Here is a 72,089-nt window from a genome sequence, read left to right on the forward strand (position 1 = left end):
TGGTGGTGATGGTTGTTGGGGTTGAAGGGTGGTTGTGTTGTTGGGGTCAGGATAAAAGAGAAGGAGGTTGAGTTATTTTTTATTTTTATTTTTTTTTTACAAGTGGTTGAGTTAAATTTCAACCATAGTTATTAAACTAACTCATATTTAACAGATTTTACATATATTTAACGGTAAATGACTCATTAAAATCACATTTGGAAATGATATAAAAACATATAGTCATTTTTGGTATACATTTGGAAATGATATAAAAACATATAGTCATTTTTGGTATTAAAAAAAACACGAGGTTACCGATGGGAAAACCCAAAAGTACGAGGTCACCAATGGGAATTTCCCTTTTATTATTGAACTACTTATGTAATTTCGTTGAGTTTGTAACGTTTTTCAAGTTGCAACTATTATTATTATATTCAAAAATTATAAAAATGTCTTTAAAAAAAATATTCATGTCATATTTTTTAATTATAATTCATGAACTTTATCAAACATACATCCCCACAATTTGATTTATTTAGCTTATATGATATCATTTGGTTAATATGTAGAAAAGTTGAAAAATAATAAATGTTGATTGGCAAATGGGACCCTTCAAGCAACATTGGGTTGTTGCTTGCCATTGGAGATGCTCTAAGTGTCTCACACTTGTATATAAGAGTCGTAAGACACCATGAAGTGTCAAAATTCAAAGTAACATCGTATCCAACAAAGATCGGGTCACACAAAGAAATAATGCAGTCATATAGTTGAACATGAATTAACAAGATACAATTCAACTAGGAATATATACAATGATATGCAATGAGCTCAAATAGGAGAGCAATATGGGGAAACCAATAATCTCGGAATCCTAATACAATATATACTGTCCAGTATCTCTTTATCCTTGATGATCATGTTCAAATTATACCATCCATATAATTAAGAAAATAAAGGAAAAAAAGGGTTAAGTTGCTACAATCTTTATTTCAGAGATGGACGAAGACGAACTTTTAGATAGCCAAATTTTCCTGCACCTGGTGATGAACCTTCAAATAAAAATGGCATATACCCAGTTGCTTTTTTGTATCTCTGCTGAATCTGCAAAAACAAGTTAACTTTCAATCATAACGGCTGTGTAGATAGTCGAATCTTAAAGAAGAATTTGTTTCCCAAGCTTTGGAGTAAAACACTTAGATCAATCTCACCCTAATCCGCACTTCAAATATTTAATTCTTACTATTGGTTGTCACTAATTCTTTTGCCTACTAGATAATCAGAGCTGTATGTTGATTAACTTCAAACTAAACAGATAGTAAGAAATGGATCAACAAGAGGACATTGGCTTATATATGTAGGGTTGCCATGTTGTGTGAGGGGAGATAGGAGCAATTATATTCTAGTCATGCTTCTAAGTTGAGTCTACCTCGAGTATTTGTTGGCTACTCTTCATGGAGTTCCTTCCAATTACACAAACGGTTCCTCCAGAGCCACCACCTGTTATCTTTGCGCCATATAATGCTGCATCCTCAGATCCAGATAATTTGCTATGCTGCATTTCTTGCACCAACTCTACAATCCTATCTGTACCATCCGACCCCAGACCACATGCATTGTAGCTGTAATGACACTGCAAAGATGTTTGTGGTCAAATTAAGGCATAAAAAACCAAAATCAAGAATTTGAAACTATTGAATTATTTATTCCTACTATATCCTATTTTTAAGGGTGCCGACCCCCAACACAGGTCTCATCAGTCGGCCCAAAAAAGTAACATCAACTGTAAGGTCAATACTTACACTTGATGCCGATCTATCAAGTACACCGACAAGAAAAAATTCAGCCAATCCAATCAAAGGATTCCACGTATCTCAAGGGAACCCGAGGAGCCATTATATCCCAACCATTTGCTACTTTGAGTACTATTTGACATCCTAAGCTAGGGTACAATTCCACTATATATCAGAGATATATATCAACATTATATATCAAATTTTAGCATCGGAGACAGGAGAGGGTTTACTTGAGTAATCCCCGAAAGTGGTTAGACTGATGTGCCTTTAGAGTCATATTCCTGGTCCTCACTTACCTTACTCCTATTTCCATACCTGAACACTCTTCAACTATACAGGAAACTCAAGAGTGAATAGTGCATTAAATATGTGGCAGGGAAGGGAATACGCAAATGAGGAACTGACTTTGTTTTAAGACCAACATTATTAGCTTGAAGATTTATGGTGAAACAGACTCAAATATGTGGTAAACTCAAGAGAACCAAGAACCAAGAGCCAGTTGGAGCCATTAGTCTCAAACCAACCAATACATAATTCATCTCAATTGGTTGAGGGCTCGTGTGCAATAGTGATATGTGCTATGGGATGGTTCCACTGCATCTCACCCTTGTATATGCACATAGCCCTTTGCTCTACTAAACATAACAATTCTTACCTTTGAAGTAGAATTTCAATGAAATACATAAACATGATCAAAAACATTACATGCAAAAAAAGTAGGTTCTGGCGACTGCTTGTGACTTTTACCTGGTAGATCAATTCGCCCAATGCAGTCAACTGGTCTTCAGAGGGTGCAGATGTAAGGAGAGCCTTGAAAGCCTAATGTCCACCAGTAGAGCTAAATGTCAACATGAAACAAGAAGATAGTACAATGATACAATGGAAGAATGCAATAATTATGGAATGTATGCAAGGAACTTCAGAGTTCCATTAAAGATGACAAGGACATCATCACAGCTCTTTGGCGCTGGAGCTGCAGGAACCAATTAACTCCAGGGTAATCCGACTTATTTCTTTACAGAAGTTATCAACAATTCGGGAAAGCAAAATTAAGTTATTTTATATGGCCCCTGTTTGGTAATTAGTTGTTAGCGAGCAGACTGTATTAACCAATTTCACTAGCTTATTGTATCAGGTTAACAGCTGATTCGATCACCTAACTGCATTAGTGGCTTGCATGAAAAGTGTTACATAATGTAACTTGAGAGAAACTAACGATTAGGTAATGAATCATGACAAAAATAAAAAAAGGCATAAGTATTGAGTTTATGAAAATTTGGAGCAAGGAAGCTCTCCAAAATATGTATTGTCCCTAGCCTGATAATGATTTCCACTTGTTATCAAACAGGGAAATAATATGAATTAGTTGGTCAAACCTCTAAAATGCTTGAAAAACACATAAAGCCCTTTTCCGAACAGGACCATAATCTAACCTCATAATGATTCTCTAAGAATCTTACTATCTAGTATCATTTATTCTTACTTCTACAGCAAGCATTGAATATAGTAGTACTATTTATTCATTTCTTCAACTAGACATCCAAGTTTTTCCCATAGTGAACGGAAAAGAAAATCATATCTTACCTCACATACAAATTTGCAAACTTAAGAAAAGCCTCAATTAGCAAGGAGAAAAGGCAACAACAGTATTATATTCTTATCAAGAAAGAAACAATAGTATTAAATGGTAACCTTCACTCGGAAATTCTCATATATAGGGTGCCTTGCTGCTGCTCTGACAGCATAAGAGCTCTTAGGATCGATTACAGTAACAGGATCACAATGATTTCCAAATCTTTCCAGAAAGCTTTCTCCCGGTATACTCTCAGGGAGCACATTGGCATAAGAAGCTTCATATCTGTTATAAAATATATGATCAATTATGCTGGGTTATAAAGAAACAGTCATATATTGCTCTTATATTTGGGCAGGTAATTAGAAACATGACAAACACAACAAGAGCTTTCACTCTTTTATAAGAAGTGTAAACAGTGAAAGTAAAATAACCTCTATAGTTATGGAGCATAATTCTGAGAAAAGACAAGTGCCACATAAAATGCAGCAACTGAATCTAACCATTGAACAGCTCGAAAATCGAAACTAAAACTAACATGATGTTATCGTGTACAATGACTAGGAAAAGAAGACTGTCTTAAGAAAAGAGACCAATACTTGCTTTCCTACCTTGATAATATATTGTATCCCGCTCTTTACACCTTCTAGCATATAAACAAAGAGTCAAGAAAGTGAAGCACTAAAAAAGCATACATAAGTATCTCAGGGAGCTAAGAGAAGCACATAGACACAAGAAGCATGCACAAACGCACACTCGGATACGAGCTCACACAAGTAAGTGCACACGTGCGCGCGCGCACGTGTGTGTCCATATTTCATACTTGCAGAGGGAGTCAAAACAAGCATAAAATTGAAGAAAGGGTTAGCAATCAATGAAGAGATGATTGCAACAAAAATATTCTATTGATTACAGAAGTGGGACAGGGATGCAGGAATAGCCTACCTATGAGGCGATAGGTTGCATAGATACTCCATATTAGCTTCAGCTCCAATTAATTCAGAGCTACTGGAATCTAGGTCACCGGAATTTGTCATGTCATTGCTTGATTGTGAATGGGATAAAGTTTCAGAGGCTGAAGACTTTATCATCTCCCGGCCCATGAATGCGCCAATTCTCACTGATCCGTAATCCGCTCCTCCAACACTGTAAGATAGTCCAGGTGTTAGGAGAAGTGCCTTGTTTGCATCAGAGCAATAACAGATAATATCCTCGAGTATTTATCATCATCATATGGGTGTATGACATTTCTCACGGTGTACAATATGGCGATTTTCACAAGCACTAGTGTTTTAAATTCTTTTGATTTTAATCATCAAAGATCTACAACGTTCATTTCTTCTCATTACCAGAGAAGAAATGAAGGTTGTAGATCTTCCATAAACTAAAATCAAACGGCAAACTAGTTGTAAGCTTTTCACAAACTTCAACAATAAAATATGGAGAACAGGTAAACACCAGTATACACTTATGGACATGCTTCACTATCATAACAGAGCATAGAATATATTAATTTCTTCACTTATTATTGATTCAGAAGTCATTCCTGAAATCATGCACCTTTCGCCCTATTTATAAACAAAAAAGAGGTGCAGTTGGTTGACTGTTTCTCTAATTATTTTTCTTTGTTGAAGGCAAGGTGAGATATGGATCATGCAACATCATGAGGTGCAGAAGGTTTAAAGGAGCTACTGCCAGTCACTCATTAACAGCAAAAATATATTGCAATTTAGCACCCAAGTTCACAGTGATGCTTGCCATAGTTAAAGCAAAGCTGATATCTCAGTCATTTAAGTATACTGTACCTTCAGAACTTTTATCTAGATCTTAGTTAAATCAAACACCTTAAGCATTCAAGTTGTCGTTTGATTGTGAATCTTTTTATATCCTCATAGTGTTCTACAAAGTCAATTAATTGAGTGCTTAGATATCAAGGACCAGAGAAACACGGCTAACCCAAAAGGTGCTAAGTTCAGTTAGCGAGGATCATCCTAGGGATTTTCGAATTGAGATCCGAATACTGGGAAAATATAGTCGGTTATATACAAAATATGCATTCCCTTTCCTCTTTCAAGACTAAAATCTAGTAAACATTGTAAATAAAAGTGACACCCTTTTAAGCTCTACAATACCTATTAGAAAAAGCAAAAGAAAGTACATTACTTCACAAAGGTAGATATTAATATAAGGGGTCCTGGTACCTGTGTCGAATTCCTGAATCGATACCCCAAAAACGTATATGACCTGGGATATCCACAAGTCCCAAGACCTCGGCAGGCTGAACAGGTAAAAAGCAACACAGGTTCATGCCTTTGCGTCAGAAGAACGTATATTGAACCATTTAAGCAGCAATTTGAGAAAGTTACCTGGCAAACCATTGCTAGAAGTTTATTTGCTTCACCACATGCTGAAGCCATCTGATCCATCACACCACATGGAGCTCCAACAACATGATTCTCAACCTAAACTAGAGCAGATGGGATCATCAGAAAAGGAAAAAAAGGTGACATGGGACATTGAAGATATATTAATAAAGACAAGCAGGGTCATTTGAAAGCTCGCATGCAGCAGAACCTTTTGGCAAAGCAATGCAAGATCTCTTGGTGATATATCTAATCCTGCAATATTAACAAGTAAAAAAATGTCAAACTTCAATAGTATATCTACAACACAGAGTTCTAGTTTTGAAAAAGGAAAAAACAGAATAAACAAAAAAGGAGAAGAAAGAAAATAATTAAACATAAAAATTTGGAACTATCACAATTTAAAGCAAAAATCATGAGGACTGGGGAGTGGGGCAAATTTGAGGATGGAACTTGAAGTGTGAAATCAAAAAATTCAAGTTGTTTCGATCTCCTAGGCCCTAGCTACATTTTTTTGTCTGCCAAAGACTGATGAGGATTCTTTATGTTTTTTTTTTTTGGTTGATAAGTATAAGGATTCTTTAAGATGATGAGCAAGAGCAACTGACATTAAGCACTAGCATATGAAAAGTGAAAACTGAAAACTACCAGAGTCTGATGGAAGTCTTTAAGGAATATGTATAGCTATAAGCAACAACGTAAGAACTAGAGCACACCAATGAGGCATACAGCATATGACACTCATCAAGATGATTTCCCTCTATCCTGTACTGTTTGCAATCTTTCAAATTCACCAAGTGTAAAAACTGTCAAATTAGCATCAGATATACTGTAAATTAAATTTACACAAAGATGAAGCCGGTGCAAAGCTAGAGTTATTAATGCTTTGAAAATCAAAACTTACAAACACTCTGGGTATCCCAAAATGCAATATCTTGCAAACATTATGGGGACAGGGAGTACAAGAAGAGCATGAACATGCCATAAGAGCACCATCTAGTTGCTTTTCATAGCGCACAATTCAGAACAATATAAGTTGGGTGTAATCTAGATATTACCATGTGCAGCTGCAACAGCGGACATACTAGCAACCTCCACAGAAGCAGATGAGGAAACACCTTTACCTTCTGGAACAGCAGAGGATACCTGTAAGTTCATCCCAAATATAAGTCCAAATATTTTTTGCAAATAGAATACAAATTGTGTAGCAGAGAAGTGCAGTGACAGCAATGATGCCCTCAGTTAATTAAAGTGCTCCCTAGGTGAGGTCTCATAGGGTCAGATGTGATTATGCTGACAGCCTAATCCCTGCTACAGACAGAGACTAGGTATCCTAGTTTCTTCCCATTCAAACCTACATTAACAACACATTTAACATTTGCTTCTTGATGGCAGATTACAAGTATGAGTTAGCCAAATAAGTAATTTCATTTATACTCCTTAACTTATGATGACCACCTAGGCACCCCACCCACCATATGATCCCTACTTTTTACACTTTCAACCTATCCCATATGAGACTAACTTTTTGTTAGTATTCTACCGTCCTGATTACATGTTTGCATGGAACCTTTCTGACTAGCTGACAAATCCTCCCCCCCCCCCCCCCCTCCAAGATTTAAAAGAAACATAAAAACAATTTTTAGGTAAAGAATAAAGACTAATATGCAATGAAAGACTGAATACTAATAATCCATTGAGTGTCAGGAGGCAGAGACATATTCAGAGGAACAAGAGCCATTCAATAAGACAGCAGACGGAAAAGCGTGTGCGAATCACGCCGAACATCAATTAAGGGAAATTTTAGATCCTAACAACATCAATGTTAAGAAAAACCAGACTATCCAGTGATCAATGGCAGAGGACCCAAAGAGATGGTGTTACTACTTACTAGTTCTATTAGAAATTTTCCTTTCAGTTATACACAAGAGAAGAAAAATAACATTAAAATCCCATTCCTCCCTCTTCCCTCCTTTTCCTAAGACTTTACCTTTGCACTTTGACCACCCATCAAAAGCGACAGTAGAGTCATAGATGCAACTTGTCAGCCACTAAATCATCCCCCCCCCCCGGGTTCCTCTATTACCTTTCCTCTTTTAAATGACTGCTAATTCTCATATTGATGTATCTTCCCTTGGATTCACATTTAAAAGTTTTTTCAACGAAAAACAGTTCCACTTAATTCTGCATTCCGTAGTTCTAACCATAGACATTAGACACCACATAATTACCATAAAAGCATTCCACCACAGCATCTTCTTCTCCTTGGGTCAACAAAAAAAACCTGTAGAAGCTCCAAAAACTACAAGAAAAACCTGGTCCAAGGCCTCTTACATGCCATCTCCTCCCAACACTTTTATGGCCCGTTTGGTAGTTGGTTACAAATGATGGAAATGGGAATAAATATGTACATAAATTTGTGAAAAAAACTCAATGTCTATTCCCATGGTGATGCTAATTCATCTCAAAGTGTCCATAATCTTCTTAAATTTTCACTCCCACTGAATGCCATTTCTCCCAAGTGGTAATGGCTGGTAATGGCTGGTAATGAAAATTCACGAAGAAACACAAGCTTCAGGTTAAATTGCTTCTCGTGGAGAAAATAAAAAACACAAGCTTCAGGGTGAAATTGATTCTCGTGGAGAAAAAAGCACAAGCTTGGGGGTGAGAGAATGCTTCTCCATAGAGATTTTAAGGGTGCTTTCTTGTTAAATTACACTTGAAATTCATTCCTATTACCAAATACCAAACGGGCCGTTAGGGTTTCTAGGTATTCCTATTTTATATGTTTTGACTCTTGCATAAGCAGGTAAAGTGACTTCACCAAAAGCTCTTCCCTTGTTTTGGGTAGTGAATAATAACATGTGGATTCAAGGGCTCTAAAAAGCTTGTTCAGGAAAGTTTTTCAGGACCAACTGTCATTATAACAACCAAGTTCTCCTTCCTATATAGGAATTGAATATCAAGGTCTATATACTCACTTCCTAGTTTCCAACCTACTTGCAAAGGAAATCAAGATTATAAACTACATGAATGAAACTTTTATATTGTAGCAGGCTTGTATACTCAGAGTGTAACCCACATACTCATGGTGGACTTTTTGTGTCAGAGAATTGTTTAGCCTCCAAGAATTATTCTCATCCAATAAGTATTATACTGATTAATAAAAAGCTCAAATCACATGTGTCTTCATGTTAAGAGATAATATGCAGATAGCCAAAACCAGAAAAATCTAGAATGCAGCAATCAAGTTAAATAAATGAAGAAAGTTGTACCAGCATACTGATACTATTTTCGAATCGTACGCCCAGCTCTGTCATCAGAACTAGAATGGTTCCTGCCACATATGCTGCCCACCTACATTGAATCATAAATTTAGATATTGATAGAAATGTGGTGATACAGAAACCTGGTAAGATTGCTATAGTAATTAGTAAGTAGCTGACTTCTGTGAAGGGTCTCGTGAGAAGTAATTTTGTGCCTTCTCATACGAGATTGGGGTGTCTCCATCCATAAAGTCTGACAAATCCATGTCAAAAGTTGGACCACGATTGCCAAGCTCTGCCCCAAATGATACCTGTGTGATATAAATGAGTAAACCATTTGAAACGACCACCATCTTCAAATTAACTGTAAAACTCGGTCAATCAGGTTTAATTAAAGTGATTGACCAGAAAGAGCTATATTATATAGCTAGTTAGTATTTAGTATTTACTTTGACCATCAAGCAATAAAGAGCTTTTGTAAGCACGAATATCTAAGAAGCTTTATATCAAAGATAGATGTTTGGTACTTACAATTTGAAGGACAGGTGTTGGTCCCTGTCCCTTGTCTTGCTGCCGAGCCTGCGCATGTTTCCACAGTCTGTGATTACTTGGGTGATTCTTTTGCAATGCAACATGGCATGCTTCTTTTATCGGCATCTGCAAGTAAATTTTAAAAAGTGTACAAAACATATTAGTTTGAGAATCAATTATTCTTCACCAAGTAAGATGGCGTTTACCAGTATTTAATCACCACGAACAACTAGAATCTAGATTAAGTCCAAGAAGTAGATAAAGAACGACAAGATTTCAAAAGTTTCTGTAACCTTAGAATAGATATAACAAGACAAGAGTAACTTTGTCTATATAAACTCCCCTCCAAACCAGTATACAAGTCATTTTACCTAATTCTTTTGATCCATATAGGTCCTTCTACAATACCAATGCAAAAATATTGCATATATTTAAATAATAGGGCCACACAGACACTGTCTGCAGACACCTAATTCAAAAGATTTTACCATTTCACAATCAGGACTACCAAAGTACAACAATTACTTGGCGTCTTAGGGTGCATGCCCATGGGTCACTTCCTAGATTTTCTTTCACCTGTACAAAGAGACTTGAGTAGTGCTTAACTATGGGTCCTTCATTGAATATGAGTTCTCCCTTTTTTAGTGATAAATTCTCTTTTATTTGAAAATACACCAACTTTCTCAGTTTATACGACCTTCGATCTAGATAATAAGTCGTTCTACCCAATTTATCTTGATCAAAAGAGCGTAAAATTCTACAAAAACAATGCAATACTGTCTTATAAATAAAGATAGGATTATAGGTCATCTTATATTTCCAATGTAAGATTAAAGACCATTACCTACAAAGAAAATTTTAACTACAGTTAACGAAACTTTTGCATGTGTGAATATACCAGATGACTTTGGATCAAAGGGAGTTGTTATATTGTAATAGGTATGATGTTATTTATGGTAGACTGCTTTTGATGCGAATTAAAAGGATGTTCTCTTCAGCTTGGTAGTCACGATAATATATGACAGTTTTTAGAATATATGGTTTGTCTAATATGACCTGTCACGCTTACAACGAAATAGAAATTACTACCAAAGACTGAAATGAATTACCTGCAAAACAAGGCTCCCAGAATAGTCAGCAATCCCACCCATTACGTCCAGCCTTCCAGGAGCTCTCGCCACAAAGATCTCTTCCTATAAGACAGAAAGATAAGATCTCAGAAATCGAAAAACTAACTGTTCATTGGGAAGGGAGGAGCACATGGTATTAGCAAGCCAGCTAAATGAATCTATCAATAGCACATGTAAGGAAAAGTTCAGTACTTCAGATTATCAACCAGATCGCGAAGTCCTAAATAACTGTAGAGAAGTAAATATTTTATTTATTATCAAAGGCATTCCTTTTCATGCCCCCGGAAATAATTAGGAAATGCACAAAATCCTAAGTCTTTCACAGCTGAAAAGAACAACAATCTGATTGCACTCTGAAACATGATGGGATCCTGAAGCTACAAGAAAACAACCTCCCAATTAAAGAATGCCGTTGCAGCCTTATACTCCCGTGCATGATGCGTCACATTTTTCTCAAACTCTCCAGCAAGCTCTGCCAAACTACTCAAGAAACTTTTTGTATCATGAAGATCGTGAAGATCACCATGAAGAATTTCAAACTCTTCTGTGTATCTGAGGAAAAAGATATGGATGTGAAAGACATTAACAGAGTTAATTGTCATATACGTTTTGTCATAAACAAAATCAAAGGAAAAAAAAAAAAAAGCTCACAAGCTAACAGAATTCTCAAATCCTCCATCAGCACCCAGCGTCGGAGAACCAGAGCGACGACCCAATTCAGATTGAGCATTGGCATACCATTCAGGAACACAGAGATCAGGATCTCTACCTGGCATTCTTTGAAGCTGATACCCAAGAACAATTGCATCCCGTAATCTTCTAGCACCACTTAGCTGCATTCAAGAGTCCATGAGTAATGTAAATGTCATAGTCTTTTCTGGAAAGGGTAAGCCATACTGGACCCAGCTTCCTTATTCTATTTTGTCTGGTGACAGACTCAGACTGCTCAGTGGCGTAAAGGTATTTCCACTCACCTTATCTGAGACAGAATTCTTCCCAACAGCAGCATCCTGCAAAATGCGAGCAGCTACCTGCAATTTCAGAATTTATCATAAGTCATGCCTTAAAAGCAACGTATCAATGCCATGAACGACACGAGTTCTCTGGAGTTTAAAGCACCACAAAAGGGTCACTTCACAAATTACAGAAACAATTTCTCATCACCATTGCTTCGTATTTCCCCACTTATCCAATCAATCTGGTGAATCGACACTGAGATTAAGAGGGGTCTAATGTAGATTCTTCTATTTTCTTGGTGATACCTGTCCTCAAGTATCAGTAAAACCCTTCTCATGGTAAAGATACTGTGTTCATGGTACAATCTCAACATTGACAAGATAATCACATTTAAGTTAAGAAGCATCTCTAAGGAAAATAAGTACAAACAAAGCATGGTAGGAAGATTCTTCATAAGGATGCACTAAACAAGCAAGTAGAGACAGAAGGTTTCTTAAGTTTGATCCTTGGTAATAATGATTATGGTAACATAAAGGAAGCAATAAGTGCAAACTGCAGACTCCATTTGGGAACTGTTTTCAGTGGACTTGTGCTACCGCCTACAAAAGGCAGCTTGGGAAGAGAGATAGATACACATGCGAAAAGCTTTCAGTAGGCCCATGTTTCCAATGATTTCCCACAGGTTTGTTCTTATTTTCATTCATGCAATCAGATAAGAAGTATCTGGAGACTAGCAAATACGACTCTCTTTGGGTTTTATGGTTGAAGAAGAATGTAATAATTTTTTAGAACTTTTTGGAAAATGGACACTACCCAATAAGTTTTGTGGCATAAAGTTGTTGACCTTGAGTCATTTTGGTGCCAATGATTGGTTTTTTTTTAAGGGAACACTTCTAATCATGTGAAGACTGAAGCCTAGTAGCCAGCTCTTCATTATTCTTGCATGGATCCCCTTCAGAGTCCTTGTCCTCAGCTGATCTTGTTTCATCTATTCAGATCATTCTTTCTTTAGCTACAATATTCACCCCCTGTTCAGAGAAGATGAAGGTAGAAGCTGATTGTTTCAGATAGACACACAGTCGCACACTACACAGTAGGTCAGAATGGTACTCTGGCTTCTACATGTATCAAACTTTGCACTTTGCAGACAGTCCATTCTTACGGAATGCCAGACTCAGTTGCCATTTGATATTTGGGTTTAAACTTTGAGATTATTAACATTCTATCCATGGGAATGTAGACTACTTCTATTGGATTCTGGATACAAACAAATCAACTTTTCGAGTTTACAGAAATTAAAGCAGCCTCAAAGACAGAACATAAACACTAAAATTTTGCCAGCCAGCCAAAACTTGGTCAAGGGTGTTTAATAAAGCGGATCTCAAAATCAGGGACGAATAGTAATAAGAAGACATTTACACATCCAGACCCTGGGATCAGTTTTGAAGCAGGACAAAGCAGAGGTAACTCGTTCAACTTTTGCCTAGTCAGTTAAACTTGATTTTGCATATAAATTGAAAAGACACATTCTTTAAACACAGGAGTATAAGAGTTCAGACGACATCACTAACGGATCTAGATGTGATCTGTTCAATGACCTGATACAAGGAATCCAAACCTTTTTAGGAGATAATTCTTCAAACTCTTAATTCTAGTATATAATTCACGATCAGAACTTTTGCATGTCGCACCTTCTTGCCTAAAAGGACAAAACCCTTTGTCATAGAGGAAAAAGAATTGGGGTTGAGGGGAGGGCATCATCCTACTCCTGAATGTGCAAGGAGGCTGTAGCCCTTTTGTTTCATATTGAAAGTTTGAAACTCTATTGCCTCTCTTTAGATAGTTGAGCTTCTCAATATTTGAGGATTTAGCTAGAAAAAACCAAAAGGCCAAATAGTTGTTGTAGTTTTCAACAAAATGATTATTTTAGGATCACTTTCATGCTAAAATAAGAACTCTTCAATCTTCTGCTTAGGTGCTAATCTAATTTGTCAGCTGAAGAGGGAGGGGGGGGTGATGAGATAAGTCTGAGACCGGAGCCTACGCCAAATACTATGGGTTTCCAGGCTTGAATCGAGTTAAGTTTTGTTCTAGTCAGTTCACAAGGGCAGCAACGAAATAAGTTCAGAGTGTGCATGCTCGTGGGAGTTTAGTTAGCTAACTTTCATGTTACGGTACCTTTGCAAGGTATAGGACTTGAGTCCCACATTGGTCATATGGGGGCTGATGTGGGATTTATATAGGATTATGGGCGCTCCTCTCTTTAGGCTAGCTTTTGGGGAGGCTCTCCAGTGATCCTGTATCAATGGTATCAGAGCCACCCATCCCTCGAGTGTGCCACACGTGACCGATGGAGGTGAGCCGATGCTCGTCCGAGGCTAGGAAACTTCTCTCTCTTGCCTAGCGCAAAGCCTGCCATATGGGGGCGTATGGTTCTGAAGAAGGGTGATATGTTACAATACCTTTGCAAGGTATGGGACTTGAGTCCCACATCGGTCATATGGGGCTTATGAGGGATTTATATAGTATTATAGGCTTTCCTCCCTTTAGGCTAGCTTTTGGGGAGGCTCTCCTGTGATCTTGTATCAATTGTTATGCATTGGGTATTAAGGGAGGGGTATTATGGGAAGCATAATAAAATTAGGTTAGCTTGGAGATAAAGCAAGTTAGTTAGCTCATAACTAGAAGAGATTAATGAGAAGAAAGGAAGTGGAAAAGAGATAAGAAAATTGGTGAGCTTTTAATAGTTCATTTGGGAGGTTCCTCATTTACTGTCATCAATGGTGTCAAGGTTATGTTAATTCATAACATTTCATAGCATTCGTTTCCCATGGATTAGTTTTGTAAGGCCCATATGATGCTGACATCTTTTTCAATAGACATCAATACCTCAAATTAGGGGATACATTACAGGAAGGAAACACAGCTAGTCATTACTTCGTTCAACTAAGAGGAAATTCAATTAGGATGAAAGAGAAAAGGAAAGAAATAAAAATTTGTTCAATTACCCTTGTTTAATTGGCAAGGGGAAAGGAAATGAAATCCTTTTCTTTTTGTTGTTTGATTACGTCTTGACCAAAACCCAGGCGCCAGGAGTCATAAACTAGTCGCCTGTCCCTAATTAATCTCTTCTAATCGCCAAGACCTTCATCTTTCATTCATCAAGATTCGCATCAATCTCTGCCATAGATGACCATATTGAACTGCTTATATTGCACCGAAGATCAAAACTGATTAATTCACTTTTCTTAATCTTCTATTTCTCTTGCTTCTTTTTTACTTTGGATCATGGTTGGTTGACAAGGTGGCCGACTATGGAGAAGTGGTATGGGTGTTTGCCCAATGTTCGTAGACCTGGTCGCAGTGAGTTAATAGGCTCAAGGTATTGGTGAGGCTTTTTGATGTGGCGGGATTGGTTATTATGGGTTGGTTGGAGTGCTGAACTGCTGGGTAGTAGGATTAGGTGGTGACGGGGTGAAATCATGGGTGTCAGGGGCTGTTTGTGGGTGATCAACATTGGTCAAGCTCTAGAGTAGCTTGGGGTTACTGAATCCCTTTTGTTCGGGAGAGAGGGGGGAGCGGATTCAATATTGAGCAATTTTGGGTAATTCTAAACTGAGAAAATTTCCCTTGAAAACTCCCACACTGAACACTCCCTAATTGAACAGCTACACGTCAATAAAAAACTTCCACAAACATCATAGACACCAAAAAAACAGGTACTGAGTATACCTCACCACCATTTACACCACCGGTATAGCATGGCTTCAAACTCATAGCACGATCAATGTAGGGCTTCCAGTGTCCAGTCAGTAAATCTCTACGTATCATCTCAACCCCACATTGATAGAACTGCATCAAACAACTTGTAAGATTCAACAGTATCATGAGAGATGGATGCACAGAAGAAACTGCGCCCTAAGAGTGAGAGCAGGTCATACAAACAAGTACCTCTAGCAAGTTTCTTAAGAAGGGTTCCTCATTGAAATAATCTCTGCGCACAAAAACAAAGGGCAGTTTGTATGCCAAGGCTTCACTTGCTGTCCCGTATCCAATTTTTCCTAAAAAAACAGAAGATGGAAAAGAAACTCAAATCCCAATATTTAAGAATTTTCATATGCTGCCAAGATATTGTACCAACCAAGCATACAGTCAGAAGCTGCGATAAGATCAGGTGTATATGCGTCTCTTGCTAGCTTCATGAAGCCTGCGGGAAGCTCATCCTTATCAGAAGCTCCACAAACCTATGACGGATTAATCATGACATTGACATAGTGAGTAAATAGATAAAAGAGATGCATAAAACAGATATCATATGAAATCATTAAAAAACCTCCCAGAAAACAAATCTCAATTTATATCAAAAAATAAAAATGCAGCAGGACATGTTACATACCAGGCATTTCCATCCGGGAGGTAAATGGTCTTCCTTCAATTTCAAGCCTGATGGCTGGCATAAACAAATAACTACTGAAGTTAAAACTAAAAGAATTGAGATCATAATGGCCATGGTAATAAGAATGACTGAAGAGGCAGACATAACAGTGAGAGTTGAGTACTCATAAGGTAGAGCACAACAAAATTCCACGCCACAAGAACAATTCCAGAAGAATCAATTTTAAAATAGTTTAAGAAACCTATATTATGGTGGATCATTCAACCATATATTCTGAATTGAGACCCGGCTGGCTCGCATCAATTCAACAACTGACAGAAAGCACCTCGTTATACGATTGCACAGTTATTTGGGATAGGGGCCTATTTGGGATCATCAAGCTAGACTTTGTATGTCCATGTAATTGTTGTTGACATATCTCGTTAGGAAGAAAATTAATTGAGCTGATATTAGCATGGATATATTGAAACTAAGCAACATATGTAAAACCAACCAGCATCTGACTGGCTGGGAGAAAGAACAAAAAAAAAAGGTATGACATGAAATTATGTTTCTCTGAAAACAAGACAGTAAATTCATCATCAAGACATCCACTAGGAAGAACAGAAAAGCAATTGAAATACAAGCTCTTTTCAGCTGGTTTTCTTTTGTTATGAGATAATATAATGTCACCATTTAGATTATATACAATATAAAACTATCAATGAACTTATGATCTTATTTGAAATATACAAATCACCCCAAAGTAAAAAGCTAACTCACCTGCCCACCAAAATTTAAGATCAGCAACTTCACATCCTCTTCAACTCCGAGTTCTTTCCTCACCTATACAAAGGAGTATGCAAGTGCATCAATACAAGTATACATCTCGAATGAAAAAACTTCAAAGGTAAGGATCAAGTCAAACCTCTTTGCGAGATTTGTGCAACCTCCTAACAACCAGAGGTACATCAATAACATCACGAAAAGCAGGCACTGTCAAGATAGGAATAGTATTACCATTTCATTATCTAAAAGAAATTCGAAATGAATAATTAATTGTACATAAGTCATAGCATACTTGGGCAATATCCTGGAAGTCGAATTAGGAACTCTGCGTGAGAATAGTCCTCTGCAATCTGCATGATTTTGGACCAGAAGTTAAGCTGTGAGATAGTAAAATGAAAAGACCATTAATTGAGATAGTAAAGAAAAAAATGTAAAGAACTATAAAGCCAAGCATGCCATGGGAAGTAGGAACATAGACAGTCATGGTACCCATAACTTACGCAACATTGACAGGTTGAATAATTATTTCAGATGAAGAAAAATCTCTATTACACAGAAAAGAGTACAACTCAAAAAAAGAATAGTCTCGAAGAACTAATAAAAAATGTGTGACAATGATTTAATCAAGGATTTTATCCTAATTTATACCTGCCAAACTATGGAACGATGGTGGTGTCCAGCAGCCAACACGTAATCTGCATATATAAAATCCCAACTGCCAGAAAGATACATCTTAGCAAAGCGAAAGTTTTTGGCATCCAAATAAGAATTTCAAAAAAGTATTTATTGACAGAAATATATCTCTGCAACAATTCAAATATCATGACCATGGAACTTTAGAGTTACATAGGGCAATCAGCATATTACAGGGAATGAACACAATATTAAAAGATGCCAAAACACACAATATTATTTAGAACAAAAAAAAAACAAAGATAAAGAAAGAACACTAGCATCAAATCTTTAGGAAGTAGACCTGCCTAAAAACAAATGCAAAAGACAAATGTCCTCATAATAAAATCGTAAGTAACTCTGATTGCTTCTGCTAACCAACTGAAATATAAATAAATAATTATGTACTAGCACTATAAAGAAACCCAGTCAACATTAAAAGGGGAGTTAGCACCATGAGGACTTTATACCTAAAGTTGGTGACGCAGACACAACGAATTCCTGCATCTGCAGCAGCACGACATGCAACTGGAACAACATCCGAAACCTGTTTAGAGACATAGCAGCTTAATGCCAATTTATAGTACTATCAAGAGAGGACAATATTTTAAAATTCCTTTCCCTTCATCAAGGTTTGAGAAGATGACAGAGAAAAAGGTCTTAAGACACTAGGAGAGAAGAGCGATGTACTACCACTAAATCTGCCTTGATTGAATTCAACCACTCAACTTCAGTCTTCAAGATAGATTTTCGTGGTACGACAGCAGTGTCATGGTACTGAACAGTAAACCGAGGAAAAATGTGGTAAGAAACTGGGGTTCAGCTTCAGCAGCATAGAAAACCCAAAACAGTCATGCAAAATGCAAAAGAAAGTGTTAATAATGTCCTATGAACATTTCCAGCTTTGAACCCTGGCTGACATTATTCAATATTGAGACCTCATAATTTTCATTCATGTTGATTTGCCTTTTACTGCAAGTCTCAAATTTCTCCTAAATGCTCATGATCATTCATATCCTGCGCATACTACCTTTTCCAAAGAGGCTAGACGATCCACTGTCAAGGCATCAGCCTGAACTGCTCCACAGTCCAATAGCACCTGTAAATCGAAATACATATCGATAAATAAAAGAAACAATAAACAGATTGAACCAACAAAATCATATTTCTTTAAGAGTATTATAGAATGTAGTTTAGTCTACAAAACGTTTTCTCTAGAAAACAGACTTCATTTCATCAGCAAAAAGGTGACTAAGTCTTTATGAAGAGTTACAAAAATATTTCATGTTATATTCTTCAGAAATTTCAGCCTGCCTTACTATCAGCTTGTTTTCAGTTAAGCATGTTAAACAGTTCAATCTTTAGGCCACTCTGGCTCTTCCAAAGTAAACTACTAGTCGTAACACCTATGATAAACACGCCACATGCTAGCTTATGCAACTCTCTTCGTATCATCAATCTAAGAAAACAGGTTTATAATTTGCTTACCACTGGGACAAGCATAGTTACTACAGAGTTATCTCTTCAGAGAACATAAAACGCGTACGAGGATTTTAATATTTCCTCTATACTCTGACAGTTATCAATTTTCCCTGGAATACTTATAAAGGTTCTAATAGTGAATAATTGAATTATCAAATATGCCAATGTACTAACTTATTATCAACTGAAAGTAAAAGATGGGGCCACCAACATACGATGCTCCAATTCAATTTCATTCCTTGATTTGACAACAAAGAAAGGGAAAATGAGTATAGAATGATGTATCGCCAATATTTTTAAGTCATTGGCGCACAGAGCCTTCGCAGAAGGATGTTATCCTATTTTTTTCCTCGGTCATTGTAGATAAACTCTAAACACGCATTATTATATCAATCGACTCTGTACTCCATCAAATAAACATAACACATACAATTGATCATTGTCTTTTAGGCTCCATTTGTTTTGGAGGAAAATGTTCTCCAGGAAAAGGATTTTCCCCATTTTCCGTTGTTTGGTTGGACAAGGTATTTGAAAAGGAAAATTAACATGGAAAAGAGTTTCTCATCCCTTTGTAAACATTTTCCTCCAAAATTTGAAAGAAACTTAGATCTCCTCCACTATCTCATTCCCAACATCTCCATTTTTTCTCCTTAACTTAATAGTTTTCCATCAAACCAAACAAATGAAAACTAATATTCATTTGCGTTTTCCACCGAGAAAACGTTTTCCATCAAACCAAACGGACCCTTAGTCTACCTAGCAATTATTTAGTTGATAATAATATATTTTTCTATGTCATATGTGAATCAGTTCAAGCGACCAAAAGTCTATGTAGACTGTTATGAGTTATGACCATGGAATTAAAACTCTCCCGTTCCGTTACAGAACGGCCGTTCTGTAACGGATTTTGGATTTGCCGTTCCGCGAAATCCCGTTACGGAACGCCATAATAAAATTCACATACTTCTCGCCGCGTTGTCCGTTCCGTAACGCGAACTCGCCGCGTTAGAACGCTTTTATCCCCGTTACATCCGTTTTTTTCAAACATTGGCCAAATTCTTTCTATGATTTAATTATATAGTTGATGAAACATGATATTCTATTAGATTTGATTATATTATGTTGTAATAATGCTTCATAGACTAAAAAATGCAAATAAAGTTGAAACATATTTATGTGAATTTTTTAAAAAAATTCACGCCGCGTCGGCCGCGAAACGTTCTATTTGCCCGTTACAAGCCGTTCCCGCGAAAACGTGACCGTTCCCGCGAACGCGACCGCGACCGCGTTTTTTTTCCCTGGTTATGACAACTCCTAGCAACTCTCATATCTGCGCACTCAGAATAGTTTCTACTTTCCAGTCTTCGACTCAGAAAGGATAATAAAGAAAAGGAGATTTACTTTACGTATGTGCAGGCGAGGAGATTGGATTTCCGTAGTGTAAACAAAGTCAGGCGCTGCCGAAACCAGATGAACATCATGCCCAGCAAGAATCAGATGTCTAGCAACCTGGAGGAAAATTAACATAAAGAGAAAAAATTCACATGCATCATAAAATTCAAATTCACTTAAATCAAGTACACCATAAGTACATATGAAAAGATTTAAAGGTTGTTTATAATTAGTTTTATTATTTTTATAATGACATTATCAAGTACTTACTCCATAAGCTTACCAAAATGACTAATAAATCAGTCCTGCTGAGTAAAATCAGTTAAACTCAGTAAAATACAGAGGGAATTGCAACTTAATCTCCAAAATGAAAGAAATTTGTAAAACTGAATAGCAAATTTGTGATCAAATGTTGTCAATATACAGTTGTAGGATTGTAATTTCTTTCTTCACAAAAAAAAAAACCATTTACTTTACTATTCATAAATCAAAAACTCATTAGGCCCGGGCTATGCCCCGAGTAAGAAAAAATTTCATCTATTAATATTGTACTTTAAAATGATAACACTAAATACAACTTGGTCTAGCGGTTAAAACTTTAGTATATGAACTTGAGGTCACGGATCAAAACCTATACTAAGCAAAAGACTTGAGATACATTTTGAATCTTTAACATTGGAGATGAATATACTCAATTTAGCAAAAATAAGTTAGATATACTTAAATAGTCTTAACATAGTTAAGAAATTCCATCAAAAAAATGACTTTATCTCAAAAGGAAAAGGAGTATCACTTTATGGTAGGACACATAAAATCACAAAGATTCAAATTTTATATTCAACAATTACGCAAAAACACTCCAATCCTACTAAAATCAATCAACGCAATAAAATAACAATGTGATCTCAGTCAATAAGTAGCATAAACACAGAATAATTCGATTCAAACTCAAATCAAAATCAAAATAAAAAACAATGTTACAAGTAGGAAATAAATAGAGAAATTGAAGAAGATGAAAACCTCAACGACGCGAGTGGCATGACCAAAGCCATGACCAGTGACATAGTAAGCAAACACAAGATGTTTCGGTGGAGCTGAAACATCTTCTCCTTCATTTTCAATCCTCATTTTCTCTCTCCTCAAATCCAGAACACAATATTACTGTATAAATTCAAGGATAAATTGTTGAAATGAATTGATAAATTGTTGATAGAAAATCAAGATTTTTCTCGATTTATTCGAATTGAATTCAGGAATGCGATTGAAAGAGATTGATTCTGGAAATAGAATTGGGCGAAATTCAGTTGAAGAAAGAGAGATGATTTAGTTGTTGATTTGGAGTTGAGATTTTGTAGTTAGAATTATGAAGGTTAGTTCAATACTTGTTTGATAGTGATTGTTGCTTGTGTTACTCTGCTCTCTCACATCACTCATCACACTCCTAATTAATTGGGCATATAGTATAGTATAGTATCATATCATATAAATCATTAATCCTATGTAGTGGATCAAATTGGATTAATCCCAATCAATTACACGTCATCTATTGGGTTAAATGGCTGTAGATTTGGATAAATCACTTTTTCATAGCATGTCAACTGTCTCATGATCAATGTGATGTGACATCGTATTAACAAGAAACTTGATTAAGTTGATTGTTATCTAAATATCTTCATAAAAGATAAATTTTTCCAAAGGATAGAGTGAGAGTGATTATTATTTCACAATTATTATAAATAAAAATTTAAAAAACAGATTTATGTAGAGATAAAAATAGATATACAGTGTCTTAGATAAGAAAAAATGATTTTGTGTTGTATAAAATACTTTATATTATACTCCCTTTGTGTTTTTTTATCATTGTCACTTAAAATCTTGACACGATTCATATTGAAAGAATCTTCTCAATTTTTTTCAATTTATAAGAAAAAGATATGTTTCAAAATAAGATCCATAGAAAACTTAGTTATATAATTATGCGTAGGATCATATATAAATATTAAAAAATTACCAAAATAGGACTATAGTTTTAAAAGGAAAAGAATGACCATAGAAATAGGAGGCTATAATATTATAAAAAGGTACTAAACGCAACCCCAATTCACTAATGCAATCCAATAAAATACCTAAAAATCCTTATTATCATATTCTTTCTAAAAAAACACTTCTCTCTCTTAAAATATTCTCTCCTCTTCCTATATACATTTAGAGGAAAAAACTTATAAAAGACCTAATTCACAAATTTTAATCTGATACTAAATGGACGATAATTTTAACCTAAACGAATTTCAATCTGACGTAAGTGGTTCAGTTTTTTTTTTGTAATTATGCAATTTCGTGCAATTCTTATGAAACGATTTGCCCTATTTCGTGCAATCTTCACGAAACAGATTAATCTGTTTCGTGCTGATTGAACGAATAAGCTATTAAGTTTCGTGAAAATTGCACGAAATAGATTAATCTGTTCCTCGAAGATTGCACGAAACAGACTATTCTCCACGACACAAAAATAACTCACGGCCTATCACACCTTCATCCTCCATACAATCATCTGATAACACATACTCATCATCAAACATCCTATTCTTGTCGAACTCCCTGGCACCATAAGCATTATACACGCACAATACAATTCATCATCTCATATCTCTATCTATCTTGATCTCCTTCACCCTACGCCAATACAACTACACTAATAATTACAGCACCATGATCAACTGCCTAATTACCCACTTCGGTCAAGCACTTTGAATATAAGATTGTAACTCGCAATTCGCATCAATTAACTAGGCAATTATTTTCGACCAGGCCACCCGCAAGTTTCATCCTTTTGAAAATGGAGAAAGATGGAGAAAGCATGAAAACGAAGAGGGAGAAACCATGAAAATGGAGAAAGGAGGAAGAGAAATCACTCAATTTACTATCTTTTTTATGGAATAATCACGTTGCAAATGGAGAAATTGTTAGAAATTATGGTGGTATAACCCTAACAAAAACCCTTGAGAAATGGTAGGGGCTAAAGTAGAGAGAAATGGGTAAATGGTGAATGGAGTTATGAGGGGTATTTTGGGTATTTTACTGAGTTGTGTATAGTAAAGTGAGATTGCATTTAGCAGCAATCATGTATAAAAGAATATAAGAATTACAGTAGAAATAGGAGATTATAATATTATAAGAAATTTCGTACAAATAGGATTTTATGTATATTCTATAATGTAAAAACGTACTAAATAACATAAGTATGGTTATAAAATATATAAAAAAAGCTATTACTGTAAAATCTATTAGCATCTTGGACATAGTTGTAGCTTTATGTTACTCCCTCCGATTAAGTTTTGTTGTTTCGTATAATAAAGTTATTTCTACAATAAATTTTGTTAAAAGGTAAGAAAAAAAAAACCTCAAAGCCCCCACTCATAAGCCCATTACAAGCTAAACATATTTAGTTGTAACTTTATGTTACTCCCTCTGATTTCAAAAGATCCTCCTTGTTACTATTCCTATTGATACTAAGGAAGATCAACTAATGTGGGGTCTGGGTGGGCAAAGTAGAATAAAGTCGGACCATAAAGGAGAAAAAAAAAATGGAATTAAGGAATAAAATCTTGGTCCCCCAAAATTACGAGTTGGCGGGACATAATTTTTTCCCAACCTCACTTTTGGTTTCACTAATAAAAAAATGATAATTTGCGTCTCCCTATTTGGATCACACAAAATGAAAACTGGTGGAAATGTTCAGGAACAGACGATTTGCATCGGATGGTAGTTAAAATCTGACGCAAATAACCACAACAAATGAGTAAAAAGAAGATTTGTGTTGGACTACTAAAAGAACGCGACGCAAATTAGTAAAGCTGAACGATTTTTTTATCAAAAATTTTGTGTCGGATGGGCACAAGGGTGCGACACAAATACGATTTGTGTCGAAGGCGCACTAAGGTAAGACGCTGATGATTAAATCCCAAGGATTTTGATCCAACAATGTGTGTCAGACATGCACCAAGGTACGATCCACATGATTAAAGCCCAAAATTTTGGATCCAACAATAATGTGCGTCGGATTGGACCTAGAGTGCGACGCAGATAGGATGTCAGGCCTTGGATTTTAATTCTGGCCCGCGCACTTTTTTATTTACTCATGGTTAAATAAACCCCACCAACTTCACGCATCACCTGTAACACCCGTAGGTGTTCAGGAGCCCACTAGTAGATATTGTCCTATTAGGGCCCTAGCCCGCAAGAATTTCCTTTAGTGCGGAACCGAAGTCCTACCCAAAAGGCCTTGTAATCCCCCATAATTTTAAAGGATTTTATAAATATATTTTAGTATTTATATATTTATATTTAGTATTTATATATTTATATTTAAACATAAGTTAGTTTTAAATGATTTGATTATTTGAAGAAGGTTGACTATTTCAAAAGTCAAATGAAATTATTTTAAGGATTTAAGAAAGTTAAAAATATTTTAATTAAGCATGCTTTGAAAAAGATTTGAAATACTAATTTGATTTGGAAAAGAAGTCTAAGTGGACTTGAGGAACCCAAATTCTAAGTAGATGAGGAAAAGGGAGTTATATTGATGTTAGGAGTTCTAATTAATTTATCCAATTCACCATCAATTTTAATTGAGCCCAATCTCCTTTTCCTAAGCCCAAAAGGAAACCTCCTTATAAATATCTTAATACCCAATTATTTTACCCCACACAAAGATTATTTTCTCTCTCTTCTCTCTCAAATCTCACGGCAGCTTTCTATTTCCCTCTCTTCAGCGTTTTCGTTTTCTCTCTCTCAAATCTTTTCTTCTTCTTCTTCAAGTAACGTTTCTTCTTCAACAAGAAACGTCACAAAACCTTCAAAATCCTCAGTTTTGGTGAACAAGGGCTGCTGCGTGGCCTGTTAATTTTCGGCGCTTCACTCCCTTTTCTTGGTTCTTTGCTTTGTTGGTTAATTTCTTTTCTTCTTCCTCAAGTTTTCATTAAAGACTATGTTTTCATGCTTTATTTTAATGCTAATCATGATTATTGATTTTAATTTATTATTTTAATAAATAATCTTGATTCATATATATTATATGTTATAAGTATAAAAATTCAGGTTTGTTTATTATTGTTAGATTGAAGTTTTAATCATTAAAGCATGGATTTTTAGGGTGTTAATTGTTAGAAAATCATAGTAGTATGTTGTAAATTATGAGATTGTTTTAGATTATGAATTTAAACATGTTTACATATGTTTAAAGAGGGTTTTATAATTTATAAGTTGCTGGAATTTCAGAAAAGATTTTATTAATGGAGTTTTAAGAATTTTAATTACTAGTAAAAGTAATTGAAGTTTTGATAGTAAAATCAACTTTTGAATATGTTTAAAGGGGATTTTAAATATCTTAAAGTTGCTGTATTTTTATTTAAGAGTATTGATTTTAGTTTGTATTGATTTCTAGGCGGAGAATATTCTGTAGGAGACTTTTAAAGAATTAAAAGTGGCATGCCGGCTAGTTTACACAAGGTACGTACAGACCTGTGTGCTATTTGATTAGTATCATGATTTAAGGAGAAAAAGATGTAGTATCATGTATAGGAACTTTATAAGTTCATATGTGATTGCTAGTATGATTGATTTCTACATATTTTATGCCTATGTGCAAGCATGTGAATTATGAGATTTATTATAAGTTAAAGATTTGTCATATATGTTTGTATGGATTTATTGATGCAAGCATGTGGATGGGAACTTTAGTTATTAATTCACATGGGGGAATTAATATGTTATTAAGATTGTTCATGTTATTCATGTGTTCCCTTACAAGTATTATTTTCACTACTTTATGAGGACTGTGGGCCTTATTTGGTAAGTGGATAAGTATGCCTTTTGAAGTTAAGTTTGATTGCTGGCTAGGTTCAACAAATAATTAAGAAAGTTTGAGATTAAAAGAAAGTAATCTTGGGTTGTAAGTTGTGATCACTTATTAAATCCTAAGATAAAATAAGTTCAGTTGTGAATGTTTGGTTTGTGTTTATGTGTTGCTTGTATGTGTCTCATAACAAGTAATAACTTGTAAATAATGTAAAGTGTAACAAGGATAGTTATAGACTTTAGACTGGTACACGTCTAGAGTTGGACATTAGGAGTTGGGGTACATGGTGAGCGAGTCGTGGCTTTTCACGAGAGATGGATGGATCACCATCCCTATTACAGTTAGCAAAAAGGTTCCTCGATATCGCAGGTCATTTCTGGAATACGTGGTAGCTCCCGTATTTCGTCTTCTTAATGAAGGCATTAGTAGATAAGACAACTCAGGTCCAATAACTATTCCATTTGAGTAATAAAAAGATGTTTAGAGTTTAGTTCAGTAAAAGTTGTCTGCAGAATGTTATATGATTATATTATAATTTATCCCTGCATGTTATTTATTTAGTATCATGTTAGGAATGCTTATGTGTATTAGTATGTAGTACTCAGATTTGCTGATTACGTGCTTTGTTTGTGTTTGTGATCATGGCTTTGCCTTATTGATCCTGTGATGACCCATTTTGGTGAGCAAATTTTTTAAAGCATTGACATTACAGGTTCGCAGATGTGCGTCATTGGGAATCTAGGAATGGAGAGAATGTGTAAACTAGTACAACTTATTTTCTACATTAGTAGGAACGTACTTTATTAAGTTTATTTGCGTAGACTTATTTAGATTATTTGATTTCAAAGTACTTATTTATTTATTTATAATAAAAGGTTAAAGTTTAGTTATATGTTTTCCGCTGCAAAATTCTGAATAAGCCGATACGTTATCACATGGGCGATAATACTTGGGTAATTCTCTACTTTTATATGATAAAGATATTTCTGAAAAGAGAGAATTATCGGGGTGTTACAGGCCTTTACTAGGTTGAGGTGTCCACCTCTTAATACGGAAGGTTTCGTTCTCCTCAACTTCCGATGTAGGATAGCCAAGATCTTAGGCACCTTTTCCCCTCCTTTAAGGAGCCTGCATCCCACATCGAAAGTTGAGGAGAACGAAGCCTTCTTTATTAGTCTTTTGGGTAGGACTTCGATTATGCACCAAAAAATACTTGCGGGCTAGGGTCCAAACAGACAATATCTACTAGTGGGCTCCTGAACATCTAATGGTGTTACAAATGGTATCAGAGTCAGTGCCCATTCTGGTGTCCCATAGTGTTTATGGGGACGCGGACTCCTTAAAGGAGAGGAGAAGGTACACAAGATCTTGATTATCCCACATCGAAAGTTGAGGAGAACGAAACCTTCTTTATTAAGAGGTGGAGACCTCAACCTAGTAGAGGACTTTTGGTTAGGAATTCGATTCCGCACCAAAGCAAATCTTTGCAGCTAGGATCCAAAGAGGACAATATCTACTAGTAGGCTAGGGGTGTTCCATCACCAGTCGTCATTCCTCTCTCTTTATCCTTCTCTTTTTCCCCTCTTTCTTCCTTCACATACAATTTTAAAATTCTTCAGATACTGAATTCATCTCAATTATTAAATTCTTCAAATTCCAAATCAATTACAGTCGATGGTGTTCGTCGAAATTAAATTCACCTCACTCTCGTCGGTTTACGTTGGTGTTTGTCGCGGACACCTTTTCTTTACTATGTATCGACAGTGTTTCTCGACAAGAAGGACATCGAAAATCAACGGGATTTTATAGTTGTTTTGGGGTTCGAATCAAATTTGAGGTTATATTTTTAAGTTTTCCCCCAAATTTTATTCACTTCAGATTTGAAGTTTACGTTAAAGTGATTCCTTTAATAGTTGGATATGAATATTTAGGGTTCTTTTTGTGTTAGATCTGATTTTGTTTTTTTCACTTCAGATTTGAAGTTTACGGTGAAGTGATTCCTTTAATAGTTGGATATGAATATTTAGGGTTCTTTTTGTGTTAGATCTGATTTTTTTTTTTTGGGGTTCAATCTTTTCATTTCGTTTTATTCTTGTATTTCGCTTTTGTATGTCGATTTAGTGTTCATAGTTTCTTGTATTTCGAAAATAGGGACTGGGCAGACGAAAAGGTATTTGCGTCGTATGTTGTGGCAATATCCAACGGTGAAGACACAATGGGGGCTGCATGTGGACATGGTTCTGACGCACATCATGCCTAGAAACACAAGAAGGGTTGGGCATACAAAAAGGTATGATGTGCGTCGGTTTCCTCCAATATTCGACGCAAATGGTTGTTAAATTGTGTCGCATCTCCATCTGACGCAGATTGTGTCTCCTCCATTTGCATCGAGACTTGTAACGTCGCACCTTCATCTGAAGCAAATGATGCTTTCAGAACCAACGCAAATCGTCAATGCTCTACTAGTGTTTCCCTCTCAAATTTCAAAAGGCATTTCAGTTTTGCAGTCAGATTTTATACTTCAATACTTATAGTCCCAACATTCAAACTTATAGAGTTAGTTCCTATAGCAAAATGAAAACCCACTTTCTTTCACTCTCTTCATAATAACCCAATGTATGTCGTATGTGGACATGGGTCCGACATACATCATGCCTAACAACGCAACCAAAAATAGGGACTGGGCAGACGAAAAGGTATTTGCATCATATGTTGTGGCAATATCCGACGCAGAAGACACAATGGGCGCTGCATGTGGACATGGTTCTGACGCACATCAAGCCTAGAAACACAACAAGGGTTGGGCATACAAAAAGGTATGATGTGTGTCGGTTTCCTCCAATGTTCGACGCAAATGGTTGTTCAATTGTGTCGCATCTCCATCTGACACAGATGGTGTCTGCTCCATTTGCGTCGAGACTTGTAACGTCGCACCTTCATCTGAAGCAAATGATGCTTTCGGAACCAACGCAAATTGCAATCCTCTACTAGTGTTTCCCTCTCAAATTTCAAAATTAAAGGCATTTTAATTTTGCAGTCAGATTTTATACTTCAATACTAGTCCCAACATTCAAACTTATAGAGTTAGTTCCTGTAGCAAAATGAAAACCCACTTTCTTTCACTCTCTTCATAATAACCTCGCTCTCTAAAATGCCTTACAAAAAATTATAAATTTAAGTTTACTATCTTGTGATTTTCATAGGTCCCGAGTTACTTATAACCGATTTAGAAGGTAAGATTTTGTAATATTTACCATCTTCGAACACTTTCAATAAGTGACAAAGACCTATAAAATGGGGTCAATGTTTAAAAATCTTACCTTTTAAATCGTTTAAAAGTAATTCAGGACTTATAAAAATTTCAAGATGGTAAACTTGGGACCTGCAGACAATAATCCATATTTGGGACTTACAAAAGAAAATGGGTAATAGTTGGGACCACTATTGCGAATTTCTCCTATTATATATTATGTATACTTAAATTTTTTTACCGCGTTTAATTTTTATTTATGCTATTGTTAATTTCTAATTTTTACAGCAAGAATTAAATATGGTGATGTTATTTTATAGGAAATTCCATTGGTAATTTCTAACTTTTTGTTATTTTGAATGGTAAAACCAATTTCTTTTTATTAAATGGTAACCCTATGTATTAATATTACAAACACGTGACCATAATAACCATTCTTAATTTAGCAGTCAAGGTCAACCCCAAAGCACTACATACCTCATCCCACCACCTCCCTTCCGAAAATGCCTCCAAACTCATATTCTTGACCATGCTTCCATAAGTATCATCATGAATTGATGTGTGTCCAAAGCCTCATCTTTAGTTCTTATCCATTGTTGAAAACCGAAAAAGTTTCTACATTTTTGAGACTTGCATCAAGGGGGTCTTAACTATTTTTCCATACCTCTTTAACATTTGTCTCGAGTCTCTCTCTCAAATGATCAACAAGGCATGCCTAGACAAGAAATGGACTCCTTGTTGGGTAAGTAGGAAAAAGTTGTTTGTCTCTCATCTTTTATTTGAAGATGATCTCCTCCTATTTGGGCAAGCAGATGAAACTACAACGTTTTGTGTTACACAGGTCCTTGAGCAATTATGTTGTAGCTCAGGTTAGAAGATCAATGAATCCTAAAGGCTTCGAAGAACATAGACAACTTTTCAAGATACCCTTAATGTTCATGAGAATGATAACTTCGGCCTGTACCTTATGTTCCTATTGGTTACAAATTCCCTTCCCAAAATCAGGTCCAATTTGTTGTTGAGAAAGTTAGTGTAAGATCGGCCAAATGGAAGTCTAATTACTTGTATAAAGTTGGTCACCTATGTCTGGTCATGTCCATCTTGGAAAAGTTGATAAGGTGATAAGCAAGAATTGCTGATAAAGGCCAAGGCATGTAATAAGCAAGAATTGCTGATAAGGTATACATGACCACCCTGGCCTATAATTACTTGTATAAATTCGTAACAATTTCTTTTAGGGGCAAGGAAGAAAGAAAAAAGAAAATTTACATAGTGAATAAAGAAACAACTTTCCTCCCTAAGATTCAGGGGGCTTAGGAATCAGAAATAAAACTTGGATAAATCGAGCCTTCATGGCTAAGTTAGATTTGGAAAATGTCACAGCACCAAGATAACCTTGTCCAGGATTGTATCCGCTCAAAATATATTCACACTACCCATGTTACGCAGTTCAATTCCAACGTGTGGAAAAGCATTGGAAAAGGGTGGAACCTTCTTAGCCAAATTCATTCCTAGAGCCTTGGGAAAGGTGACATAATTTACTTTTAGTGTGATGATTGGCTTGGCATTGAGCACATTCATAGCTTTATTTATGGCCCTCTCACTATGTTTGAATCTGGCATGAAAATTGCAGATGTCGCCTCCAAGACATGGAACATCGACTATATCACCCTGACAACCCCTTCATTTTCCATCGAGTCCAAAATATTCCCCTTCCATCTCTTGAATCTAGGGATGGTCTCCTAATCCCTAACTTCGTCGCCCATAAATGCTTGTTTATAGCCTTGGGGAAAGGGTTTTGATTATGTTAGGATAATTAACTTAGGGGCTGGTTAGTAATTGACCTTTTAACGGGATGGTTAGTCAGGTTTTAAGTGGATTAGGGACACTAAGTATAATTGCTTAAAGTAGGATGTCACTTGGCATAACTCTTTTTTTTGGCCTGACACCAAATAGAAAAACTGAAAGTAGGAGGCCGCCATGTAGAATTTTCCTTGTATGTTGTATGCCTCATCTTAATGTGGATAATAGGGTTTGTATTAATTAGCATTAAAGTATGTAATTCCTTTTCTATTTTCACCAAAAAAAAGCTCTTTCTTTTTTCTTGGTTAGAAATTAGGATTAGAGGTGGGCATGGGCCGGGCCAGCTCGTGACTCGAGACAGTTTGGGCCCGGCTCGGCATGTCCCGGCTCGTTGTCCACCACGTGGGCCTGTCACGGTCAAGAAATTTTATTTCAGGCCCGCACCGGCACGATCCCGCCTAGATGGCCTGTGGGCCGAACGCCCCTTTCTTTTGTTTTTTAGCCTAAAACTGTCAAAAATTCAAAAAAACAATATAAAACACGAGCCAGGCCCGCAGGAGGACTAGCCCGGCCCGTGGACAAAATCTTAAAATTTTAGGCCTAGCCTGGCACGAAATGGCATTCACGGGCTCGAGCCCAACATTTTCCCAAACCCGCGGGCCAAGCTTGTGAACAGGCCAGTCTGGCCCATGCCCAGGTCTAGTTAGGATTATACTAGGGGCTAGGTTCAACTAAGGGTTCGTTTGATTCAACTTATTTTGTCGTCTTATCTGTCTTATCTTATCTTATGTGAACTTATCTTAACTTATCTTATCTTATATTATTTTATCTTATATTATTTTATCTTATTTTTTTTCTGAGATGAGTGAAAATAAGTCAAACAGAACCGTACATCTTATCTTATCTTATCTGAAATTATATGATCTTATCTTATAAGATCTTATATAAGTTAAAATAAATTGAACAGAACAAGGTCTAACTCTTGCGGAAGATGGTTACTCTAGGGATCAAACAAGCAAAAATAATGACAATTTTTCTAAAAAATAATTACCATTATATCAATAATGACATATTCTCTATATGAATATTGGATACAATATGAAGTTACGAAGATTATAATAAAAATATACACAAAACTCAACAAACTACCTATTTCGTTACTAAAAGAGTGATACATTGATATTCCAACTTTAGCTAAAAGATTTGTTTATCACAAGGAACTAATTTCCCCCTCTTTTCACATAACCCTTGTTCGCTAATCGAGTTAACCACCTTACCATAACTATATCTCAACGGCATCCTATCCAAAATCTTGTGAAACTCCCTTAAACACTCTCCTCTCCTCTTTCGATGTTCTCCTAAACCTCTCTTAACACTACTCAATCCCACATCTACTTCTTTCTCTCTTCGTCCCATCATTACTTCATTCCTCGCATCCCCCCAGTCTCTAACCCGCTCCGCCCCAACAAGGATCGGGCCCCGCCCGCTCGCATCGGCAACCACAAAATTCATCAAAATGTCCTCACAATTATGCATATTATCAACCACACCCCTCAACTCACTATAATCATCATCACCCCCACCACAACTATACAAATACAAATACTCCACATCCAACATCATAAACTTAGTCAACACAATAGAATATCTATCTTGATCAACGGTGTAGATCCACTCCTTCCTCCTTAAATCCAAACCGTGCGATCTCCCAAATAAACCAATCAAACGGTCCTGATTCACCTGCCAAACTCTAAACGCAAACTCAAAAGACTTGGGGTCCACCTCAACATCATCATCACATATAAGAACGCCACGTGTCTTGATCCAACGGCGAGGAAGAAACCTCGAATTTAAACTCTTGGATTTCTGACGGTGCACTGTAACAGGTGCACCAGAGGAGTAGATGAGAGAGAAATTCGAGGAGAGAGAATCTAGGGTTTTCGCCGACGTTAATGGATTCCCCCAAATTACGACGACGGCGGCGACGATCGGAGAAGCGGCGTAAACTCCGGCGATGTTGATTAGGAGAGAGATTCGGAGCTCCGAATACCCGTTTATGAGGACCGTGAATTGATCGGTTCGAAGTGATTTTCGATCGGGTAGGGTTTTCCGATCGCATTGGTTGAGAATTCGAAGGGAAATTGTTGCGTGTGGAAGAAGGATGAGGATGTAGAGGAGAGAGAAAATGAGTGTTCTTTGAAGTTTCATGGTAGAGGACTGAGGAGAGAGAAAATGGAGGGAGTGAGGATGAGGAAATTAGTAAATTGTGTGGTGGAAATGGAGGAGTGGCAATGTTGTGAATAATGGTGAAGATTAAGGGTGATATGTGGCGAGGGTTTTATGTGAACGTTATATATTAGTATATAGTTTTGTATAATTTAGTATTTGATGGTTTTTGAAGAAAGTGATGACGTTAACAATGGCGGTTGTTTTGCCAACTGTGTCTGTGAAGTTCAATTTATTGCCAAAAGTTTCATCATCTTCAAATTTTAGTAAGAGGGTGATGATGTTAAAGCCTGTGTTTTGCTCAGCTGTTCAGCAAGTAGAACAGCAGGTATTCGTTTCTCTTTCTTTCTTTCATTCAAGCTTCTAGTACTTCCGCCGTTTTGTTTAGTTGCAATATTTCGATTTTTATGTTTGCCGATACACAACTTTGACTATTAAAATCTCTATTTATATATTTGTGAAAATTATAAAAAGTTGAGGCTTGTAAATGATATGTTGAGATAAATTCAACACTACTTTGCATTCTAAAATTTGTGTTGTATATTATTCACCATGCTGCAGTAAAGAGAAATGTGGGTTTGATTCACTTTATGTGTGGTGGGTTTTGTTTTTGATGATATACTATCAATTACTTTGTAAATGAATTATTTGTTTGGTGTTACTCTTAATCACCTAATGATATTTGCGAAAAGTTTGAAATAATTACCATGATTTTGTGTAAATAAGCTATAATTGAAAGCTTATAAGGCAAAGTTGGAGCAAGGATATTGTGATTTTTTTTTGCCGTAAATGAGCCACAAGGGCGGGGATGAGAATCGATCCCAGGATCACCTGGAATCGGGAGGAAAACTCTAACCAACTTAGCTATCCCTCACTGTCAAGGATATTGTGATCTGATAGGGTTTATATAGCTATTTTCATCATGTTGATAATATTTAAGGTGGAGAAAGACAAACTGTGTTTCATTGTGTTTTGAATTTTGATGGTATCATTGTGGACAACTTGTTCATAGCTTAGATTGCTCGCATTAAGTTTGGACTATGGTCGTTTGCAAGATGGTTTTTGTTTCGCTTTCGGTTGATGTTGGTGCTTTTGTTGTGCCATATCAAATAGCAAAGTGTCGGTATCATATTTGATTTTTTTTGGACTGTAGAGCAACATTACCTCCCACCAGGATTGGATTTCATTGCTGGTGTGGTGTTGGAGCTGGAGTCAGATTATATGTAGCTTGACCTAGGGAGGTTGTTTAAAGAGTATTTTCGCAAAAAGGTGAAAGTAGTTAAGGAGCAGTAAAGGCAACAATTTCCTTAGTTTCAACACTGTCTTTATGAGTCTTCAATCAAGAATCTTCAAGTTTGAACCGGTGTTTATATAAGCAAGAACTTGAGTGGGTGGAGGATAAGACATATGTCTTTTTGGAGAGTGTAATTTTGTTCTTCCGATAAAGACTGGTGAAGTTTGTGGCCCGCTATGTGCCCTCTCTCTCAATGGGAAAAATATTCACATCCTAATTGGACCTCGAAGTACTAGTCTTTCCTTTGCATAGTATTTTTCATATTCACATAACTTTGTTTTAAAGTGGCTTCTGAAATTCATTCTTGAGCATGTTAGAGATTCTTTTGGAATAGACCTAATGGAGACAGCATTGATTATTCTCAAAGTTTTTGACTTGTACTAGATCATATTTCATTTTAACCCAAACTATTGTACCCAAAGAAAGAGTGATCTCAGACTACAGCTGTACTCTCATCTTATCTCCAAAAGACAAAAATAAAAGAGGAGGAAAACGAAACAAAGATGAGACCTATTGTCTCTTGCGATATTGTTATTGTAAGCGGAAGGTAAATATTCTAGTGACCGCATCTTGTTTGACTGTACTTCGATAGTTCGATGAAATAATGGGGTCTGTCCATCTGGGAAGTAGGTTTGTTTCTATTGAGCTTGGCACCTGTGACCTGTTGCTCCACTAATAAATTTTGTTTTTCTTTGATCTCTGCTACTTTGCAACTTTAAATCCTACAGGCTAGTAGTTATTTTTTTTGGTTAAATTAAATCCTTATTTTAAATCTAATTTCAAACTATTTAGGAGGAGAAAGTAGGGATTCTCTGTGAACCTTGCAATGGATCAGGATGGCTGCTTTGTGATTTCTGCAATGGACAAAAAACTAATGTGAAGTCCCAAACTAATAAGATCTACCGCCGATGTCCATCATGCAAAGCGGTAAGTAATGAAGAATATTGCAAAATTGAGTCTTTAGAAAGCCCAAAGTTTCCTTCTAGCTTTATCATAGCATATAGAATAATATGATGTCTAGCTATTGATTAGTATCTCAACTATAAGACAGTCAAGCGAGTAAGACTAAGAAATTTCATTAGTGGGTAATGGTCTGCTGAGCTCCAAGCACCCCCCCCCCCCCCCCTGTCCAATGGTTCTTTAGAGTTAAATCAGTTTCTTAGTGAGTAAAGAGCTCTCACAAGAAGCCTTGCTTTTCGTCTATTTCTACTACAATATATATGAAAGGGAGGGATGATGAGGGACCACATGAGAATGATTGATCCATTTCCCCTTATTTAAAATGTGACTAATTTGATTAGGGAGGGCGAGGAAGGGAAAAGGGGGACCCATTATCCTTCCCTCTTTGATGGACGAAATCTTTTCCAAGTTGAAGATTAGGAATGCATCTAGTTTTCTTCTCTTCCTTCATCTTTTTGTGAAATTCAAATATGAGAGTAATTCATGGTAAGATGGTCTTATACGAGACTTATGGTTTTTCTCCTCCCCTCCTCTCCAAAATTGTTATCTAAATACTTCTGCTATCTAGATAATCTAAAATCCATATCTACGTATGCCATCTTTTTTTTTTTTATCCTGGGAATTGCTATATACTGCCCCTTTTTCTCTTACACTGCCTCCTTTCAAATATAGCTTAAAAAACTACCCCTAATCCCACCGGTTCCACGACTAACTCTATCAACCCCTGCCACCCCCACCACACCCTCCCTCCCCACGTACCCCTGTTGCTGAGCAACACCAGATCATCGTCCTCTCTTCTCTTTTGATTTTTGTAAACCTGCATACATGGATCTTCTTTCACCAAAGTGTGCACAAAAATTAGAAAGAGATAAGAAGTCCGGCAGGGGGGGGGGGGTTGTAGAAAATTCGCCTGGAACCCCAGATGTCCATATTTATGCCTTAGCAAAGACCCAAGTGCGTTTTATACATGCCGGGACCTCTAGATGTAAGCGTACCCTGGATGATGCATGTTTTCTACACATCTTTGTTGCTACTTCTTGTAGTTCATTCGAATTTTTTGCATGCATTCTTAATTGAATTTACATCTGATTAAAGTTCGATAAATATAGTTTTTAGAGCTCTGCTGCCTATACCCCTGCACCCCTCAGCTTGGTTGTGTTGTTCTCTCGCCTCTTGGCTCGTTTAGCTGGCAGTGAGACATGGTCATAGTCCTTCAAAGCACTTGGATATACTGTTGCCGAGTCTTAGTAGGAGTTTAAGGAGGTGACGGCATGATGCTGATGGTGCTCGGTAGTGAGGGAGGGTGGCAGGGCCGCAGAGGGAAGTTGGCGGTAAGGATGAGGGATGAGTGGGAGGAGGTAAATTGGTTTAAGGGGACAAGGATTGTTTATCTTTTCTTAATGAAAGGGGGTCGTTAAAGTTATTTGCAAACATTGGGATGGTAAAATGCTTGGACAAATCGACATTTATTTGCTAACTTTTAGCTGTAGAGAACTTTTCCTTAACTTACTCATTTTGATTGAGAGACTTTCCCAAAAATCCGTTTGAACTATCACTAATGATGACGGCGCTCTTTAGATGGAGTCTGATGGAAATTTAAATAATGCTCTTTGGCCTGCTATGTATTCTGTTGAAGGGAGCCACACCTAATATACACTTATTATTTACCCCTTTTGCATATGGTGTTCTTGATAAAAACTAAATTCGATTGCCATGTGACTTTTCGAATAACTTTCGCTTGCAGACTGGATACATATTGTGCGCAAAGTGTAAAGTCTTCAAATGCGTCACGTTCCCAGATCAGAGTGATGGTGATCAGCTTTCATTTTGAGCATCAAGGTCTTATTAAAAACTAGCCTATTCTTAATGGGACTGTGCCCAAGACTGATGAAAGATTGGACAGGCAGGAGGATTCCAGGGTTCTATGTTCTTTTGTTTGGAGGGAAGAGGATAATTGATAAATGAGTACTGCTTACTGTTTACTGTTTAGTGATCAGTTTTCTCCCTCTCTCTTTTTGACCAGCAATAACGAAAAAAATAAATATATAACCCCAGTGAATTCGTCAGAAATTAGTTGCTCTATATTCTATGGATGATGTTGTTTAAAAGGCTGTTATGGATATTCTGACTGAGAACAGTTTCTCTATACACATTCATTGTATAGAATAAGTACGTATATCTGCTGTTAAAAAACCTGTGACTTATCTTTTGTTGTATGAATTGTATCCATATTTTTCATTGATATCTCAAAAGGAGACAATTTTTTTTATTTATTACTAAGGTGGTGAAAGATAATCGTTAAACTGGAATTTTATTACTAGGAAACTTATGCCCCTCATTTGCATGCATCAGCGGACAAAAAAGAGTTGACTTGAAAATTGATGATGAAACCAGTGTACAGGCTTGCTATGTTTAGTTGTGTGATGTCCTTTGGCGATAAGGTTTTACAACTTCTATTCATATGCACTAAATTTTGGCCATCTTGTATCATTAAAAGATAAAAGAAAAAACACATTCCCCTCGCCTTGAAATAATTTTTAGGAAAATTTGGTTTTATCTATGTTTTGTATATCAGATTCTTGAAATAATTACTTTTCTTAATTTTTCATTAATTAAACTACCTTTCATTTTTATATTGGTTTTGCTACCATAAGCATAATCCGTTCAATATTTTTGTTAAGTGGGATTTGCCTATAATTTCCCCCTATTTTCTTACATATCCTCCTTGATTTGTGTGCATACAAATCCCTAGCATACATTGAACAACAATTTGTCAATTTTTTTTGAATTCAATCTAAATTGGAGAGTTAGAATTCTTGGTTATTGAAAATTGAGGGAAGTTCTTTGCCTATTGCATCAAATCAAAATAAAATCTATGTTTCAATTTGAAAAAATTGACAGGAACAGTCTCAACTATGATCGCTTCACCATTTTCAATTTTAACTTTTGATTATTTTTTAGCGGACCCAACTTTAATGTATGTTTTACAAAAATGGTCCTATTTGATTGGTCACCAATTTAACCGGTTAATTTTTTAAAAATCTCTTTTTTAGTGGTTTAACCTCATTTTCTTCCTACTCTTTCTCTCTCTCCTCCCCCCCCCCCCCCCCCCTAACCCCCAACCCGTCAAATATCTCTAATTTCTTCTTTATTTTGATAGGTCGAAACACCCATCAAATTTTGAGCATTCAAAAATAATTCTAAGTTACATACAATTGAAAAGTTATTATTTAACACCAATCAATTCGAAAAAAACTCCTGAATTTGGTCTTCATTCCGAGTATATAGTTGTAGTCGAATGATTGTTTTTGTTGTTGATGATGATAATACTGATTTGGGTAATTTGTAGTGGTAGTGTTGTGAGTTTGTGACCTACTTCGTTTGACAATTTCAATTTGGCTACGAGCTTAGCTGTAACATTTTCAAGTAAACAAGGGATGCAACGAGGTTTTTAAGAACTAACTCATTGAGTTCCTTTTTTCTTTCTCTCTCCTCTGAACCTGAGTTTCTTGATTGTATTGGAAATAGAGACCGGGCGCATGGAGAGTTTTGTGATTGAAAGAAAGAAAGAAGAGCAATCAGTATAGGAAATTCAAAAGCAGTAGGGAAAACCGGAAAGGAATGGTCTAAATGTTGATCATGTGAACCTCACATGACTTAGTTACCTAGTGTAGCAGCATGCAGGTCAATGACCTACTAGGACCTTGCTTCTAAAATACAGTATAACATAAAGTTTAGAGTTTGGACTGCTGTGAGATATTTGGTAGTTGGGAGTGAATATGAAGGAACGGTATGTGACTGCTCCTATCAATTTTACCTTTTAATTTTGAAGATTAAGATTCTTAGCAATTGAGTTTTTTTTTTTTTTTTTTTTTGATAGGGGATTTCTAAATTAGACATTGAATAATTAGAGCTAATTTGACTCCACATCCATGCAATTAAGCATAATTCAATGTGATTTGAAATCCCTAATATTGAAAAAAAACCTTAAATTTTAAAATACCCTAATTTGCTAAAAACCTTAATTCACAAAATAGAAACTAAAATACTATCTTCAAAGCTAAAATTGGTGACTCCTTTGCTCCTATTTAGCAACGAAAATTAGCCCAAAACACCCCATTGAGATTATGAAGATCAATATGAAGATAATGAAGCAAATTGTTTTTGAAGAAAAGGTTTAAATGATGAAAAATCGAAGGGGAGCGATAAGGAAATATGGGAAGGACCCACTTCATAGCATTGTTGGATTAATTTGATATATGGGTAGCAAAACCAATAATATAGAAATAAGAAAGGTAGTTAAATCAACAAAACTTTGAGTATATAGTTATTTAAAATCTCGATATAAAAAAAGGTAGTTAAAACAAAAAATTTCTAATATTTGTTAATACATAATTAAAGCTTAAATACTAAGTTGTCGATCACCAAACATACCAAAATTTTGAAGTACCGTGAAAAAGTAAAGTAAATATGTCCTAATAGTAGCTTGAACTTTGAACTCAATATTTTTTTTTTGGAAGGGAACCTTAAACTCAATCCCATTTCTTCATTAATGAGTAGAATCCAACACGTCAGATTAAGTGAATTAACCAAGTCAAAATAGACTTATTCAAGTTGGCGATGCTAAATCGCAACCTAGCCAGCTAGCTCTAGCCCATCTAACTAAACTAGTGATTCAAGATTAAATGAGTAGAAACATCCAACCACATTGCACAAACCATACTTGTATTTATTTTGCACTAGAAAATACCTACATCGGGCATTTACGAGTAGACTAAAATCACAAAGGCTATCACTCAACTAATCAAGTCCTACATATCTTATATTACTCGGCTTTTTATTAGTTTCAACACTTTGAGTTTTGCACTACTTATATACTTATTTTGATCAATAACTTTTGGAAAAATTGAAAAGAACAATCCCAATTACGGACGTTCTACCATTTTCAGTCCCAACTAAGGATTATTTCTGAACGGTCCCAACTACATATCATTTTTGCCAAAATTGATCCCAGCAGGTGAATGACCTGCTACAACAGGTAAAATGCGTAATTTTTTCCTTTTTCTTTTCCATCACCACCTATTCTACATCATCCCACCACCGAGCACCACCAACACTTTCTCTCTCCACAAAACCACCACTCAGATCCCATTCTCAACCATTTCCAGCCTAATTTCACATCTCCAACAGCCAAACGTCCCTCTTCACCCTCACTAACGTGCGTCGATGAACCTCCACCCCAAACCAAATCTTCGTCACTCCAACGAACCACCCCCAAGGCCACCAGGTGTGGCGTTGTAGCCTCTCTTTTCTCCCTCACTCACACTGCACCATGCCATTAGATGGGAAGGGAAGGGGATTTCGAGGTAGCTGGGGAGGGGGATGGGATTTCCGAGGTTATTTGGGGAAGTGGGTGGGAAGTGAGAGGGAAGGGGATTTCGAGGTAGCTGCGGAGGGGGGTCAGAGGGGGAGGGTCAGCATGGGAAGGGGATGGAGGGGATTTCGAGGTAGCTGGGGAGAGGGGTGGGAGGGGAGAGAGATAGGATGGGAATGGTTGGCAGGAGAGATTGGTAGGAAGAGGAGGGTTGTTAGGGGAGGGGATTTCGAGGGAGGGTGGATGGGTGGGTTGAGAAGGGGGGGGGGTAGGGTGGGGTGGGGAAGGGGTGGTAGAAGAAGGGATGACATGGGAGGAAGGAGATAGGAGAGAGAAAAAGGAAAAAGAAATTAACTTAAAACAAAAATTCAACCTATTAAACAGGTAATAAGTCATCTGGGATCAATTTCAGCAAAAGTGATGCATAGTTGGGACCGCTCATTAGGATTAAAAATGATAAAACGCCCATAGTTGGAACTATTCCTATCAATTCTTCCACAACTTTTTACTAATACCTATAACAATTTTAGTATGTAGGATGATGATTCATTTATCTCAAAAGTGCACTTCTACGTTTGTGATAACGACGTCCAATCTTCAGCAGTACCAAAATAGACAACTCTCCCACAGATGAGCTCTACAAAACATGTTTCAAGAGCTTTGTTTTTTTCTATCACTTTAGAGACGAGGATAATTACATTTGCAAGCAAAATTCCTACTGTAGTAATGCATCACAGAATTTGAAAGACAGACACCCTTGTGATTATGTAGGTGACCCAAACCAAAACTAATGGTGAAGTTTCCTACAGCTTAAACGAAGTACAAACAGTATAAGATTATTTTCCAAAATTTCCAGCACTGGGATACTTCATGTCTGATGTCTCCAATCCCTTGCATTTCGTTTTTGGGGTGCGGCCTAACGCTCCTCACCCGGTGGCAAAAATTTATGTAACTTGGCTCAATCAATATACAACAGATAATAGCCATCACATCTTCAACAACTTGCAATCTAAGCGAGTTCATAAAGATACAGTCCATAAAGGTTGATCCATAGCATTTCAAACGAAACAATCTCCGAAGATTAACCTAAGTTCCTCATGCTTCTTTTCTAGTAATCCTGTAGTCATAAAAAAAGAAAAATGAAAACTTTTCACAAGATGAAAGAAAGTTGATGCATACTTCAGTCGCTACCCTAGCTGGACCAATTAATTTAAACATAATAAAAACAGTCTATATAAAATCAAACAAGGTTAGGTGGAATGCTTTAGTCAATGTACCATCACTTCACCTCCAAGTACCCATGGGCAATTGGGCATCCTTGAAGCTCTGACATGGTATGAATACTAGAGCACTTCAAATTGGACAAAGAACATGGAAGCTTGACGTAGGATAGCTGAGTCTAACACTACAACATACACCTGTCCCTGAAACAACTACCCAGAGTTTGAGTAGCATAGTCCCCCTTCCTATGTTTGAATATACTAACACTCCATAGTCTCTCCAGTCCTACAGCGGTGCCAGTTCCCCCTCCAAGATCTGCAACTTTCCTCTCACCTCATCACACCCAAAAACTCCCCTCCGAACAGACTCCGAATCCAGCCTTCCAGTGCTGATGCTAAAACTGATCTTGTTGCCACCCACACTCTCATTCATGATGCTCCCAGATGCCTTTTTCTCTCCATTACCCCTGCCTCAAGGAACCTGATCTACCATCCAACAGATCAGTTGTCCCCCTCTCCCCAAATGTTCACTGAAAAGCAGTGGACCCCTGGCAATCTAGCACTGATGCTTCATTCAATCTATCCATTTACATATTCTTACCTTCCCCATCAAAAGTACCCTATTTGCTATGCAAGCCACCTATGCCTTCCTATGAAACCAGTTACCGAAAAAAGTTGTGAGTGAAACGTGCACTTATATACTTCTACAAGATATTCATGCATTCGTAAGCACAAAATAGAAGAGGGGTGTAGTTGGTCAAACGTCATTAGAGATTCCAGAAGGGATCTGGTGAGTCCAATCCCTGCAGAAACCTGTGTTAAATTGAAAGAGGCAGTGACAGAGAACTCGATGCCTCAAAATATAAACCACAGAACCCCAATTACTACCATTACGGTATTTTGCCATTTTGGCACATATTTAACAACTAGAGAGGACATGGACTCACATAGTAACGTTCTTTTGTTGGGAGGTTATATGAGATCTCTATAGGGGGCTATGTTCCTAATTGCACAGCACAGTGCCAACTTATCTTCGCATGAAGCTGCCCTTCAACCAACAACATAATGAAACGAAATCCGAGTGCTCCTCTATAAGAGATGCATTATGCATGCAGTGCAAACTAAGACAAATTGATCTATAATCACATGATTTCTTTCTAAAGGAAGATACAAAGGCATTACATGCCACAAAACACAACAAAACCAATCCAGTCACTGACTCACTGGACAAAGGAAATAAACACAAATAAAATGTCACAGTTGTACATGCAAACAGACATATAGTCACCTGAAGCAGTAGATTCCCAACGCACTTGTGATTTCATGAGTGACTGATGTTGCAAAGTGCACGTACAAACAAGCTGGGCCAAGCCATAAACCTCCATCAGGATGCTAAGAATTAACTTAGCTTGGACATATTATAGTGCAAAAATGGAGAAATCAAGGGAAGATGATGAACTTTGATTGATTAATAAGAGTAAAAACAACAAATGCAAATGATATTCAGCTTTCAAGAGGCTTAATTCTCTCCCAATTGAACTACTATGAGCTCACCCAATTTCTCATCTATTCTCAACATGCCTTTCACAAAGTAATGCCGAATGGAACGAGAACTACGCATTGTATGTGTACCTTGACTCCAAATAATATATTCATTCAATACAGGAAAACCAAGGACAACATTTCGTGCATTTCATAGCCAAGTTCAATCTGTGTTAAGTGTCAACTCAAAACAGACTCATTGTAAATGTTTATAAATTTTTCCTTCATGTAATTCATGTCAACAATAGATAGCAATCAAAACGGAGAAAAGAACTAGTTAAGAAAGATGTTAAGAGTTCTCATACCAGTAAATGCACAATAACCAAGCAGCACCAAGAGCTCATCAACTAAAGGGACTCTGCAAACATGTCAAAAATGGAAAATCGATGCAGTCACGTCAATAGACATAAGGAAAAATGACGCAGCCCACAGGTAAGCTTCGTACCCATAATTTAGCCTAGCAGTCAAAGCGTTTGCAATGGCCAGAGGCAGATACAAAAGAGACTGAAGCAAAAGGCATAGTAAAAAAAAGTTAGTAACCTAAAATACAGAATAGAATGCAGATTCAGAAAAGGAAACACAAAGTGATGCACAGTGTACATTATTATACTGCATTATTAGTTGTAGAGGATTAAAAGGACACGACCCCTCAACTTCATAGGACTATTCAAAAAACAGAATACAGATACACCATATCCGGCTATTTGGTTTGTCCAAAGGCTTCTTTCCTGGTTGACCAACAATTACGAAGGTGGGATTCTCTTATTTAAGTAACACAGTGGAAATGCAAAAGCTCAAAATAATTTAATTGGTTGAAAACTTATTGTCCACATCTCTTAGTTATGCTGAGAAGTCATGGATTAGTCCTCGGGCTTAAGTGACTTTAGCTTTCCTCACCCGTAATCTTAAGACAATAATAGCCATTGGTACGACGAGTTAGCAGGTCCCAGACTTATCTCCCCAAAAGGAAAGCAGAAGTAATCGGTGAAAGTACCTACATCTACATGCAGAAAACAATCCTTTAGGGGGAAGGGCTGCTGATTGAGAGTGTCGCGAAAAACTCGAAATCAACAGTCAAAGACTTGGTGAAACTCGACTCAGGTTGGCTGGACTCTAGATCTTAAATGATAAGTTAAGCAAGTCCCGACTCAACTCGCTAAGCTCGTGAGCAACTAAATAGGATGACATTTGATAGGATAAATTGGGACAAACACTTCAATTTCATATTTTGTCATTCCCTGAACTCACTTTGCTTTCTCTCTCCTCAAGATAGCTTCAAGCCTTCAATAACTGTTGTTAAATTGTGTGTATCCGCTCACAAGCAACTCAAATTTGACTTGGTAAAAAATCGCTCACATCTCTACAAGGTCCGTCCTACTCGAACTGTTTCCAAGTCGAGTCAATCACAACCTAATTACAGTCGACTCGCTGGATTAGCACCCTTATTTGGGGGCAGGGGTGTTGGAGAAATGCGGTCTCTCAAATAAGTCATGGATAATAGCTGACGTACGATTAGCTGCCTCTTAATAACACTTGGATGCTATTTCATCTGGAAGTTCCAAACATGCATACAACAGATTTTATCCAATTATCCAATCCCATGATCAGCACCATGGATGAGTTAGCTTAACCAATTTGCTGGATGACAAAATGCATGGAGTCAAAATGTATTTTCCACTGTCAAAGTCTCAAATCTACATTCTTTAGGATCAAAGATAACTGTGAGTCTGAAGTGAGCCACACACAATGTAAATTTGACACCAGGTCGGCTTAATTCCTAATGCCAAAAGTCCCCAAAACCTAGGTACTTACATATCAATGTTTCTTTTATCCTTCATGGATCTTAATACACAAAAATATAAAATTATATCATCAAATCTCTCAAAGGTTCTCGAAATGAACCACATTCTTTTACACCCAACACGCAATGTTAGAGGCTCTTTTCCACATATCATATACTCCCTCCGTTCTTTACTACTTCTACCATATTCGATTTTAGGCTGTTTAGACATACTTCTACCATTCCTATTTTGGGTAAGTTTAGGCCCTACTAATGCACTTCCTCTGTCTTACTTTTATCACATACTTCTACCACTTCTCTTCCTTTTACAGATACTTCTACCATTTCTCTCTTACTTGTAACATCCCATGAGTTCAAGATACTTATATGTTCATTTTATTACCAACTCTCAAAATCTGTGCCATTTAGATACTGTAGAAGTATTAAAGAATGGAGGGAGTATCAGCCGGGGAAAAAAAACACGGTCGCGGTCGCGTTTGCGGGAATGGCTTGTAACGGGGAAATAGAACGTTTAAGCGGCTGACGCGGCGTGAATTTTTTTAAAAATTCACATTAATATGTTTTAACCTTATTTGCATTTTTTTTAGTTTATGAAGCATTATTACAACATAATATAATCAAATCTAATAGAATATCATGTTTCCTCAACTATATTATTAAATCGTAAAAAAATTTGGCTAATGTTTGGAAAGAACGGATGTAACGGGGATAAAAGCGTTCTAACGCGGTGAGTTCGCCTTACGGAACGGAATGCGGCGAGAAGTATGTGAATCTTAATAAGGCGTTCTATAAAAGGATTTCGCGGTATGGCAAATCCAAAATTCGTTACAGAACAACCATTCTGTAACGGAACGGGAGAGTTTTAATTCCCTAGTACCAGCTATATGTTCAAATATCATTCCCCAGGTGTATACATGCAAAAGGCAAATTCCAAACTGGCAAAGCATCAGCAGCTTGATAGCACCTATTGGCAAGTAAAATTGCAAAGAGACAATCAAGAAATAGATAAATAATACATCAAAGGTAACAATTAGCACACACACACGTTTTCATGGAACTTGGGCTAATAATACGACAAAAATTAATCATCAACCAGAACCATACCATACACATGCTAGTTTTGAGACCCTTCGGCTCATCACACATGTGAGACAAAATCATCCTTCCCTGCAAGAACATACTCTCGCATCAGCTTAAATAAGAAACAAGTACTATGGTGAAAGAGATATACACTCCCCAGTACAAACAACATGCACAATAATCTTACCAGTAGAAGATTTTAAGAAAAAGATAACATTACCATACTAGAGGTATACTTACCACAAGGAAACCAAATGCAAGTCCAGTGCCCAATACAATAAGATGGGGATAGTTGCGAAGTAGATCAGATGGAGACAAATAGTCCCTGCAGGACCAGTACTGTTACTGTATATAGAGAAGGGATCTGAAGAAAACAAAGCTAATAAAGGGCAGTGGACCGTACCACACAAGGACTCCAACCATGAGCAACACAAACGGATAAAGCTGACATTAGTATCGCTAAGAGTGAGTTCCCAGATGATTACAGAAAAGAAAAAGGAAAGCAACAATAGAAAAGATAGAGAGGATAATTACCATAGCTAATGCAAGCAGCATACTTCCTTTCCTCAATTTAACTACCCTATAGACATTCTGTATGCTGCACAGGAAGCATGTCCAAAATGATATCATTACAGGTGACAAGAAGTCAAATGGCATGCTGATAGAGAACTCCTTTCAGCACATCCAATAAAATGACACACAACACCAACACTTTAAAGAACAAAATAACTGCAGATAATATATCCCGGTTTCTGTCGGCCACTTTCTATCATAAACTTATTCAAGCAGATACCAAGAGACATATCATGATTGAATGTGCCCACTCATGATATAGTTCCCTTTTTATGGTACTTCTGAACCAGATACTCTTGTCCTATCCCGATTCAACATGCAAATTAGATAACTGAACAATGTAGATGAAGTACACAAATAAGATTGATATACATAGCAAAGAATACCAACTTGAATACAACCGTAGGAATCACAGCAAAAGCAATCATTAGGTACAGCGCAGCTTGGTAGGTTGGAATCCCTAAACCAAAGAACAAAAAGAAGGGTGTCAGCATGCAGGGATGAATTTACAGAGAAAAAAGAATTAAACAGAAGTACTTTTACTCTAATTTGTAGTATTATCTAATTCTTTTAGCTACTAGAATCATGTATCTCCAAAAATTAAGATCTTTTACAGTAGCAACCCATTCAAAATCAGAGGATCATATCAATATATCATATCATAGTGTGGAAAGAGTAGACAATTGATACCATTGTAATTTGTAAGTACAATAAATAGATCTAATAAAATTACAGATAATATAAATTTTTCAGCACACCATATGGACGTGTCTTGATTATACCCGACAAAGTCCATCCATGTCGTACAAAACTGTGCTACTCAAAGAAAAGCTGTAAAACAGATGTCTTTCTCAGTTCAGCTTCACAAGTACACGCAAATGACTATTCTAAAAAATATATGCGAAATTACTCAGACCACATTCAGGTATTTAAAACAGCAAAGGGATCTACTCACAGATGAATAAAATAAGAAAACAGACAGCTCATTGAAATAAGATGCTGAGAAAAATATTTGCATTGTCATTACGATCGAACATAAGACTTTGCAGGATACTCTCTAGTGCATTGCTACATTACCACTAAGATATGGCACCCAGCTCAAGAAGGGTATTGACGTTCCAAACTGATGAGCCCACCACTCGGCACCTAATACACAGAAAATTTTATAGATGATTACTAACAGAAACAAATCATTATTCAAATGCATGCATCGCCTAAAAGCAGTTGTAAACAGTCCAATCAATGGCACTCTGACAAAGAGCACCCTACCCACCCACAATTTAATATATTTAACATCTATGAATGAATAGACATTGCTTTTCCCTAGGTTCTACATAATCTCAGAAAAATGTTAATGCAACAACATTAGATGATCAATCTGAGATCTTTCAGCATCAGCGACATCTACCCTTATTAACTCCAATACATGATCACACTTAACAGAATCAAAGTCCAAAACAACATAAGCCAGATTGATTTTAAGAGTCATATTACTGTTAACCACCTAAGTGACTTGTCACATTTCATACTTGTTAAAGACCAATTGACCACAAAAATATTTTCTTACATGCAATCATCAACATAGTTATTCTTTTAATAGGATTACACAATTACATGAGGTGTTAATCAACTAAAAACTACAAGCATACCAAATGCATATGAAAAAAACAAGTACAGTATAACTCACAAGTGTTAACGTGGCTTACCGACAAAACTTGTGAAGAAGTGACACAAGTAGATCAGCATGAGGCCTTCAGTAGGTCCATTGACTACAGGAAGGATTAGAGTATTGGTGAAGTAGCTGAACATCACAAGCAAATAAATGGGCCAATCAGGTTCCGATCAGAAAGAAAAGAAGATTTAGCAGAATGGTCCACCCTTCGAACCATAGAAGCAAATCCCAGCAAGGGAAAAGCAAATTAGACAATACAACAAACAACACCCAGTACAATTTCTAATTCTACAGTGATTAGGAATAAAGAAATTGTTTAAAAAGTGTTAAAAACCCCTTTACAGAAAACTAATACAACTAAAATGTTAAAGCCTTGATCCCACTAAAATTGGGTCGGCTGCATGAATCAAGATTGTCTCCGATGGTCGTTTACAAGGATCCCCTACCTTCATTCTCTTCTACCAAGTGCTACATGCTCCTGCAAACCTATCTTCTTACAATTTCTAATTCTCTCATCCGAGTCATCTTCGGCCTCCCTCAACTTCTTCTAACATCCCCTGTATCCCCAATACCCGGTTCATCCTCTAAACATCGTCTCACATGCCTACACCGCTGTAGATGGTTCTCTTTTATCGTACTCTCAATGGCTACAACTCTAACCCTTATTCAAATATCATCATTCCATAAATCTTTCAATGCATCTCTGCTATCTTATAGACTTCTCTTTCAAGCTCCCTTTGACACTAGCTTTCGCATACCTCCTGATATACCTTTGACTTTGCTTGTCGAATGGCTTCTTTTGCCTTCACCTTAGCATCCTTATACTCAGCAAAATTTTCTTGATTCCTAAATTTCCATAGGGCCAAGTAGTATTTCCGCCCAGTTATGTCCATATGCACTGGTACTTTTCCTTCAGTTCTTCTGGGACTTCTTTGGCTACATTAGAGAAACTGTTCCTCATCTTTACCCAAGTTAATTGGGGTCCTTCTCAAAGCTCCAATTGACTACTTTAACCACTCTGTTGGCGAAAACCTTTAACAATACCTTCTTGGAAACTCTATCATCTTATTCTTGGCTCACCTAGACTTTTATTCCTTCTTAAACTTGCCTTCATACGAACATCTAGCCTTAGAAGTCTATGTTGAATAGTTACAGTTGAGGCAACTACACCTATCTGTTTGCCTTGCTAGAAGGAAGTCTATTTGTATTCCGTTTTCTCCACTCCTAAAAGTCACCAGGTGAGCATCTCTTTTTACAAACATTTAATAGCCCTTTTTCTACAAAGATAATGAGAAACCAACATCATTTTCTATAAAATACTTAAAAAAGCATAAACGTCCTGTATATAACAAAAAGTTAGTTAAACGATATAATATTCCCTCCTTACCATGTACTAATAAATGTACTACATTATTTGCAAACTGTCCTTTTCAAGAACTTCTCTTATTCTTCTTTTACCAAGGCCATAGTTTCTCAGATTTTTAATCTATCCACATTTCGCTATCTCCATGGCAAAAGAAAGAATGAGAAAAATGAGAAACACCAGGAGAAATTGACATGAGACAGTGATAAAGCAAAAAAGGGACTTGTAAGAGTAATTGAAATGAGATAGTGATAACACAAAATAGGGATAATCGTTAAGAAGGGAATACCAAAGGGGATATCACGCTACAGGGAGAGGAAATGAGACTCGTATTTAGAATAATTAAGCAACTAAATCAAGAACGACAAAAATTACTATTCAAAAATGTTCATTAGCCATTATGATAATTTTTTTCATATCGATAAATCACATTATAGAAAATTTTTACATAAAATATTATTTGTCTCAATTCATGTGATCCACTTTTTTCCAAGACAATATTACTTAATAAGTCCTATTTCTTTTGAACATAAATACATAATGCTCATCTTAACTTTTCCATCCCCCCCGTCCCCTCAATTCCCATATTGATTTTATAACATACTTTATTTAAAGGAGAGAAAATCAACAGAGTATAGAAGCAGCAAGATTTTATTAAAGAAACCATGCATAATAGCAATTGGAGAACAAGAAATTAATGAAACTAGGTACATGAAAGCAAAAGAAGAACAAGATATACATCACAAAAACAAATGTCGTCCTAGTATCACGGCTGCATTTTACCATATAAAACAAACATACAAGCCCTTCATACACACCACAGTGTGTTTACTGTCTAGCACTGGAAAACTCCACAGGTGCTTTCCCAAATATGAAAGAAAAACAACTTTCTCACCTTGTGCTGTTATTACGTGATATACTATCTATTACAATTCAAGACACTTGCTCCTATCTAGAAGACTAATATGGATTGAAAAGTCTTGTTTTCTTATACCATAGAGCTTGTTCTTAAGCTTTTCCTCCATCGCAAATTATTATGCTGTTTACTAGCATCATTGAATTTAAAGAGACGTATAGAGAAGGGTCAAAGCAGCATTATTTTAGAAAGAAACCAGGAACACTCACAAATGGATATTGAATAGCTAGCCATCCAACGGGGCTAAAAATCAACACAACCGAAGTACAGAACTAGTCAATCTAATCGTGTATTTGTGTTCCTCAAAGGTCAACATATTCCAGCAAGGGACAGATTCAACCATAAAAGAACAAAAACCAATTGTCATAGACACTTTAGTAGTATAGCGTATCTGCTGTTGAAAACTCTCGAGTGTCCCCCAAACAATAGTAATGTAAAATGAGTTCAATTTCTTGGGATTGGGGCTGTAGGAGGGCAGAGATTTGCAAAAAATAATAACATTCAGTTAGCAACAATATGTAAACAGCACCAGACATAAGGCATACAAATAAGCAGACACATATAATAATATAAGGGCTCAACATACTATCTTATGCTTCATGGTGCAGGTTTCGGAGCGAGACACTACCTAAGCAGACACATATAATAATATAAGGGCTCAAGAATTCATCATTAATTGAATAGATCAACATGAAGCCACATAGGCTAGCACAACTGTCTAAGTCCCTTTAAAAATAAAAGGAAAAAACTCTAGACCACATACTTTTCCCATGTTGCACCATAAAATGGAATAGCTGCAATCACCCAAAACCAGAAAGTTGACCTTCCACACATAGCAGTACTCCCAAAAGCAAGGGCTTCAAGCTGAGACAGAAAAATAGATTTTAAGTCTATCTACTTTAAAGCACAAAACATTATTGAAAGAAAGCATACTACTCACAGCACAACCGAGGGCATCACATCCTGCAATGCAAATCAAACACATCAAAAATACACATTAAATAGCTTCAAAAATTAGTAGAAACTAGAAGTAACATATTGATGACAAAAGTAGGGCAAAAACAAGAGGGTAGGATTAAGACAGACATAGGTTGGAAATTATGAAAGAAACTTACCATGGTCAAACAGCTCACCCAATGGACTTGAGGAATTGGTACGTCTTGCTTGCTTCCCATCCACAGCATCGAAGGTCTGGAGTAAGTGAGAATGTAACCATTAAACAGAGCAATGAACATTAATATTCAGTGTTCGCTTGATTTTTTGAGTAACTACAAACAAAGCATCTAACTAAAGTACACTTTCTTTGATACTGACAGGGAAAGTTTCCCCTTAGATGCTGGTGAAACCTCAGCATGGGCCAGTCATCACACACACTTTTGCATAGTGCAAACGTGTGACTTATAACAGCTTTCAGTATGAGTGAGACCTCAACATGAAACATCGCACAGACATTTCATTACTAAAAACCTGACTTGGAGGATCTCCAAGAACTTAGCAGCAATAGCATTTAGCATCTCCTACAAGCTTGCTTCCGCCATACTTGCATATACAACTACAAAACAAAAGCGAATTAGGTAGCACCATTGACCGCCAACCAACTTTCACCGATCAAAATCAGCTTCACCACAGGCAACACGCCTGTGCCTCATCTTGGAAATGGCCAATGATAACTGAGCTCAGTAGTTACTTCTGGGAAATTTGTTTTTCACTCTAAATTTTTTCCTTCTGGAGAAATTTGCGCTAGGCAGATTTAAGTCTATCCTCACCTAGGTAGGAACATGGTACGTACTCTGTTTCGTTTTAAATGCAACAAATGGGTATTATTTGTGAGATATAAAATATTCATTTGTTGCATTTAAAACGAAACGGAGGAAGTATTAAATTTTGACCACATTTGTAGGGGTTGGTATTTGAGCATACCACAACCGAGATACAAGGCCAGAACAGCTGGGAAAAATCCACATTCCCCGTGAAAGTGTTTCTTCAAACGTTACCGCGATTGAGACCACATCCGAGATTCAAAGCAACGGTAGAAAGTCTTTCCTGTATGGAGATGGGAATTCATTTGCTCCTACTAGATGGAGATGAAATTTTATTCCGACAGTTTTGATATTCAGAAAATCTATTTCAACGAATTACTAGAAAGTAAATATAATCAAATAATAAATTAAATAATTAATATATGTATAATATATATATATATATATATATATATATATATAATATAGAGAGCAAGATCACATGAGAATGCTCCTTACATGAGAAATGAGAATGAATCTCAACCATACGATTGGTTTAGAATTACAACACTTATTCATTTGAGTTATAACCCTCTAAAAAATTTTGAATTCAAAAATTTTTTTGTTCTTTTTGAATTTTGAAAATTCAAATATTTCGTTTTTGGATTTACATCACTTTTTCATTAGAGTTACATCACTGTTTCATAAGAGTTATAGCGTGTAAAATTCATTCTCATTTCTCATATAAATATGCATTCTCATATGAACTCAATTCTATATATATATATATATATATATATATATATATATATATATATATATATATATATATATATATCAAAATTAGAAAATTGCTTCGTGTATAAGAAGTTTATTTATAGATTCCAAAAGTTAAATATTTGTTAAAGGAAAATACTACTATATATACATATAATTTAAGAAATATATATTATATACTTATGTCTACGAATAATAAATATGCATATATAAATATTATAATATTTCATTTATATATGATATTTTGACAATTCATCAAACTAATAGGCATAAGTAAATTAGTCAAAAAAAAAAAAAAATAGTTCAAGGAACGAGAGAGAAGAGAGTTAGATGGAGAGGAGGGTTTATTAGGGGTAGTATATAACAATGAGTATGTAATCATAATATAACTGAAAAGACACAAGCATTGTAAATAGATGTATGTTTTATAAATATATACATATGAATTAGAAGAGAGATTATATCAGAAGACAATGTCCTCAAATAATGTACATTTTTTTTACAGAATTTTTTTTCAGATTCTCTATGATTTAGAGATTGAACCACATAAAAACCCTCCGTAACCCATCAGAAAGCTATTTAAGTTATTATATCTCAATGCAAATGATGGTTGAGAGGATACTGAAAAAACATGTAAATTTCATTCTACAACTATACCAAAGAATTAAGCACATCATAACTCCTCCTGGATCATCCATATCCCCAACTCCCGAAGGAAGCAAAGAACTTCCTCCAAAGATTAAAATTAAAGAAAAAGAATGCTGAATCTCCGTTTATTGAAAACATAGCCATTAAAGAAAAAGATTAAATAAGTGTGAGGGACAGAAATGCTGAATCTCCTTAAATTGATGATAACCAGGTTCAAATTATCAATAGTCGTATCTATTGCCTATTTCTAACGGGTCATATCCTTAACACATATTTAACCTTCTATAATGAACATAACATATGGATGAAAAAGAAAAACAAAGCACTGGAGGAGAGCAATTCTGGATTGCCTTTTCTTTTTTTGACGGGGCCTTTTCTTTAACCAGGTTCAAATCATCAACTATGATACCTATAGCACATTTCCAACAGGTCATTTTCCTCTGCTTTGATGGTTTTACATTGACTGTTTGGGTGCATGCGTGCGTCAAATGCAGATTTGCTGGTTTATGCTATATTGAAGCTTTAGCATAAGCGCCTCTAGGATCCCATATCAAAAAGGCCATTTACACAATCGAGCAAATAGGGATTGAATACCATGAAAGAACTAATAAGAAGTATAAATTCCCAGTTTCTCATTTTACACAATTCACCAAATAAATTGTTTATTCATACGAAATTCAACAAAACATATGGTAACAAGAAAAATACACCAATATTCTGCAAAGAGCTTAATACACATGTACACGACTAATGTGAAAATCACACATGAAATTGATCCATAACATGAAGACCATAGACGTTTCCAGCGCAATGAGTTGCCAACACGCATATCATTGTAACAAAACAACGTTCATTACGCTTGATTAGATATAAGAATTAACAGTACTTTTTTCCTAGCCTCCTAGGTATCAGTCATCGACATGTGTTTTCTGACAAAGCCATTGTAAGCTTCCTGATTGTATATGGGAACTTTTCCTTTTTAGCAACTTAGCCACAGCAAAAATGAGAAGGCATGGAATTTATCGAGGCGAAGGGGTCAACAGAAGGGAAATTAAGGATAGAAGAGAGTACACCCAATATCGTCTGACCCTCGAATAAGAAGTACAGAACAACATCAACAAAAAGTTTACAGATAAGAAATAGGTTATCTCCCTCATAAGTGAAAAGTGAAAACAAACCTGGTATAAGAAGAGCAATAATCCATGCATGAAATGAACCCATCTAGGTGGTGGCAAATCCAAACGAGGTGAATAGAGCTGAAAGTGAAGCCCCTTTTGGATAAATTTTCATTAACAAGCAACGAAACAAATTCATATCCTTCACCAGCCACAGACATTAGCCATGTTATAAAACAAATACATTTCAAATTTTCAACCACAATGATCGCTTTCTGACATAGATAAGTCTAAGCACACACCATTATTTTGCATAGCAAGAAAACAAATCCTCCTACTCTTTCCTGCATAAGCTAATAGCAAGTATCAAAGCCCACTAGGGCCACTATTTACCCCAATTCAATTTTGGCACCAAGACAAATTTACCCCCACCAAGAAAATATAAATAATCCCTGAAGCAACAACACAAAAAGAAAGCTTCAATATAAAAGTCATCTTTCATTTAACAGATTCTGTTTGGAGGGGGTAATTTAACAGATTTCATAGAGCATAAGATAGAGAAGGCTTCAAAATGAATCCCATGTGATATGATGTATATATGGAATAAATAAATTGTTACAAGTAATCAGGAAATTTTACGAGTCTAGTAGTATGATGTATCAAGTGTTAGAAAGATACGTGACTTAAAAGCTACATATGCAGGAAAGAGCATATCCAACTTAGAATATGTTACAAAACCATAAACCCTGCAAATACAATATAACTGAAAGAAAATAGAAAATTTATTCACTTACATATCCAAGCAATGCAGAAGTAGTTAGGAACATTAATCCAGTAAGTGTTATCTGCACCAAAAAAATGTTAATCCCTGAGACAATTTATGAAGGATCAAGCTGAAATAGCAAAAATCAAAAGAATGGAGTAAAATTAAGAGAGAATAGAAAATTTTGAAAGGAGAACAAGATAATTACCATATTTGGACTGAAAAACCACCCACAAACGGCAAATATGCACCAAAAAAGGAGGGTCAGCAACTTTACACAACATAAAATAAGCACCAAGTACTGATTATGCAAATGCGAGCACAAACAAACATTTTAAACATATTAAAACACGAAATACATTTCCTCTCCAAAAAAAAATGTACCAGAACACTAATAAGTAAGGGTAGAGATACCAATTACTACTAGAAACAATGAAAAGCAACATAACTTAATGCATATAACAAACTTAAGCTTGCACTAATACAATTAAGTGATTAATTATACACCTGGAGCTAGCCAGATATCTTCCGAGCATTTATGACAACTAAAACCAAAAAAACCTAAACCACAAAAACATGCAAATCAAAGTTGAGAACAATCAAAAGGTGATTTCCACCATATGACCCAATCAAAAGAATCATGCGCATATTTTACTCCCCGTACAGCCCAATTTCATAAATTAACATTCATTAGCCTTTTAGGCTTTCAGCATTGCAAGACCAATAACATATGAAACATTGTTTGTATGCTACTGATGAAATACTATTACCTTAAAACAACACATGTAATAGCTGGATACAAACTAGCTTATATACTTCCACCTCCTCAAAAGATTCTGGACTTTCAAAACCATGCATTTCAAAGAAAAATGAAAACTTCTTGAGGTGGTCAAAATTATACATGATGATAATATACTATGAAGACTCTAATGGTGTACTATTTTATATCTTCATTGATTAAGATCCTAAAATTTCTTATCTATGTGGTTCGAACTACAAAGCTAAACATTAGAGAGTCATCATGTTTAAAAAGGACAACATCTTTTCTACCACGAACAATATGAACTTACCAACGGTCAAGGCCAATTTACTCATTTACTCTACCCAAAAAGAAAACCCTGCAATAACCAACCTAATCTGAAAACAAATTCACTAGAGAAGTCAATCCCTGACATGCCAAAATTATATTTATAGAACAAAAAGACAGGAAAAAGACAGAAAGGGTATACTTACGGAATCCAGAGAGGAAAAAATTGCACAAATCGAGTCCAGAATGGTTGTAAGATGTATTTGGCCAAATATGAGTGATCCACACCACTGTACTTGTGTCTATGTAGCGCCGCGACACCATGAGCCCCAATATACCCCATTATTCGCTCTCCCAGTATCTGTCATACTCCGAAAATTTCAGATTCTTTAACACAACAAAAAGAACCAATGCAACACACCATAACCAGAAATTACTAACTGACTAAGAAAACTTCAAATTGATCCCAAACCAAAAAAAAAAAAAAAAAACAAAACAAAGGCAATGAGCATAAAGGACAATTCAAATAAATTTAAAGGAATGTGGTCACAGAAATAATATAGAGGTTGCCATGTAATCCTACTAACAATATGACCTTATTATTCAGTTATTATTTGAAGATTAATGTTATCTTGAAAATTTAGAGATCATTTTTGAAAAATGATATTTTCAACCAACGAAACCAAGAAACAATCTTAAGATATGAATCAACGATAAAGAAAGAAGCAGCTAGAAAATAATCATTGAAATGCTGCTTTGACCCCTCTCTATATGTATCACTAAATTTGATGATGTTAGAAGACAACGTATTGGGGTGCGTTCGCTTCACCTAAATTCTCCTACTGAACTTATTAGAAATTAACAGAACTAATCTAAACTTATTATTTATCAATGTTCATTTTATAAGGTGTTAAAACTTATCTGAACTAATTTAATCTTAAGTGAACTTATCTGAACTTATTAGACGTGAAACTTACATTTTTAAGGAGAAGAGAACACAACCTTCATTTACAATGCAGGAAACACTTAAAGGCGAGCTCTAGGTCTAAGAAAACAAGTCCTTTCAACTTGTATTTTCTTCAATAGAAGCATGTCTTGAACTCAGATTGATAAAACCTAAGTTCTTTTAAATGCCCCATATTCCTTTTTGGGATGCTTTGGATTAGTCAGACCATCTCCTTCTTGGAAAGAGGCTTCCTCCTGACATGTGATTTTTCAAATTGTTCATGATACCTTCATACCGCTACCCCAAACATGCATGTAATTGGCTATAACTTACAAGCACGGAGGAAGTAGTATAGAGTCACATACAAACATCCCAAGTTAATAGTTGTTTTTCATTCATACTACCTCTGTCTCTTTTAATTGCTACATTATTTTTTCACAGTTTTCGAGCACAACTTCAAACCTTAATTCTTGAGTTATGTATATAAGAAAATTATAAAAACTATATATTTCTATTCAAAAATAATAACTATATATTTGAAAAGTTCACATTGAGAGGAATCAAACAAGATTCCACATGACTAAGTTTTCTTTAAATACATAAAATTAAAGGTAAAAGTTGTCATGTGAATAGTACCCACAAATAGAATGTAGCAATTACAAAAAGACGGAGGGAGTATTTGTCGAAACACCCATAGAGTTCCCAATTTTAGAAACATTTCGAAGGGTTTGGTTTCCGTTCTTGCATGGTGAAATCCAGCCGTGCATATTGTCTAAACCAAAGTTCTAACAAGACATCAAAATAGACATACATACTCTGTTTGTTTCGGAGGAAAACGATTTTCCGCATTTTCCATTGTTTGGTTGGACGAGGGATTTTAAGGGTGTGTTTGGTTGGACGGAAAACATTTCCAATAAAAATAGAGAAAAATTCAATTCTAGATTGATTTTCCTTTGTTTGGTTATAAGGAAAGTAACTTTCCTTTGAAGCCATTTTCCATTATTTGTGTTGTGTTATTGTTTGATAAAGTGCGGGAAAGTGTGGCTTCATTTGCTTTTATAGGTAATGTAATTTTCCACCCTTGGGAAATGAAGTTCAACCCATATTTTTCCTTCTTTGATCCGATGCAAACCAAATACAACCTAAGAGGAAACTAAGGTGGAAACGAATTTCACATCTCTTTGTAAACATTTTCCACCAAATTTGAAGGAAAACCATTTCCCTCCACTCTCTCATACCCAACATCTCCATTTCCGCCTTCTTAGCTTAATAGTTTTCCACCAATCCAAACAAAGAAAAACTAATATTCATTTGCATTTTCCATGAAATATGTTTTCTGTCAAACCAAACAGACCCATAAAGTGAATTTCCTCTTTCCCCTCTTAATATTATAACAATGGAAAGCATGGTGAATAATAAAATCAACTTCAAACAGGAAATTCGAACATCTGTAATTGAAGGAATACACAAGAATAAAGGATTAGCATGGAACATCAGCACCAGAAAATTAGTGCAATTCAAAACAGAAGCTGTTCAAACAGGAGATTTCAGTCGACATAATATGATAATAAACAGCAGATAGTTTACCACAAAGCTAAACGATTTGAACCCTAAAATCCTTAGAAATCGAAAAGTAATTAAACATTTGAAAACTCAAAAGTTAATCAATCAAAGTTCTGTATAAAATGGAGGAAAGAGATACTATATACCTCAAATATTGCTTCAAAGTTGCTCGAAATTGAAGATTAGTGACAGATTAAAGATTAGTTACCCACTGAAATTTTCATATCTGTTGGAACTGATTTTAAGGTTGGATATTTGATAAATTCGGTTTCATTATGGGTATCTAATTCCAAATTTAGTAAATTTATAAATTTTTACCCCGTGGTACATATTTCATATTTGCCCAAAAGTTGCCAAAATTTTTCAGGGTTTGCAAGATCATTTGTTTTTTTTTACTGTGACATATTAATATTACCAAAAAAATTATTATTACAATTTCATATTAAGTGAAACTAGCTTTTTTTGCAAGCCATGCGTGCGGTGACATTTTAGGCATAACTATTATTTGGTATAAAAACAAATGAAAAATAAAATAATGAAAGTACGTATCTATGTGGTGAGTAAGAAGTATTTAAATACTTACCAATAGTATCTAAAAACATATTTAAAGTAACTATAAGTGATAAAAATGTATATCCAATTAATGAAAAAACGGAATATTTTTTGGAGTTTGTATTTGTGATTAATTTTGTATATGAGTTGTCTTTGTAATGAGAATGCATGTCATATTTTTTGTTTATTGTCTGTGGTATTAAATTTGGGTAAGTTCTTGATTACGAATTTTTTTAGTTGATTGAATCTAAATTTATTTTGATTGAATATTTTTTATCGACAGGTTTTTGTGATTGACAATTATATGAGTTGATTGGATTTAATAGAGATTTGGTTGAATTATTTTTGGTAAGTTTATGTGTGTAATGATTTTAACTTTTATGTTATGGAGGGGTGATTATGTAAATTCAAAGAGGACACTATTGCTCCCCCTTGGCTTATATAATAGAGATATGTTACTTGCAACACTTTATGCACTATTTGAAAATCATTATTTCTGGCAAGTTTTCTTAGACCTTTTAAAAGTTGGAGTTCACTACACTATTCATTTCAATAGTGTTATGAGAAACAAAACCATGAAATTCACTATTCATTTGCAATGGGCAATCCCAGCCCTCCATCGTTAACCTAATCTGAGCCGCACAATTCTCTTGATCTTCTCCCCTTTTCAATTCAATTTGCCTCTCTCCTCTTCTTCACGTCTCTCTTCTCTCTCCTATCTCCTCTCTCTCCTCTTCTTCACGCCTCTCTTCTAATGCATCAATTTTTCTCCCAATTTTTCACTCGTAATTTTTTCGTTACTATTATATTGATTTATTTGATGATTTTTTTTAAGACCTTTTAAAAGTTGGAGTTCACTACACTATTCATTTCAATAGTGTTATGAGAAACAAAATCATGAAATTCACTATTCATTTGCAATGGGCAATCCCAACCCTCCATCGTTAACCTAATCTGAGCCGCACGATTCTGTAACAGTAGCTTAGTTTAGCTACTATCAGATTAATCAAGAACTCAAGCAACTTGAGTTGATCTTGACCTTAAGGAGATAGAATACCTCAATTAGAGAGATAAGAGAGATAGAGAGAGAGAGAGAGAGAGAGAGAGAATGAGAGAGAGAGAAAGATAGAGGAGGAGGATTATCAGATATATTTCCGAGATACCCAGATTACAGCCTTTAGCAGGTATTTATAGAAAATTAGTTACAACTAATTTTCCCGCCAATATTCAGTTATAACAGAATAACAGACTATGTAACAGATTTAACAAGCTACTGTTACATTCCTCCTTCCTTAAGACAAAACTAGTCCCCTAGTTTATTACAATCAATCAAGTAATATGACTTAGGAAATAACAAATGAAGGAAATTGTTTCTCAAAGGCTTCAGCAACCTCCCAAGTAGCCTCTTCTGGCCTCATGCCTTCCCATTGAATGAGGTATTGAACCTGAGCTGTATTGAGGTGCTTGACTATTCTTTTATCAAGAAGAGCAAAAGGCTGTAGAGATATATTTTCTGGCTGGCCTTGTAACCAGGAGGGAATATGAGCTATTGCTGGTAATGGGCCCCTACAAGCCTTTAATTGGGATACATGGAACACTGGATGAATAGCTACATCTTCAGGTAGCTTTAGTTTATAGGCAACTTTTCCTACTGCTGCAATGACTTCAAAGGGGCCTGCATACTTAGAAGATAACTTCTATTGTATATATTCCTCAGTGTCTTCTGCCTATAAGGATGTAGTTTCAGCCATACCCAATTTCCCACCACAAAGCTCCTTTCTGATCTTCTTTTATCTGCCTGGACCTTCTGTCTATGATGTGCCCTCTGTAGATGAAACTGCAGCAATTTAATCATAGCATCTCTCCTTTGAAGAGATCTACCTACAGCTGCTACCTTAGTTTCACCAGGTAGGTATGGGAAGGTGTAATGGAGGGGGTTGGTTATAGACTATTTCATAAGGTGTGATACAAGCAGAAGTGTGGTAATTGGTATTATACCACCATTCAGCAAGAGGTAGCCACATTGACCACTCCTTGGGTTTATCACAACACATACACCTTAGGAAGTTCTCCACACATTTGTTAACAATCTCAGTATGACCATCAGTTTGAGGGTGGTAAGCTGAAGAAAGTAACAAGTCTGTGCCCTGAATAGAGAATAAAGCCTGCCAAAAATGGCTTATGAATACAGGATCCCTGTCACTCACAATGGATTGTGGCCAACCATGAAGCTTGAATACTGAGTCTAAATACACCTGTGCAACCTCCATTGCTGTGTAGGGATGTTTAAGAGCTAGGAAATGCCCATATTTGCTAAGCCTGTCCACTACAACCAGGATAACTTCCTTCCCTTGTGACTTAGGTAACCCAGTGATGAAATCCATAGAGATGTCTACCCATACAGCTGTAGGAACAGGTAAGGGTTGCAAGAGTCCAGGTGAAGCCACAACTTCATTTTTATTGGCTTGACAAACTTGACAGTTTCTTACAAAGCTTGTAACAAACTTAGTCATCCCTCTCCAAAAGAAAAGAGACTTAACTCTTTGTAAAGTAGCATCCCTACCAGAGTGGCCACCTTGTCCTAAATCATGAAGCCACTTTAGGATCTGTATCTTCAATCCATCATCAGGACCTACTACTAGCTTATGATTCTTTCTCAATAAACCATCAATATAAGTGAACTTGTTTACTGTGACTCCTTGTTGCAACTGAGAGATGAGATGTATGAGATTATCATCTAAAGCATAGCTTTGTTGAATAAGAGAGCTCAAATTGGAGTCCAGAACTGATAATGCTAAGCATAATACCTCAGAACCAGAAACTCTAGAAAGAGCATCAGCCACTACATTCTCAGATCCACTCTTGTAATGGATAGCATAATCAAATCCCATCAACTTAGACAACCAAAACTGCTGAAATGGAGTTGATATTTTCTGTTGCAACAACCATTTCAAGCTTTTCTGATCAGTTCTAATTATAAACTGTTGTCCTGAGAGATATTGTTCCCATTTTTGCACAGCTGTGACAACAGCTAGTAACTCCTTCTCATACACAGACAGCTTCTGCCACCTGGGACCCAGTGCCCTGCTTATGAATGCTAGTGGGTGGCCTTGTTGCATAAGCACAACCCCAATTCCAGAATTTGAAGCATCAGTCTCAACCTTAAAAGGAAGAGAGAAATTTGGTAAAACTGATACTGGTGCAGAACTCAAAGCCTGCTTGAGTTGTTCAAAAGCTTCAGTAGCCCTTTGAGACCATATAAACCCTCCCTTCTTCAAGAGTTGATGCAAAGGCCTGCTAACTTCAGCATAATTCTTGACAAATTTCCTATAGTAGCCTGCCAAGCCTAAAAACCTTCTTAACTCCTTCACATTTTTAGGCTCAGGCCACTTAACAACAACATCCACCTTTTGAGGGTCTGTTTCCACCCCTTTACCAGAAATAAAGTGCCCCAAATACTCCACTTTGTCCATAGCAAAAGAACATTTGCTCTCTTTAGCAAAGAGAGTGTGTTGTTGCATGAGCTCAAAAACTTGTTCAAGATGCTGTAAATGAGCTAAAAGATCTGCACTATAAATCAGAATATCATCAAAGAATACTAGGACACATTTTCTAAGAAGTGATTTGAAAATATGGTTCATCCAACTTTGAAAGGAAGCTGGAGCATTGGTCAAGCCAAAAGGCATGACTAAAAACTCATAGTGACCATGGTGAGTTTTAAAAGCAGTCTTGTATACATCATCCTTGTGCACCCTTAATTGATGATAACCAGCTCTTAGGTTAATTTTGCTAAAGATAGTAGCCCCAGCTTGCTCATCAATCAATTCATCAACCACTGGTATTGGAAACTTGTCCTTCATAGTCTTCTTGTTCAAGTCCCTATAATCCACACACATCCTCCATGAGCCATCCTTTTTCCCTACTAACACCACAGGGGAAGCAAATGGGTTATTGCTATCCCTAATGATACCTTGATCCAGCATTTCTTGAACCAGCTTTTCAATGATATCCCTCTGCTTCAAAGGGTATCTATATTGCCTTATATTAACAGGGTTTGCTCCAAACTCCAGTGGAATTCTATGATCATGCAAGGTTCTTGATGGAGGTAAGGTAGTAGGTTCTTTGAAGATATGGCCATACTTAAGCAACAAGTTAGTAATACAAGAGGGAGATTGTTGCTTAGTTGAACAAGTTAACAAAGTCATATCCATGTCCCCAAAACTGCCATCTCCATAATTAGGAACTAACTGAAGGAAATACAACTGTATAGAATTAGTTGTAATATCCTTAGTGTTGTGGCCAGCCACCTGTACTTGTTTAGGAAGAGTTCCCTTCAGCTTCATAGGGTGTCCCTAATACTCAAACTCCATCACCAATTTCCCAAAATCCCATTTAACTACTCCTAAATGGCTAAGCCATTGAATTCCCAGAACCATATCACAGCTGCCTAAGGGTATGATCAAAACATCAGAAGAAAAAGAAGTGCCTTGCATCTTCCATGTAAAGTCTCTACACACTGATTGACAAGCAAGATGGTTGCCATCTGCTACAGTAATAGCTTGAGGAGCTATATTTTCCAATGTCAATCCATAACTTGGCCATACTCATATCCAAGAAATTATGAGTAGACCCAGAATCATCATCAATATGTGAATTGATTGTTTACCACAAACTCCCTGAACTACTCTCATAGTCTGAAAAGCAGACTACCTGATAAACATGAACAGATATGTGGGGTTCCACTTCATCAACCTCAAATGACATATCACCAACATCTCTATTATCCAGCTCTTCCATACCTGCCTTCTCTTCCATTTCTTCACTAGGTATTTCCACCAAAAACAACTGGGTTTGTTTAAGCTGACATTTATGTCCTCTTTCATAAGGTTGTGCACAAAAATAACACAGCCCTTTCATTTGTCTTTCCTTCCTTTCAGCAGGGGTTAAATTTATGTGGGGTCTAGGGGAAAAAGAAGTTTTCTGGTAAGTGTTTGGGGTAGGCAGAAGAGGTGGTTTGGTGGATGTTTTTATAGTTGAAGGATAGGTTTGTCTAAGGGTTTGTCTATTAGCTTCTATGTTTTCTTCCTGCAACCTTGCATATTCTACAGCACTGGCAATACAAACAGGTTTGAAAGCTCTAACAAAGGGTTTGATATCATTTTTTAGACCTCCAATAAAGCTGTCTAAAAAATAAGATTCAGGTAAGAAATGGTTTTGTTGCAACATAAGGGATCTCATGTCCTCAAATTCATCAATATAAGATTCAAGAGAATCTTTCTGTTGAAGTTTATTAAATTTTTATACCACATTAACACCCACTTCATCCCTAAATCTTGCAGTTAAATCAACTACAAACTCAGTCCAGTCCACATTTCTTCTTACTGCCATATAACTGGAAACCCAATTTTCAGCCTTATCTACCACATTTAGACAGAAATCTATTTCTGCTCTTCAGGTATTTTACACAACATAAAGTATTTGTTGCATTTTTTATCCACATTCTAACATTTGAACCATCAAATTTTGGGAAGTCAATTTTGGTACATACCCTTGAATTCCTCTTGCAAATTGATTGCCATTGTTCATGTTTCTTGGAGAAGCTTCTGATGATCTTGTTTATGTTTCCTTCAATTTATCGCCCAAATCAGTCACCATTTTCAGCATGGTTTCTTGAAACTCCAAGCTCTTCTGTGATTGCAGCTCCAATTGTTGTTCAAGAAATTTCAGTTGTTCCTCCATTGCTTGCACCCTTCTGGTTACTGCAGGAGCCAGCTTTAATTGATTTCCAAGAGAGAAATCTAAGTTGCGTAACAGCAACTATTTTGGCTCTGATACCAATGTAACAGTAGCTTAGTTTAGCTACTATCAGATTAATCAAGAACTCAAGCAACTTGAGTTGATCTTGACCTTAAGGAGATAGAATACCTCAATAATAATGAGAGAAGAGAGATAAGAGAGAGAGAAGAGAAAGAATGAGAGAGAGAGAAAGATAGAGAGAGGATTATCAGATATATTTCCGAAGATACCCAGATTACAGCCTACAACAGGTATTTATAGAAAATTAGTTACAACTAATTTTCCCGCCAATATTCTGTTATAATAGAATAACAGACTATGTAACAGATTTAACAAGCTACTGTTACAGATTCTCTTGATCTTCTCCCCTTTTTAATTCAGTTCGCCTCTCTCCTCTTCTTCTTCACGTCTCTCTTCTCTCTCCTATCTCCTCTCTCTCCTCTTCTTCACGTCTTTCTCCTAATTTTTCACTGGTAATTTTTTCGTTACTATTATATTGATTTCTTTGATGATTTTTTTAGTAAAGTTGATCTGAAATTGAGTAATTTTATGGTTGAACTGTGAAATTAGGGTTTCGGTTTTTGGATTTTTGCAGAGAACTGTGTAATTTGAGAGATGAACAAAGGTCAACCGTCTGATCCTCTCGATTTCTTCAGCTGGACTATGCTTTCAGATTTTCGGTCATAATGGAGCAAAACCTAAGAATGGATCTCTTATCTACCTTCTTCATGTTTTGGTTTGTTTTAGGTTTTCCTATTTTTATCTCTTTAAAGTTTCTACTTTCACACCTTTAATTTGTTTGGGTCACAATTTGATGTGGGTTTTCGTTACTATTATATTGATTTCTTTGATGATTTTTTTAAGTGAAGTTGATTTGAAATTGAGTAATTTTATGGTTGAATTGTGAAATTAGGGTTTCGGTTTTTGGATTTTCGCAGAGAACTATGTAATTTGAGAGATGAACAAAGATCGACCGTCTGATTCTTTCGATTTCTTCAGCTGGACCGTGCTTTCAGATTTTCGGTCTTAATGGAGCAAAACCTAAGAATGGATCTCTTATCTACCTTCTTCATGTTTTGGTTTGTTTTAGGTTTTCCTATTTTTATCTCTTTAAAGTTTCTATTTTCACATCTTTAATTTGTTTGGGTCACAATTTGATGTGGGTTTTCGTTACTATTATATTGATTTTTTTGATGATTTTTTTTTAGTAAAGTTGATATGAAATTGAGTAATTTTATGGTTGAACTGCGAAATTAGGGTTTCGGTTTTTGGATTTTTGTAGAGAACTGTGTAATTTGAGAGATGAACAAAGATCGGCCGTCTGATCCTTTCGATTTCTTCAGCTGGACCATGCTCTCAGATTTTCGGTCTTAATGGAGCAAAACCTAAGAATGGATCTCTTATCTACCTTCTTCATGTTTTGGTTTGTTTTAATTTGTTTGGGTCACAATTTGATGTGGGTTTTCGTTACTATTATATTAATTTCTTTGATGATTTTTTTTAGTAAAGTTGATATGAAATTGAGTAATTTTATGGTTGAATTGTGAAATTAGTGTTTCGATTTTTGGATTTTTGCAGAGAACTGTGTAATTTGAGAGATGAACAAAGATCAACCGTCTGATCCTCTCGATTTCTTCAGCTGGACTGTGCTTTCAGATTTTCGGTTTTAATGGAGCAAAACCTAAGAATGGGGCTCTAGTCTACCTTTTTCATGTTTTGGTTTGTTTTAGGTTTTCCTATTTTTATCTCTTTAAAGTTTCTATTTTCACACATTTAATTTGTTTGGGTCACAATTTGATGTGGGTTTTTGTTACTATTATATTGATTTCTTTGATAATTTTTTTAGTAAAGTTGATCTGAAATTGAGTAATTTTATGGTTGAACTGTGAAATTAGGGTTTCGGTTTTTGGATTTTTGTAGTGAACTGTGTAATTTGAGAGATGAACAAAGATCGACCGTCTGATCCTCTCGATTTCTTCAGCTGGACTGTGCTTTCAGATTTTCGGTCTTAATGGAGCAATACCTAAGATGAATCTATTATCTACCTTCTTCATGTTTTGGTTTGTTTTAGGTTTTCCTATTTTTATCTCTTTAGAGTTTCTATTTTCACACCTTTAATTTGTTTGGGTCACAATTTGATGTGGGTTTTCGTTATTATTATATTAATTTCTTTGATGATTTTTTTAGTAAAGTTGATTTGAAATTGAGTAATTTTATAGTTGAACTGTGAAATTAGGGTTTCAGTTTTTGGATTTTTACAGAGAACTGTGTAATTTGAGAGATGAACAAAGATCGACCGTCTGATTCTTTCGATTTCTTCAGCTGGACTGTGCTTTCAGATTTTCGGTCTTAATGGAGCAAAACCTACGAATGGATCTCTTATCTACCTTCTTCATGTTTTGGTTTGTTTTAGGTTTTCCTATTTTTATCTCTTTAAAGTTTCGATTTTCACATCTTTAATTTGTTTGGGTCACAATTTGATGTGGGTTTTGCAATTAATTTGTGTTTATTTCTTGATTTGATTTTGGGTTCCTCATATTTATGAAATTGATTGAAGTGCAAATTACTTTAGGTTCTTCTTTTTAAGTCATCTGAATTCATTCTTTGTTTTGCTTGTTTGATTTTCACTTTATTCAAGCACACTGACGCCGGTCGGAATGGCCGGAATCCAGAGTTTGCTGTTGTATCGCCGGTGTTGTCGTTGTCCTCCGCTACAGCTTCACAACAGCAGCAACAACATCAATATTTCAACAACAACAACATTAGAGACATGTTAGTGTTTATAGCTTGACTTTTTATATCTCAATTTTGGATTTTTTTTAGTTGTAGGTAACAACCATTTCTCTCTTATTTCAAATGATTTATGTTGTTGATATTTTTACACCTTTAATTTCTGTCTGTTTTCTTCTTCATAGTTTGCCAAATATTGTTTAAGTTCTCAGTACTTTTCGTAAACCACTATTTTATTTTTAGAAAGTATGCTTTTTTTTTCGAACGATTCTATAACATTGTATGTGAATGAATTCCAAACCGAAGGAGTGCATGAAAGTTATGTAAGCTGCATACTTGTCAATTGTCATCTGGTACATGCTTAGTTTAATATAAATTTTTATTTTCGCAGTGGAAACCATGAAGTCAGATCTGTAAAAAAAAAAGTCTTATTAGAAACTCTTGTAATTGAATTACCCACCAGTACAATTAGGTTCTCTTCCAAGGTTGTTAGCATCGAAAAATCAGGATATTTGAAGCTGCTTCATCTTGTTGATGATTTAACCTTGAAGACCAAGGTATAAAGATCAGAAACAAGTCAAACAACTTTTCTGTAAATATGTACTTTACTATATGATCATATATTTCTTTCTTATTTGCTTTAAATTCAAATGTATATTTGTTTCTTCTTTGCTTTAAATTCAAATGTACTTTATTGTGCTATGCATTTCCTCTTAAAAGTGTTAGATGTGTTTCACCTTTGAGAAAGTGGGGTCCTCTTAAAGGAATTAGATGTGTTTGACCTTTGAGAAAGTGTATAACTTACTGCTGAATCATGGATATTTGGGCAATCAAAGAAGTCCTCTAGATTAATTTTGTCCATAGATGTTAAATATATTGATGCAATAGTTCTCATGGCGCTATTTGATTTTTTGCTTCCCGAAATCGAACTGTTCAGAATGACAGCCTTATGGGGATATATAACTCATATATTCCAGGTTTTCAATTTTATTTATTGTTTAATGCTGACTTCTAATTGGTTTCGAGCAGAAAAGTGGGAGGTGTAAATCTATAACTACATTGTGCCTATTCAGTTGGTTTAGCAACCTTCCTTTCCCTTTTTTCTATTGTTGTAATTGTCCTTGTTAAAAATGAGAATGCTGCACTTTTTCTTACAGTTCACATCTTTTGCTGCAATGTGGTGAGATCGGAGAGTTTGCATCTTTATGTAGAGTCCAGTTTTAGCATAGTCTAACAGTTGTTCTGTATTGTCCCTGGAAGATTGTACTTTTAACTTCATAAAAGGGTTGATATTTGGTATGTGTGGTCTCTATATAATTGTATAGTAGTTCAAGTTGATTCTTCCTTTCTTTAGTTATGTAGGTGAGTGTGTATAATTGTTAGATTTTCATTCATAGTGCTCATGTGTTTACTGATCTGTTTTTTAACAGCTGTTGTAAGTTTGGTGTTAGATGTGTTAGATTTTCATTTATAAGAGGTGTTAGATGTGTTAGATTTTCATTCATAGTGCTTATAAGATTTATGCATAAAAGCCATAATATATGAGTATGCTTATTTAAAATACAAGCTCGTGTTATACTATTATGGATCAAATGTACACATTACGTTGAAAATGTTAGGACCTGCTTAATGATCAAGAAGGGAGATATCTTTGTATAGGAAGTATGTTGCTGTTTTTCAAGTTGCTATGTGCTGTTTTATTTTTATAATGATGTATATACTATATAGTAACAACTAACTTTATGAACATTCCTTCTACAGATGGTAGAGCTAAGCAAACACATTCGAGATATGAAATGTATTTTATATGGAAATAGCGAAGCAAAGCCAGTTGTACAGGCTTGCATGTAGGGATGGCAACGGGTCGGATCTGGACCGGGTCCAGGTGGACCCGGATCAAGATTCGTTTCCAGACGTTGGATCTAGATTCGACCCGGATCCATCGGGTCTAAAAATGTTGGACCCAGATCTGACGGATCCCTACTTTTTTACTTGGTTTTTAACAATTTACCAACTTTATCACAAAATTGAAATGAACAAATTCACACAAACAGTACCACAATTGCAATCAACAAATTATTTCAAATTATGCTTCACAATTGTAGCAACAAAATCGAAAGAACAACAAAATCGAAAGAACAACAAAATCAAAACAAAACCGAAACAGCAGCAAAATCAAAACAAATATCAACATAAACCCAAAAATCAACAAATAAACGAAAATGAACCAAAAAATTAAACGAAAATCCACTGATAAACTAAAATTGAAACATAAACCCTAAAATAGAAATAAATTACATAATGACTAGATCTAAACGAAAATCAACCAAAAAATAAATTGTTATGAAAATACAAGAGAACGAAAATATATATGAAAATAAAAAATAAATGAAACAAAAAAACTAGAGAAACTAAACGAAAAATCAGTCAATTCTTCCTTTGTGTAATGTGCTTCCCCCGGTTGATGAGAGAGAAGGGTTGGGAACTCCTTCGCGTTTATTTGCTTTTCCAGGCAAGTGGTAGTGGACTGTTGGTGGTGGGTAGGGACTGCTGGTGGTGGGTAGGGATTACTGGTCGCGTCGCGTGCCTGGGACTTCTCTTTTGCTGGCGAGTGGCGGCTGTATGTGGGTGGTGGTTGTTGGTGGCGGCTGACCAAGGAGAAATTGGGAGAGAGAGAGAAGCGTAGTGTTAGAGAGAGAGAGATAGAGATAGAGATAGAGAGAGAGAGGATGAGGAGAGAGAGATAGAGAGAGAGAGGATGAGGAGAGAGAGAGAAGGGGCAGATAAGATGGTAGGGGGTTGGGGTCTTCGGGTTTTAGTCCTTAGGGTTTTTTCTACCAGGTCTGAAATTTAGCGAGGCCTTTATTAAAACGGATCTACGAATCTAGGTCCGGGTTCGGGTCCTGAAGAAAGACCCAGATCCAGACCCGTTTTATAGCAACAGATCCAGATCCGACCCGGATCCACCGGGTCCAAATTTTTCAGATCCGGATCCGCAATAACAGATCTGGATCCACGAATCCAGTTCGGGTCCAATATTCATTACCATCCCTATGCAGTTAACCCAAGAGTTCTTTTAAAGAGAACACATTTCGCTTGCTGGTCAATAGTCTTCCCAAATTGAACCTGGAGGTATGTCACTTGTCTACGTGTGAAATGGCAAAATTTGGAACATCAGTTATATCCCCAGCATTCGG

The 72,089-nt window shown here is 36.0% G+C and overlaps 4 protein-coding genes across 8 annotated transcripts; 1 reads left to right on the forward strand and 3 right to left on the reverse strand.

Annotated features, from left to right (window-relative positions):
- Nucleotides 1-720: 720 nt before the first annotated feature.
- Nucleotides 721-21,767, reverse strand: LOC104886709 (L-arabinokinase). 4 transcript variants are annotated; one of them, XM_048639033.1, is made up of 29 exons: nucleotides 21,326-21,763; nucleotides 20,315-20,422; nucleotides 18,462-18,530; nucleotides 18,125-18,208; nucleotides 17,902-17,978; nucleotides 17,408-17,474; nucleotides 17,052-17,136; nucleotides 16,899-16,966; nucleotides 16,754-16,816; nucleotides 15,992-16,045; nucleotides 15,737-15,839; nucleotides 15,547-15,656; nucleotides 15,328-15,447; nucleotides 11,613-11,669; nucleotides 11,290-11,471; nucleotides 11,031-11,190; nucleotides 10,618-10,701; nucleotides 9,509-9,634; nucleotides 9,158-9,288; nucleotides 8,987-9,068; nucleotides 6,770-6,857; nucleotides 5,923-5,966; nucleotides 5,715-5,810; nucleotides 5,550-5,626; nucleotides 4,294-4,494; nucleotides 3,468-3,633; nucleotides 2,523-2,594; nucleotides 1,409-1,612; nucleotides 721-1,083 (listed from the first exon to the last, which is right to left on the reverse strand). In XM_048639033.1, the coding sequence occupies exons 1-29, from the start codon at nucleotides 21,431-21,433 to the stop codon at nucleotides 967-969; spliced, it is 3,003 nt and encodes a 1,000-aa protein (XP_048494990.1). In that variant the 5' UTR covers nucleotides 21,434-21,763; the 3' UTR covers nucleotides 721-966. The 4 variants fall into 4 exon arrangements, with proteins under 4 accessions (XP_048494990.1, XP_010669493.1, XP_048494992.1 ...); XM_010671191.4 differs by having other exon boundaries at nucleotides 17,052-17,109; nucleotides 21,326-21,762; XM_048639034.2 differs by lacking the exon at nucleotides 721-1,083 and having other exon boundaries at nucleotides 1,473-1,612; nucleotides 2,523-2,613; nucleotides 21,326-21,767.
- Nucleotides 21,768-32,246: 10,479 nt separating this feature from the next.
- LOC104886707 (glycosyltransferase family protein 64 C3) lies at nucleotides 32,247-33,423 on the reverse strand. Its single transcript, XM_010671189.4, has one exon. It carries the CDS (start codon nucleotides 33,421-33,423, stop codon nucleotides 32,410-32,412), a length of 1,014 nt encoding a protein of 337 aa, XP_010669491.1. The 3' UTR covers nucleotides 32,247-32,409.
- Nucleotides 33,424-33,622: 199 nt separating this feature from the next.
- Nucleotides 33,623-37,968, forward strand: LOC104886708 (hypothetical protein). Its single transcript, XM_010671190.3, has 3 exons — nucleotides 33,623-33,769; nucleotides 35,528-35,662; nucleotides 37,440-37,968. Exons 1-3 carry the CDS (start codon nucleotides 33,623-33,625, stop codon nucleotides 37,524-37,526), a joined length of 369 nt encoding a protein of 122 aa, XP_010669492.1. The 3' UTR covers nucleotides 37,527-37,968.
- Nucleotides 37,969-41,658: 3,690 nt separating this feature from the next.
- On the reverse strand, nucleotides 41,659-59,861 carry LOC104886705 (choline/ethanolaminephosphotransferase 1). 2 transcript variants are annotated; one of them, XM_057392612.1, is made up of 19 exons: nucleotides 59,839-59,861; nucleotides 57,512-57,666; nucleotides 56,487-56,496; nucleotides 56,310-56,360; nucleotides 55,579-55,656; nucleotides 52,352-52,427; nucleotides 52,177-52,199; nucleotides 52,000-52,100; nucleotides 48,992-49,086; nucleotides 48,363-48,431; nucleotides 47,676-47,745; nucleotides 47,247-47,310; nucleotides 47,116-47,156; nucleotides 46,953-47,037; nucleotides 46,737-46,799; nucleotides 44,277-44,335; nucleotides 44,137-44,189; nucleotides 43,578-43,650; nucleotides 41,659-42,186 (listed from the first exon to the last, which is right to left on the reverse strand). In XM_057392612.1, the coding sequence occupies exons 2-19, from the start codon at nucleotides 57,646-57,648 to the stop codon at nucleotides 42,165-42,167; spliced, it is 1,170 nt and encodes a 389-aa protein (XP_057248595.1). In that variant the 5' UTR covers nucleotides 57,649-57,666; nucleotides 59,839-59,861; the 3' UTR covers nucleotides 41,659-42,164. The 2 variants fall into 2 exon arrangements, with proteins under 2 accessions (XP_057248595.1, XP_010669490.1); XM_010671188.4 differs by lacking the exons at nucleotides 55,579-55,656; nucleotides 57,512-57,666; nucleotides 59,839-59,861 and having other exon boundaries at nucleotides 56,487-56,491.
- Between the last annotated feature and the right edge of the window lie 12,228 nt (nucleotides 59,862-72,089).

Source organism: Beta vulgaris, chromosome 2 (genome assembly GCF_026745355.1).
Source record: "Beta vulgaris subsp. vulgaris cultivar EL10 chromosome 2, EL10.2, whole genome shotgun sequence".
In the NCBI taxonomy this organism is placed as follows: Eukaryota; Viridiplantae; Streptophyta; class Magnoliopsida; order Caryophyllales; family Amaranthaceae; genus Beta; species Beta vulgaris.

Bases quoted from the DNA above. Each gene is read 5' to 3' on its own strand.
- LOC104886709 (XM_048639033.1), bottom strand. From the start codon at position 21,433: ATGAGGATTGAAAATGAAGGAGAAGATGTTTCAGCTCCACCGAAACAT. The intron at 17,475-17,901 runs GTATAAAGTCCT...TCTTTCTGGCAG, and splicing joins GTCTGCGTCACCAACTTTAG to TTGGGATTTTATATATGCAG. The intron at 4,495-5,549 runs GTACCAGGACCC...ACTATCTTACAG, and splicing joins GATTCAGGAATTCGACACAG to TGTTGGAGGAGCGGATTACG.
- LOC104886707 (XM_010671189.4), bottom strand. From the start codon at position 33,423: ATGAAACTTCAAAGAACACTCATTTTCTCTCTCCTCTACATCCTCATC.
- LOC104886708 (XM_010671190.3), top strand. From the start codon at position 33,623: ATGACGTTAACAATGGCGGTTGTTTTGCCAACTGTGTCTGTGAAGTTC. The intron at 33,770-35,527 runs GTATTCGTTTCT...CAAACTATTTAG, and splicing joins TTCAGCAAGTAGAACAGCAG to GAGGAGAAAGTAGGGATTCT. The intron at 35,663-37,439 runs GTAAGTAATGAA...TTTCGCTTGCAG, and splicing joins GATGTCCATCATGCAAAGCG to ACTGGATACATATTGTGCGC.
- LOC104886705 (XM_057392612.1), bottom strand. From the start codon at position 57,648: ATGGGGTATATTGGGGCTCATGGTGTCGCGGCGCTACATAGACACAAG. The intron at 46,800-46,952 runs GTAAGTATACCT...ATGTTCTTGCAG, and splicing joins TTGCATTTGGTTTCCTTGTG to GGAAGGATGATTTTGTCTCA. The intron at 43,651-44,136 runs GTATGAGAACTC...GGCTTGGCCCAG, and splicing joins TGGTTATTGTGCATTTACTG to CTTGTTTGTACGTGCACTTT.